Source organism: Microtus pennsylvanicus, chromosome X (assembly GCF_037038515.1).
Source record: "Microtus pennsylvanicus isolate mMicPen1 chromosome X, mMicPen1.hap1, whole genome shotgun sequence".
Taxonomy (NCBI): Eukaryota; Metazoa; Chordata; class Mammalia; order Rodentia; family Cricetidae; genus Microtus; species Microtus pennsylvanicus.
The window spans coordinates 59,490,189-59,562,277 of NC_134601.1; the positions used below are offsets into that span (position 1 = coordinate 59,490,189).

Genomic DNA, 72,089 nt, shown 5'->3' on the forward strand with positions numbered 1-72,089 from the left:
AGCTGGCCACATGACACCCGAAGTCAGGAGGCAGAGTGAGGAATGCTGGCGCTCAGCTCACTTTCTCCTTTCTCTTCAGTCCAGAGCCCCATCTCAGGGGATGGTGCCACCCACGGGTAAGGTGGCTCTTGTCACCTCAACCAATCTCAGCTAGATAATTTACGCAGACCAAGAAGCTAAATACTCCTTACAGGTATGCCCCGAGTCTTGCCTCCTAGACGATTCTAAAGTGTATCACACTGACAAAATTAACCATCACACAGGCCAACACAACCATGCTTTGTCTCTGAGGTTTTAGTATTGTCCTATGGCATTTTTGTCACCTATCTGTTCCAGTGCCATGTTTTACTTGGCATTCCTGATCTTGGCCTATCCTCTCCCTTCCCACAGACTGTCTCCTGTTGGACGGATTTCACCTGGTATTCTTGTAGTATAATATACTATCATGTGATATGTCTCAGCAATAGAGCACTCCTGGAAAAATCTGGGCTGAGAACAGCGAAAGTGACAGAGAAAAGGGGAAAAGTGACCCTTGCAGACAATCTTTTGGAGAAGAGAAGGTGGCCATTAGTCAGTCAGTGGCTTCAAACAACCTGCTTCAGTGTAGTTGTGGCAGTCATTTGGGAACTCTTGCCCTGGGCAGCCTCCTGCTAGCCCTTAAAATTCTTTTTTTCATTGAGTTCTAGTTTAGATTGACCCGGTAACATATTTTATCAAACCCGGTCTGCTTATCCCCTCCCCCTTTTTTTAGCCTGGCTTTCATGTCTTTTAGGCTTGCATGCCAGTGTGGACTTCACATGAATGTGGTGTAAATGTGATTTGTGATGAATGGTGCCTCTTTAAGCATTTTTTCTTTCTCCCTGGAACGGAATTCTGCTTTTTAATCAACTTTGGCAGATTCAGCTCTGAAATTTGTGCTGACTGAGGTATGGAAAATTACTGCTTTGACCTGGGCAGAGGAAGAAAAGTAAATGTAAACAGTGGCAGCCGGGTGGAAAGGAAACAAAATACATACCATCTGTATGTCTTTAGGAAAACAAAATACATACCATCTGTATGTCTTTAGGAAAACAAAATACATATCATCTGTTTTTCTTTAAGAAAACAAAATACATATCATCTGTATGTCTTTTGGAAGGCACAGTCACCCCTGGAAATAACTTGGCCTCTTCTTAAGAATTTAGATTCTCTATTCAGCCTTTCCATGTTATTCTTAAGCATGAGATTGCTAACTCTCTTAACTCATGCTAGTTTTCTTGCAACAATTTCTTGAAAGCTTAGCAACAGCTCGTGGTTGTCTCTGGGTAACAGTTTCACAGACAATCATTAATACTCTAAAGCAGTGGTCATTAGTTGTTTGTTTGTTTGTTTGAGCCATGGAACTCTTTTAGAATCTAAGAGGCACCACAACCCGTTTTCAAAATGTACTTGCTCGTATGTGCACACACATACAAACTCAGGATCATCATAGACTCCTTGAGGCCCATGAATGGATCCCAACTTAGTATACCTGGAAGAAGTGATAAGAGCTTCTATTGATGGAGCACATATTTATTATTCTCTTTATTTTCCCACTCAATTCACCATTCAGCCAGTTGACATGGCTACGTCATACACAGATGAAGGGACTCATGCATGAACACAAGGGCTTAGCTGAGTCATACATGGGTGATGTAATCCACGCCACGTGGGTGGGTCATGTGGGGAGGGAGGTTAACATCCACGGAGGGGGGGAGGGGTGCAATTAGGCACTTCTGCCTGAGGGCTTCTCTGCACCTGCATGACCCCTAGAACCTGGAAGTATCAGCTTATGTGGCTGAAATCATTACAAAGCCCACATTCACTCTTTTAGATTTATTGTTTGTTTCATTAAATAGCATTATTCCTAATGTCGTCGGTGCAAAATTAGGTAAAATATAGGATGGCAGAACTGTGATGTTGAATTAACTTTTTTTGATTGTAACTTTGTTTTGGGTCAATTGAAATAAGTGGGTGAAAACAAGTACCCAACAAATGTGATTGGCTGGATGAATGAAGATTGTCCTGGTGCTGTGATCAACAGCAGGACTAAAAGCCACTGGGGAGTAAAGGATTTTTTGGTTTTCACATCTGATCACAGTCTATCATTGACAGGAACTCACACAAGAGCAGAAGCAGGAACGGTGGAGGAAATCTGCTTATCAGTTTGAGTCCTGTGGCTTGCTCAGCTTGTTTTTGTCTTTTTTTTTAAACCTTAGTTAAAATATAAACACAACATTTCCCCCTTCTCTTTTGTCTTTCCAATGCATCCTTTATCCTTCTCCCCGCCCAACTCCTCCCATAATCCCTATCCTATTTATAGTCTCTCTTTTTCTATGACTGTTGAGTCCATTTAGTGTTGCTTGCGTGAACAGAATTTCAGGCTTGGCATTGTATATCTCATTAGGGGGCTCATCCTTGGTGAAGACTAGTTCTCTCTCTCTCTCTCTCTCTCTCTCTCTCTCTCTCTCTCTCTCTCTCAGAAATCATTAGTTGCTTGATTTTTTTTAGTCTAGGTGCCAGGCACTATGAGCTATTCCCCTTTTGTGTTAACATGTGTTTTGGTGTTGTCTTTCTTTGGGTCTTGATTAGGCAGTCATACTGTTGTGGTATCATAGGTATAGCTTTCCTCTTGCCTGTAATTTCTCAGAGATACAATATCCTAGCAGACTTCCCCTGGCTTTTTACAATTGTTGTTTACCTTCTCCTTGATGTTCCTTTAGCACGTTCTCTGTATTTTGACCAGTTGTGGTTTTCTGTGATGGTCTCTATCACAGCTATACTTATCAAACATAAATATCAGGAATAAATCCAGCTCATTGAGTTGTTGGTTTGTGATGTGGAGATGGTAGCAGGAGCAGATGAGAAAGCTCAGCTGCTTTCTTATATAACCCAGGACCAAGCTGCCCAAGGGTGGCACTATTCACAGTGGGCTGGGTCCTCCCACATCCACCAGTGTTCAAGAAAATGCCTCACAGATATGTCCACAGGATAGTCTGATGGAGTCGGTTCTTCAGTTGAGATTCCCTATTGCCAGATATATCTAGATTTGTGTTAAGTTGACAAAGAGGTTTAGAGAATATGTCAGAAGAGGTGATGGGAAGATTGTAAGAGTCAGAAGAACAGCAAGGTTGCTACAATATTGTGTTTACTGGACTTGACAGGGATGCTGCTGAATAGCTATGGTTGCCTTCCTAAGGCCTGCACAATACACATTGGTCAACATTCCAGCATTGAAGGGAAGGTGGGCTCACAAATCTCCTCAAATAGGGGTGAGATGTTCCTTAAGCCTTGGGTGTGTTTGAGGGTGGGCATTTGACAGTCCCTTATTATCTGCACTTCAACTGCCATCTTCTGAAAAAAAAAAAGCTGCTTTGATAAGGGATGAGAGCTGCACTAATCCTTGGGTATGAGGATAACTATTTAGAAGACAGTTATTAAGTTAGCAAATGGTAGTAGTAGGTTCTCCTCTAGAGTCTGTGACCTCTAGCCATGACGTCTTAGCTAGGTTTTCCATGCCAAGCATAGTTCCCTTCTTTTGAGCAGGTCTTCAGTCCAATCAGACATCTGTTTGTTTCTCCCAAGGCATTAGTGCCACTATTGCACCACTGAGCATATCTTGCTGAGCCAATCATCGTAGTTTGTAGGATTTATAGCTGGGTAGTACTGTTGATAACCCTTCTTCTCTGGCAACTTGCACAGGATCTTCCAACACTATGAGAGTTGGCCACCCAGAAGAGACTTCCAGGTCAGCATCAGTTTGATTTTTTTGAGTTCTGTGGCCAGAAAAAAAACTTTATTATTTAAAACAGATATAAGTTGAATAAACAAAATACAAAGTGGTTAATGTCATAAAGAAGGTGTGAGTGATTGGCGTCAGGATCGGGTGAGGAAGAAATAATTTTGATTACTCTAAGGCCCGGGGATAGAAAACAGATTGTCAGAGGAAAGTACACACAGATAACTGGCTCACAGTTGAGCTAGGCCTTGGAGACAGACACTGCAGGAGATGGATACCATGCAGAGAGCATTTCCAGTAGATGTCCAGCCCAAGGCAAAAGTGGGGGGGGGGCATAAATGCATAATAAATGAAGAAGACAGAAATTTGAGAGGAGGGTATTAAGGTGGAAGTGGGAGGGAGGAGCTGAGGGGACGATGGAGATGTAGTTAAGATCAAAATGCAAAGTAAAACAGCGGGACAGATCTGTAAGAAAATGAAGAGCAAGTCACGCTTTCATAGCTCTGGGATCAGAGTGTTCCACGAATTGGGAATGTTCAGTACAGATGTCCTGAGACAGGTCTCTGTTTAAGAAACAGCAAGTTGTGGCTAGGGAGATGGCTCAGTGCAAGTTTGAGGAACTAAAGTTTGGATCACCAACATGCACATAAATAACAACCTGCTTGTAATCTCAGTCCTTACGAGGCAGAGACACAGAATCCCTGGGACCAGCTGGCAAGATAGATTAGCTGAACCCACGAGGTTCAAGTGTGTGTGTGTGTGTGTGTGTGTGAGAGAGAGAGAGAGAGAGACCCTACTTTAACTTACACGATGGAGAATGATCAAGAAAGATGCCTGCTGTCAAACTTTTATCTCCACACACATGTTGCTGTACATGTATGTGACTGATAATACACAGACGCACACAACACATACACATGCTCAGGTGCTCATGCCTTTGCTCTTAGTTGCCTGCCAGAATTTGAGGGTACTATCCTATTGCTGAAGATGCCATGGTTTTTCAGTTTAATCAACTACCTTCCCTTTATACAGCAGCAAAACCACACCATACTTTGTCCCCTTAGCCTGCTTCACTCTTCTTTTATTGCATTTATTGATACAGGATGTATCTACACATTTATTTCCCATCTTCTCCAATAAGAATACAGGCTCCGCGGAGACAGGAACTTTGCTTGATTTGTTCATTGTTAAATCTCCAGCATCTAGGATAGCATTTGACATTTAATAGATGCTTGTTAAATATTTGCTGAGTGAATAAATAAATGGCAAAAAAAAAGAAATGCCAGGAATGCTCTTCCAAGATAGCTTAGCAATAAAAACAGAAGAATCTGGATAAGGATAAGACTATTATAATTGTATAGCTAGGTACCAAAGGGAACAAAGGCATCGTCTACCTTCTACACCCTGAGGGTGTGCAAGGGCAGAGCCTTACCTCTCAGGGTCTCATAGTCTCCTTGGGAGAGTGTAAAAGATTTCTGAAGTGCTACAGAGTTCAGAAGTAGGAGCCATCACAGGGAACTGGCAGAATGGAGTGGGTTTTTGTTGTTGTTGTTGTTTTGCTTTTGTTTTGTAGGACAGAAGACTGGATGGGGCTTTGGAGTTTGAGCAGGTTTCAATCAGAGAGAGGATGGTGGCCCAGGGCATGTGACTTTCTTGGCAGATGTGTGTAGTTTGCATAATGAGCTGGGCCTCGAGGGAAGGTTGACACAAGGGGAGGCTAGATGAAGTGAAGGCTTTATGTTGAGAGATCAGGAAGATAGCTAGATAGGAGTTAGGGCAGCTTTGATGCATGCTAAAAGAGCCAGGGGTGATAAATGTTTGTAGTAGAATTGTGATTTGAATAGATGTATCTCACAGGCACTGTAGTAGATCTTGGTGATTGGATAAGGAATGTAAGGGGAGAAATAAGAATGGAGCCTAGGAAATCTGGAAAACCATTTTCACTGATGTAAATAGGGAAACCAGTAAAGGAAACTGTTTGAGGGTGTGGTGTGGTAAGATGATGAGAATATTGATAAACAAAATTTCCAGTCTTTCCTTAATATGGGTTTTCCCTTTGACTTCTTTAGCTAGTACTACATGTTACATACAACAATTACTAAATGAATGTTATTTATGGATATCACCAACAGCTATCTTTCATGGATAGCAAATCCATTTTCTCCTCTCCAGCGTTAAATTCTGAGGGCACTTTGGACCTTTATCCCTTTTAAATTAGACTTCCATATATTTTCTAGGCATTATTACTTATCAGTTCCTACTAACTATAAACACAACCATGAAAAACATGGCTTCTTGCTTCTTCTGGCTCCTCTGGGGTGATCAGATTTCCAGGTTTATGCCTGGCTTGCCTTTTAGAACAGTGAAATCTAAGGTCTCAGGAAGTCCTTAATACTAGCACATTGGGATAGCGTTCATCTCCCTCAGTTCTAGAACAGCTCTGCTGATTGGGCATGGTAGCAGGGAAAGGCAGGAGGATTGGGAGTTCAAGCTATATAAGACTCTGTCTCAGACAACAGTAGAAGAAGATGAAGAAGAAGAAGAAGAAGAAGAAGAAGAAGAGGAGGAGGAGGAGGAGGAGGAGAAAGGAAGAAAGGAAGAAAGGAAAAGAAGGAAGGAAGGAAGGAAGGAAGGAAAGAAGAAAGGAAAGAAGGAAGAAAACCAAACTGTAATGGCGTAAACGAATGCAGACAGATTGTAAAAATATATACAGCTTTAATGGAGAAATAGACTTACAGAACCACCATTCAGCAGAGACCAGGAAAGCAGAAGCAAGCGCTGCAAGCACACTCATCAGATTTATAGGTAAACATTAGCCTGAGGCGAACACACCCCCTAAGGGGCAGGACTTATCCCTACATCTCCCCCTTTTGTCTAAATAAGACAGAAATAAACCAAATACAACTATATACAATAATAACAAATAATAAATATAACAAACAATATTGAGAACAAAAGTTTTGCTAAACATTCTATCTCAAGGAGTCTAAATAATGTAGAGAGTAACTACAATTATATAATCTTCAACTCCGTCAAAGGTCTGAGAAGGGAATAAATATTACTTAACAAACGAGATATATCCAAAATGTGCAACAATTGACAGAGACAACTGACTACCTGGGCAATCACCCAAAGTCTCATTTGCAATGTTGAGTCAACCAACTTTGGATAAGGCCTAACATAACTGACATACCATTATTAAAGGCAAGGAACTTTTCAAAACTATCTTACCCTGTCTTGGGAGGATATGACAGTCCTGTTTTATCCATTGATGCACACTCTGTATCTCTGTCAGTGGTTGAGGTATGGGCATTTCTTTGCCCAAAGGCCAGTTCTGCCAAAAAGAAAGGCTCCAGGTGGAGTGTCTTTGGTGCTCAACATTCTCTCAGGAATAGAGCAGTGTTGCCAGGAGCAATTGTGTCTCACTATCACGAAACTCTGAGTTAGATTAAAGGCCATTTTCTACAGCTCTTTGAAGAGGTTGAAGATTATCTATCTATACTGAGTATAATCTCTATATATCTAGAGAACCTGATTAGTCTAATTATAAATGACAAACTTAGATGACTATTTATCTATATAATTCTCAATATCTATCTAACTTAAAGACTAAGACAATAAACAACTGTGTAACAAATGAGGATAATGACCTCCAAATATAAACACTGTACAAATATACATTGCAATATGGTAAATATATATCAATACACAAACATTATATAAGTATCTTAATCAGAGGTAGAAATGTACACTGCAATATGGTAAATATATACAATATATATATCAATACAATATATGTCAATACATAAACAAGGTTTTAAACAGAAGTAGAAACATGCATGCATAAAATAGTCAATATAATTTAACTTTGTATCAATATACAAGAATTGATACCAATATATTTGTCTAAAAACAGTAACTCACAATTATAAATCTATTATCCCATCATTCCCTCTCTTTTTTTTCAAAATGATCCCTGAGCTTATAAAATTCCTCCCCCAACCTCCCAACCCCTAAATGATGTCCCTAAACCCAGGGGTAAATTTTACTGGGAGAGGGGACGTCGTCCTCTAGAATTACTTCCAGCTGTCATGGGGGCGACGTTCTTTCTGGGGGATCCTGTGAAAGTAAAATGATGGTTAAATTCAAGATTAATATCTTTTAAAATTGCAAATAGTCTATGAGTATTTTGTGGGGGTCTGGCCAGAATGTTGTACAAGATGTGCACCATTTCAGCTAACCAAGTTGGGATCGTCTTGTGCAGCTGGTACCCAAAACAGGTCTTGTAGTAGAGCTATCAGTATCATAACGTCATAACAACCAGGTAGAGTTGATGTTGTGGGGCTCCATCTTCTTCCTGGAAACTTCAAATGTCACTTCAGGAAAAACTCCTTGTTCATTGTGAAAAACTTAAACATTAATCATATAGACATATATAGACATATATATATATATATATATATATATATATTCAATGAAAGGCATGATAGATATATTCAATGAAAAGTATGATAGATATGAAGAAAAGCAAAGATGTTTTCTAAACTCATATTTCTTTCTGTCCCATATCATGGCTCTTGACATGAGACAGAAACTCCAGAAACTCTGGGTTTTTCTCTTACTAACAGGCGTGGAATTGGAGAGGGACTGAGCCAGAGTCCAACTTCAAAACCAGCTCTACATATTTATAAAGAAATGTTTAATACGACATATATATAAAAAATTAATACTTACAAAATGTATCCATCCATCAGTAATTAAATATTCAGGGTCCCTTAATTTCTTTGAAGATGAGTATTTTCCTGTGGAGATAAGAAAAGAACCCTGCCCCCAACCTATCTGTATTTCTTACCAGCAGTATGCTCGCCATCCTTGTGAATGAATTGTTATTTATCTTTTCCAAGTGGCTTCTCTTCTTCAAACCGAACCTTTATTAATTTTGATGGTATCCACAATTTTCCTCACCTGTGGAGATAAGAGCAAAACCCCTTCCCCAACGCAGCACATCTCCTGGCTTCCGTTGTGAGGTCAACACATCCTTGAAATAAACTGGTTGATTTAGTTCAGTAGACTTTGCCATTATCCAATGTCTTTCTGCAGCCATTGTTCCCTTCTCATTAGTGTTGAGAAAATTCAAGGTTAACAAAGCATTATGTAACCTATTTCTGGGGGTATTTTCCACCCCTTTCTGTTTGTTCAACATATCCTTTATAGTTCAATTTGATCTTTCTATGACTGCTTGACCTGTAGGATTGTATGGTATACCTGTAACATGCTTGATATTGTAATAATCAAAAACCCGTTTCATTTTCCTAGAGACATAAGCAGTATCATTATCTGTCTTTATTTGTGTAGGTATACCCATGATAGCCATGACTTCTAATAAATGAGTGATTACTGAATCAGCTTTTTCTGAACTTAAAGCAGTTGCCCACTGAAAGCCTGAATAAGTGTCAATGGTGTGATGAACATATTTTAATTTGCCAAATTCTGCAAAGTGGAACACATCCATCTGCCAGATTTCATTCCTTTGGGTGCCCTTTGGATTAGCCCCTGCAGGCAGTGGCGTTTGGTTATAGAAAGAGCAAGTAGGGCATTTCTTTACAATCTCCTTAGCTTGTTGCCATGTAATAGAAAACTCTTTCTTCAAACCTTTGCTATTAACATGATGTTTTTTATGAAATTCAGAGGCTTGTAGCACACTACCAATCAATAATTGATCAATTTCTGCATTATCTTGTGCTAGAGGACCTGGCAGACCCGTATGGAATCGGATGTGTGTTATGTACATAGGGCAAAGCCTGTTCCTGATCAAATCTTGAACCTGGAGAAACAATGAGGTTAGTTCTTATCATCAGGTATAAATTCAGCAGTTTTAATATGTAAAATAACTCTTTCTGTGTATTGTGAATCAGTAACTATATTAATAGATTCTTTAAAATCCCTTAGCACCATAAGAATGGCATATAATTCCGCCTTCTGGACAGAATCATAAGGACTTTGTTTCACCTTACCCAAGTCTTCTGATTTGTAACCTGCCTTCCCTGATTTATTGGCATCAGTATAGAATGTACGGGCTCCAGTTATTGGAGCATCACGGACGATTCGAGGAAGAATCCAAGAAGTTCTCTTTATGAAATTAAAGCCTTTCCTTTTTGTTTAAACAGAAAAAGGGGAAATGATGGAGGAAGGTCATTGGTTAAGTAATAAAGAAACTGCTTGGCCTCATAGGTTAAGTAATAAAGAAACTGCTTGGCCTCATAGGTTAAAACATAGGTGGGAGAAGTAAACAGAACAGAATGCTGGGAGGAAGAGGAAGTGAGGTAAGACGCCACAGACAGATGCCATAGCTCAGCTCTCGGGGGCACACGCGATCAAGCTCTGGCCCAGGATGGACGTAGGCTAGAATCTTCCCAGTAAGTGTACCTCGGTACTACACACTTTATTAGAAATGGGCTAGTCCAGGTGTGAGAGTTAGCTGAGAAGAGGCTAGATATAATGGGCCAAGCAGTGTTTAAAAGAATACAGTGTGTGTGTAATTATTTCGGGGCATAAGCTAGTAGGATGCTGGGGTGCTGGGGACGCAGACCCGCCGCTCCTATTACAACATCAAACTAAACCAATGAGCATTTCTGTGAGGAGAGGAGGAGAAAGAAAGGAAGGAAGGAAGGAAGGAAGGAAGGAAGGAAGGAAGGAAGGAAGGAAGGAAGGAAGGAAACCAAACTAAACCAATGAGCATTTCTGTGAGGAGAGGAGGAGAAAAGGAAGGAAAAGAAGGAAGAAAGGAAGGAAGGAAGGAAACCAAACTAAACCAATGAGCATTTCTGTGAAACCCAAAAGTTCAACAGAAATATTCCTCATTCTCAACATAAATTATCCTTCCATTTGGTTGACCCCACTTTCTCTTATGCTCCACCTTCCTTCTGAATTCAGATGACTGAGCCCCAGGTGTATCCCCAACTTGCTTATTTCACAGTTACCAGAAGACACCAGCAAAATAATACTGTCTGCAAGCCTATCACTTTGCAAGTGGCTACTATAGCCCTACCAACAAAGCAAGTGGAGATTTCTAGGAACAGATAAAATCCAATGTGCAATCTGTCACTGTTTAGTTTTCACCGGCAATATTATTCAGCAAAGTTAATGAATAGCAGGGTAGGAAGGGAGAAGAGGGTGTAGCTGGCTTGAAGTGAGGAAGTCAAAGGCAGGCCCCTAATTCACAGGTGAACATGTGAGGAGAAACTGTCCTTGGTCGGCAGCCTTTGCTTCTTGCAGGAACCTGGATGTAGGTTGAGCCAGTTGATAGTACAATTATCATCAGCAAAATACTTTTGTGAATGGCCTTATATCTGGTGCTCTGAATAAGGCCCACTAAGACTACTAACTATCCCTCTGAAGCTTCACTTTTAGAGTATTATGTTTCATGACCAGATATTGATATAGACATACAGGATAGCATACATATGACATACATATATTCTGTATGGCTAATGTCACATATTATGTGTTATTATTTCTTCTATTTGCTAGGTAGCTAGACAGACATTAGTAAACTTGGAAGCCATTGAAGATGGGCCCCTCCATCATAACCAGCTTTGCCTTTCTTTAAAGTTTAAAATACCATATGTAAAAGTGGAGGTATCAGAGCTTTGTTAAGGTCCATTAATGGAAAGCTACTTCCTCTTGGTAAAGGACTGTATTGTGAGTTCTACCTCTGGCTTTACGTGGAGACAAGACATTTTGAGCTGTCTCAAATGAGAATATTACATATTGTCCTGTAGTGTAAAACGTCCATGCTGCCTTTAGTCACAGCACTTGGAAGGCCAAGGCAGGCAGATCTCTGTGAATCTGAGACCAGCTTGACTTACATGGTGAATTCCAGGAAAGACAGAGCTATATAGTGAGACCCTGACTCAAAAAAAAAAAGAAGAAGAAAAGAAAGGAGTTCCATGCTTCTGGATTGGTAAAACAAATATTGTGAATATGACTATACTATCAAAATTAATTTGTAGATTAAATGTAACACCTTTCAAATTTCTGATACATTTCACAGGTTTAGGAGAAAAACAAGACTTCATATGGAACCCCAAAAGACTACAGAAAGCCAAAGAAATCCCAAAGAGTAAGAGCAGTGCTGGAGGTATTATGATACCAGGCCTTAAAGTTTCCTATAGAGTTATAGTCATAAAGACAACCTGGTACTGGAGTAAAAATACACATTAACACCAGTGGAATAGAATGAGAGGAACCAGAAATAAAATGACAAATCTATGACCACTTAATTTTTGACAAAGAGGTTAAAAACATACACTGGGGAAAAGAGAGCCTATTCAGCAAACAGCTGACCAACTGAATTTCTCCCTGCAGAAGACAGAAATTAGATTCTTATCTTTCACCTTGTACAAAAATCAGTTCAGAAATGGATCAAGAACCTTAATTAAAAACCTGAAATATGGACACTTCTAGAAGAAAACATGAGGGTACTCTTTAAGATATTGGGATAAGCAAGAATTTTTTGAATCGAACACCAATAGCACAGGAACTAACCCTATGTTTTCACAGATGGGACTACATGGAAATAAAAAGTCTCTTTATGGCAAAGGAAATTAGTGTGGGAGAATTGTCTGTATTCTGTCAATCATGTTTTAAATAAATGTTGATTGGCCAAGGCAGGAAGTATAGGCAGGTCAACCAGACAGGAAGTAGAGGCAGGGCGATGAGAACAGGAGAATTCTAGGAAGGAGGAAGCCCATTCTCACTAGTCCAGCCCAGACCACCGAAGCCGGCTGAGAAAGGTACAGAGCCGTGTGGCTAGCATAGATAAGAATAATGGGTTAATATAAGCTACAAGAGCTAATAAGAAGGCTGAGCTAATGGGTCAATCAGTTTTATAACTTATGGAGATCTCTGTGTGATTTTTCTTTGGGACTTGCCAGCTGTGGGGTACTGGGCGGGACAGAAACCCCAACAAGTCGGCCCTCATGTTACAGGAAATGCTCAGCAGAGCTAACAGACAGCCCACGGGATGGGAGAAACTATTTACTAGCTATACTTCAGAGGGCTACTATTGAGAACTTACAAAAAATTTGTAATTAAACACCAAGGATTTAAAGAAATTTGTCAGTCAACAAATAGGTTTACTATCCAAAGCCATCAGGAAAATAAAAATTACAAATAATAAAATAAAATTTAAATAGGAAATAAAAATCACCACTTAGAGATACCACCACAAGGTGTCACCTGTCAGAGTGGCTATAGTCAATGAATCTAACAACAAATGTTGGAGAGGATGTGGAGAGAAAAGAAACTTCATTCACTGGTGGTGGTGGTGGGTGCAAATTAATACAACCATTGTGGAAATCAACTTTCAGAGTTTTCAAAAAAATTAAAACTAGAACTACCATATGACCCTTATGTTTTACTCCTGGCATATACCCAGAGAATTCCATACATCATAGATGAATTTGCATCCCTATGTTTATTACTTCTTTATTCACTATAATCAGCCTTACTACTCAGCAACAAGAGAATAGATAATTAAAATTTGGTATATGTAAAAGGTGGAATACTATTTAACTATAAGAAAAAATATGAAACCACAAAATTTGTAGAAAATGGATGGAATTAGGATGTATAACATTAAGTGAGGTCACACAGTCTCAGAAAGTCTCTGCATCCCTCATATGCATAATTTAGCTATATATATATATATATATATATATATATATATATATATATATATATATATATATAATCTAGCTAGCTATACATGTACATGCCAGTGCAGTACATTGTGTAGAAAAGAGAACAAGAAAGGCTCAATATTAGGTGATAAGGATGGACTGAATGCAAATAATGGACATGAGTGAAAGAAGATATAAATCAAATTCTTCTACTAGTTCTTTTTTATTGATTTTTATTGAGCTCTACATTTTTCTCTGCTCTCCTCCCTGCTTCTCCCCTCCCCTTTAACCCTCTCCTAAGGTCCCCAGCTTCCAATTTACTCAGGAGATTTTTTTCTACTTCCCTTTTCTTCTAGTTCTAATGTGGTGTACAAGTGAATAAAATATATTTATTAGTGATAGCATAAAGTCCAAAGTGAAGTTGCACAGCTTCTGTTCTGAATGCTACTCAAACTGTGTAGAAGTTCATTGGGTTGTATTGTCTTTGGGTCTGGTTAATTTCAGTGTTAAACTTGCAATCTTCTCTTTTGAAACAATAAAGTTTGAAATAAAACAATTGATGTGAGTTAACCCAGTAGGATCTGTTGATCACCTACTCAGGAGATTATCCCTCAGCAAAGCTGCTTCGCCTGTAGACCCTAAATCAAAAGGCATCGCTTTCTTGTTTCCTTTTAAACATCTCCTTCCTTCCACTAGCTGCCAAGATCTGTAGTTTCCTCGCACTGTTGTCATTCAAAATTTAATAAACTGGCCTTTAAGTTTTCTTCTGAATCCATTTAAAAATTCTATTATTAAAGAGACTAAGAATTCACAAAATGGCACCCCTATTCTCTGCTGGCATATGGACTTCTGAATATTTATGACATGAACTATCCAAGTAAATATGTATTGCCCCTTCAGATTCCTTTCTACAGACCAACTGTACAGGACAAACCTAGATGCTCAATAAGGGCTGCTTAAATTGGCCTGACCTGATTGGGACAAGCAGAGCAGTTCGAACTACTCAAAATGTAAAAGATTAATTAGTTTTATTCATGTGTATGTATGTGTGTGTATGCCATGTGCGTGCAGGTACCTACAGAGGCTGGAGGAGAAGGATGGGTCTTTTGAAACTGGAGTTGTGGGTTGCCTGTTGTGGGTGCTGGGAGCTAAATACAGGTCCTCCAGAAGATTACCAAATAGTTGTAACCACTGAGCATATCTCTAGACCTTCAAGCTAGCTAATTGCTTTGGAGTGCAGTTTCTCCCTCTGTAAAATGGGGATTGTTGTTAATTAATTAAATCTCTGGGGGTCCCCCCGCCCGGCAGCAAACTCCGGCGGGTCCCGGACATATAAACACAGAAAATAGCTATATAAGAATTTATTAACAAGGAGAGAAAGAAATAAAGGGAAAGAGAGAGAGAGGGAGAGAGAGAGGGAGAGAGAGAGAGAGAGAGAGAGAGAGAGAGAGAGAGAGAGAAGAGAGAGAGAGGCAAAAGCCCCGTGTGAGAGGAAAAGCAGAAAGAGAGCGATGTCAGGGCGGGGTCAGGAGTTAAAAGGAGTGGGCGTGGCTAGGGCAGGGACCAAAGGAACAACATTCCCACATCTTGCTTTTAATAAAAAGCAAATTAGACACTCCAGTTTGAAGGAATTGGGGCGGCGAATTCTCAAGACTGCTTCCGGCTGATTGTGGGCGTCGTCTTTGGGGGGGTGCGAGAGAAGGCTGGGTGCTGGGAACATCCTGGCATAGCTGGTCTCTTTGCTTTTGACCGATGTCTGTGGCATGGAACTGGTATCTCTTATCCTGTTTAAGGTATTGGCAGAACAAAGTTAAATTAAGGGGAAAAAATTTTTAGGACCAGGGGACTGCCGCGGGGATCTTGGAGCATTTTTAAAATTAAGAACAACATTGGTGCCGTCGTTGACTCGGTAACCTCTTTGTCCCGGTGCCCGAGGCTTTTGCCTCTGGGTTTCACGGGCACAAGGTCTGAAACCGACTGCCTGCACTCATCTCCACCTGTTTGCCACGGCCATTCACCGCTGCCTCATCCTCACCCGTGAGTTAACCTAAGTTGGCTTCCTTCCCCCCCCCCCCCCCCCCCCCGAGGCGCCCAGAGACTGTCCGGCCGGCTTTCTTTGGGGCGTCCTGGACTAGGTTGCCAACCTTCCTCCCCCTTCCCCCCCAGCTTTTTGCCCTTGGCTGAAACCTGCCTCAGTCCGCGCCCCGGGAGTTCGGTGCTCCCGGCCTCTTCCTCTTTTTTCTAACCTTTCCTATCCTCTTTCCAGCCCGCTCTGGTGCGGTGTTTTTGGGGCCACACGTCGGCCCTGAATAGCTTAATTGTCTCCTCCCAGCCGGGGTTTTTCTCCCCATCCAGTAGCTGGGCTCGGGCCAATTAAGCTTTAGCACGCCCCAAAAACACTCGGACGCCTGTGTTTTTGGCCTGACGTGTTTGCGGTACCTTTTGGGTACCTTTTTGCGGGTAGGCTTCCATTTCAGTCATGGGCTCTGTAACCAACCCCCGCATCTGGAAGGCTGGTGCAATGCCATCCCTCCAGGGACCCTCTGCTCCTGCCGCCATGGATCCTGGACAAATTTCAAACTCCATACCACCCCCCCAACGCGCCTGGAGGGGCTACTCACTCTCGCTGGAGCCGTTCTCGTTGTAGGCTTGAGGTGCCATGGTTTTTGTGGGTGTTTGCATGGCCTTGACCACGGGAACCAAGCCATCCAGACCTATCACTCCGGCCTCATGCTTTAATGCCTTACACTTATCAGTTTCTGTCCAAAATGGCCCCAACTACCTTAAAAAAAAATTTTAAACGGCTGTTTTTTCGGTTCCAGCCTTTTGCCCCTCCCCTCTGCGGCTTTTTGTTATGGCATGGCTGCTCACCAACAGAGCAGACAACATGTGGCGGTCGCCATCTTGGCTGAGGGCCAGATCACGTGACCACACTCTCCTGGTTTTACCCTGCCTCTTCACTTGGTTTTCACTAAACTCCTCATGCTAACTCTGTTAAATGTGTTTTGAGCAATGGCATGTCTCTGATAGGGCCCATCAGAGTCGTCCACATTGCCTAAAATTCCTGTTTGCTCTTTCTATACATAATAATACATATATTTTAAACTGGTGAGAGGTTTTGCAAGGTGACCTCACCAAACAAATTTCAAACCAAATTTTTCTCTTATGCTACAGTCATTATATGTCTAAAACTTCTGTTTTCACAAAGCCAAGGAGTTCTCGTGAGTTCCAGGGAGCCGAATTAAAGAATCCATCTTAAACAGGATAAGAGATACCAGATATTTCCATGCCACAGACATCGGTTAGAAACAAAGAGACCAGCTAGCCGGGATGTGACCAGCACCCAGCCTTCTCTCGTGCCCCCCCCCCCAAAGACGACGCCCACAATCAGCCAGAAGCAGTCTTGAGAGTTCGCTGCCCCAGTTCCTTTGGGCTGTGGTGCCTGGTCTCCTGCTTTTTATTATAAGGAAGACCTGGGAATGTTGTGCTTTCCTGTCGCTTTAAGGGACAAGCCACGCCCACTCCCATTACCTCTGACCTGCCCGCCACCATCTTGGGCCCTTCCTTTTCTGCTTCCTTGACATGCGTGCTTTTTATTATAAGGAAGACCTGGGAATGTTATGGTTTTGGTCCCTTTAAGAGACAAGCCACACCCATTCCCCTCCCCATCCGCTGAGGCAGGCTGATCTTCAGCTTCCGGCCTGAGCTCACTCTCTCTTTTCCATCTTCCTCTCAGAGGCAGCTTCGCTTCTGCCTCTCTCCCCAGTTCTCTGCTTACCCCCCTTCTCTGTCTCTTTCTTCTCTTCTCTCTTTCTCTCTTTCTCTCTCTCTCTCTCTCTCTCTCTCTCTCTCTCTCTCTCTCTCTCTCTCTCTCTCTCTCTCTCCCTCTCTCTCTGTCCCCCCTTCACCCTTTCTCCTCCATAACCCCCTGAATAAACATTCAATCTCACCCTGCCTGTCCTGTCTATCCATGTTTCTGTCTTCTGCCCGCCCGCCATGTGTCTCCCTGCCTGGGACCAGCCATTGCTCGGGGACCAGCAGCCGTCTCTGCCTGGGGCCCACTGCCTGCTGCCACATGGCCCGCCACCACTGCTCTGAGACCAGCAGCCATCTCTGTCTGGGGCCCACTGCCTGCTGCCACATGGCCCGCCACCACTGCTCTGAGACCAGCCGCTGTCTGCCGCCACATGGCCCACTGCCGCCGCTCTGGGACCGGCAGCCATTTCTGCTGCCTACTGCCACAGGGGATCTTGCAGCATTTTTAAAATTAAGAACAACAGGGATAATCACTGTTAGGAGTTTGAGTTCTTGGGGTTGTTGGGTGGGTAGAGATTGAATGAAAAAATGAAAATGGTTCAGTTCTACGGGGATCAGGCTGGGGAAAGGGAAGCAGAAGCCCAGCCCCTGGGAGGGAGAGGTTTAGGGTAGGCGAGGAGTGAGGAGTGCTGGTGGGAGTCACAGGTACTGAGTGAGACCTAACAGAGATAGCCTGTTTAAGTTGTCTACCCCATCATTCATCGCTTGTTCACTATCTTCTCAATCGATAGGTACTAATTTGACAATATTAATTTCTGCTTGCTGATGGAAAGAGGCCACATTTCTTACATAAATCTGTGGGTATTTAATTCAGTTTGTAGAGCAACACCGGTCCATCCTTAATATTGGGGCAGGAAACAATATCTAGCATCTCATGGCTATCTTCTTTACTTTTCCGTTGTTTTCGTCCTGAAAAGGGACGCTTTGAGGGACTGTTTCTGAGCAGCTACCCGAGAGTAAAAGAACAGGGCTTTAGATTAAGAGATAGAACTGGGACTTTCAGACCCCGGAGCAGACACACCACCTTATTCAGAAAACGTTTAAAGCTAAATCAAATAATGCCTTATCCAGAAAGCCAACGATCCCGCCCCTGCTTACATCATGAAAGGAAGCAGCGAATAACTCGGAAACTATTTGCCACAGGAGCAAAGATTACTAAGCCTGAGAAAGCGCTTCCGTGCTACTGCGCAGATGCCAGTAGCAGGGAACTTACAGCGGAAGTTCCGCCTCGAGTTCTGCAGGCTCCAATCCGAGCTGTGTGATCGGGTTGCGTGCGCTCTTCGTAGCTTCACCCGGAAGCTGATGGCTTGAGCAAGGAGCGCGAAGGCGCAAATATGAAGTAAGGCTTTAGTTTCTCTGTGGAAGGGGGAGTGGGATGCGGATGGTCGCCCACAAAGACGGTGACCGGTGCCGGGGTGGTAGGGCTTTCATGGCCTCGGGGCGGGAGAAGATCGGTATCTAGAAGGTAGGCTATGAGGAAAGCTGCTTAATGTTTCATTTCTCCCGCGCAGCCCTTTAACCAAGGTGAAGCTGATCAACGAACTGAATGAGCGAGAGGTTCAGCTCGGGGTGGCAGAAAAGGTGTCTTGGCACTCGGAATACAAGGACAGCGCCTGGATTTTTCTTGGTGAGGTCCACAGTTTTCTCTAACAGTGCTGTTCAAAGTCGCTGCGCCCCCGCTCCGGGTATTTTGCACCTCTGGTCATTACTTCTGACCAATCTAGTCACCCACACTCTTGTAGCTTGTCTGCCTGCAGGTCCGTTTTTTATTTTTATTTTTTTTTACTCATCCATTTTAAGTTGTCTTAAAAACCAGTGCTTTTAAGGATTGTTATTTACTTAAAATCTTGTACTTAAAATTTTGCCACTTGGCTGCTGAAGCACAGGTAACTCCACAATGAACCCATTATGATATCAAAGAAACTGAGGTGCAGACAGGTTAATAGAGTTCTTTAAGGTCACACACTGCTGCACTGAAAACTGTAAGATTAGTGCTTATTATTTCATGTTTACTATCCTCAAAATTATTTTCTCCTCTGATTGACTTTTGCTTCTAGTCCTTTGCTGTATTGCTAGGCATCAGGACAAACATTAGGCATCGTGGAAGACACTGAAGGCAGACTCCCCACTCAAAATCAGCTCCACTCCTGTTTAAGATTTAAAATGCCACCTGAAAAAGGTGGCGGTATCGCGGTTTGTTCTTTAAGGGAAAGCTACTTCTCCTGATGAAAAGAATACCGTCTGTATTACACCCTTAGCCCTGGGTGGCTATGGGACATTTTAAGCAAACCTAAGTACTACATACTAATGTGTCCCTTCCTTAAGACTTAATCCAACTGGGTTTAAGATCCTCTGCTAGCCGGGCGGTGGTGGCACACGCCTTTAATCCCAGCACTCGGGAGGCAGAAGGAGGCGGATCTCTGTGAGTTCGAGGCCAGCCTGGTCTACAAGAGCTAGTTCCAGGACAGTAACCAAAAGCTACGGAGAAACCCTGTCTCGAAAATCAAAAAAAAAAAAAAATCATCTGGCTAGGAGTCGCCTGCCAGGAAAGTTCATTCACCTGAAGACATGGGAAGAAAAACGATCCCATTAATGAAACAGTGTCCTTATACACCTGAGGAGGTTCTCAGTGCGGGTGTTTGCCGATTGCTGTTAAGTCTACCTGCTGTTCTGACTTCTAACTTATCTATCCCCTTCCCTTATATCCCTTCTTTGGATACTGACTGAAATCCTGAGCATGCTTGCCCCAACACACTAGACTTCCTTATTTCAAATCTAAAGGCTCTGCTGTTCCCTTGCAGCCGCTTCTCAGCCTCCAATTCTGAGCATGTCTGCCTGCCTGACCCTCAAATTCAGTGGGCACGGCAACATATTTCTTATTTCCCTCCTCCCAGTAGCTGGTGTAACTGACGACTTGCTGGACCTTAAGCTTCTTCCTTAATCTTTTTTTTAAATTTATTTATTTATTTTTACTTAAAATTTTCTACCTCCTCCCATTTCCCTCCCCCTCCCTCCATCCTCCTCCCCCTCCCTCCCTTCCCCTCCCCCTCCCCCTCCCTCTCCAGTCCATCCTTAGTCCATCCTTAATCTGTTTTAAAATTACTAGCGAGACTAAGAACCTGCAAAGGGGACCTGTTACGTCTGTGGTAACAGTATTACTATTCTGTGTTCACTTTATGACTTTTGTTTTTTGTTTTTTTTTTCTTAACTTTATGACTTTTGAAAGAGTCTGTTCCACTAGATATTGTGTTAAGCACTTTCTATGCACAGTTTTGTGTCTGTGACATTCCCGTGGGGCAAGTGTACTGATGACCCCTGTCTACATACGAGGGGAAAGTCATGGAGGGGAATTGATGTCCTCTGAAATGCATAACAGCTTTTTTTATGTCTATAATTCCTAGTTTGCGTGTAGCTGAGCATAAAGGCATATTTGAACTTAGTGTTTGTGAGATATGAGTCTTTTGCAGGAAATGATCTGCTTTATAGGATTTTGGTTGTGAGGACTGAATGATAAGATTCATTTGGTAAGTGGTGACTCCTTTCCACTCAGAATTAATCACTTTTATTCCTCTTTTTTTTTTTGAGACAGTCTCATTATGTAGCTCTTGCTGTTCGGGAACACACTATGTAGACCAGGCTTGCCTCAAACTCAGAGATCCGAGAGTTACTTTTCCTATGGACTATTGTCACTTTTCCCACTCTGTCATGGTATGAGGCTGATTTTTGTGAGCTCAAGGCTTACTGACTCTGCAACTCCAGCGTCTGTTAGTGCATAGTATGCAGTAAACACTTGATTAATGCTTGCTGAACTGGACTGTGCTTTTTTTCTTTCCTAGGAGGGCTTCCTTATGAACTGACAGAAGGAGACATCATCTGTGTGTTCTCACAGTAAGTCTTCTTTCATTCCCTACCTTCTGGGTGCACAGAGCACTTTGCTTCCGTAGTTTATTTTTGTAATGCCAAAAAGGTATTACACCTCTGACACCGGTAGAAGAAGCTCAAGTAGGAGGATCACCATGAGTTTGAGGCCTGCCTAGGCTACATAATACATTCTATCTAGGTCAGCCTGCACTACAGAGTGAGACCTTGTCTCAAAAAGCCACCAATTTTCATTCTAGGCTGAATGACATCCCTGCATGAGGAAGGCTAGAGCTTTGATCAGTCCCAGGATAGATAAGGTTCCAGAACATTAGCACGTGGGAGATCCCAGAGCTTGGAACTTTTAGAGTCCACTTCTGTTAAGTTTTTACTGAACCTTGTTCAGCATGGGCTTGCATTGGAACAAAGTGGAATTCCCAGGAGGGTGCAGTGCCAGGGCCCCTTGACCTTATCTGTGTGGCATTGTAGAATTAGGGCAAAGCACTGAAAAATTGGGCAAAACAGACATAGTTTTAGCCTGGTATGTTTTATCAGCATTGCTGCATTGCTGTCTGAAATGGTTTTACTAATTTCTGCTTTCACTGAAATGCCTATTTATCCAAATCCTTTTTTCCCCTTTTGATAAAGGGTTTCTTGGTGTAGCCCTGGCTGTGCTGGAACTCCCTATCCTGTTACTTTACTGTTTATTTTTGTCATTGTTTATTAAACATCGATGCTGTTTAATTTTCTATATAAGCTATTGTATATATTCTGCAAGCAGATACTTTTACTTTTCCATTTCTTGTATCTATTTATCTAATTGTATTGGCTATAGCTCCATTATATTGTCAAATAGTTCTCAACCTTTTTTGAATCACATTTACTATTTTGCACTAAGATTCTAAATTTTGGATTGGAGTGTGTGTGTGCATAAAGTCATGTAACATATATCAATTCCCATTTTATTTTTTGATTTTTTTTATTTATAAAGCATATTTAGAATTCGTTTTAGAAGAAGTAAGGTAGGCTATTTTTGTATTCAATTAATTTTTGCTTTGATCTTTATTAAAGCCTATCTTTATTAGGTTAGTTTTATTTTATATTCATTCTTTTTAAGGAGTCAAATTCTTCAAGGTTACAGATTTTCCTGAGTGTAGCTTCTAGAAATTTTCATGTATTTTAAATTTTTTGTTAGTTTTTAAGTGATATACCCTTGACATTTTAAATTTTGTTTAATTTTTCTTTCATCTAGCTATTACCTAGGAGAATAGATTTCAAGTTCAGGTTAGTGGGAAGTTTTCTTTTTAATTATTTTTTTTTAATTTTATGTGTATGGGTATTTTACTTGCATGTATGTCTGTACTATGTAAGTGCGCAGGCACAGAAGAGGATACCAGACTCTTACTGATGGTCATGAGCCTCCAAGTGGGCGCTTAGGAAGTGAACCTGGGTCCTCTAGGAAGAGCAACCAGTGCTCTTAGCCATTGAGTCCTCTCTTTAGCTGCAGTAGCAGGTTTTGTTAACAATATTATTTCTAGTTTTATCACACTAATTGGTAAGTATATACTGTAGATTTTTAGAGTTTATTTTTAACTAGGTTTTTTTTGTTTTGTTTTTCGAGGCAGGGTTTCTCTGTATAGCTTTGGAGTCTGTCCTGGCATTTGCTCTGTAGTACAGGCTCACCTCAAACTCACAGAGGTCCACCTGCCTCTGCCTCCCGAGTGCTGGGATTAAAGGCGAGCACTGCCACTGCCTGGCTATTTTTAACTAAATTATATATATATATATATATATATATATATATATATATATATATATATATATATATATGTGGTTGTGTGCGCATGTGTTTGTGTGAGTGTGAGTACGCACTGTAGAATCAATCCAGAGGCATCTGAGTCCCCCGGAGGTACAGAGGTTGTGAGACACCGGGCTTAGATAATGGGAACTAGATTTGGGTTTTCTGCAAGAGCAGTAGGTGCTCTTAACTGCTGAGCTGTCTTTTTTTTTTTAGAAGCTTTAGTGCTTATTGATATTTATTTTGGGACCTTACAAATAGTGAATTTAATTTGTTTCATGAATTCTTGAAAATAATTTATATCATTATACACTTCAAAAATACCTATACGTTTCCTAGTCTGACATTAGTGGATTATTGGTAATTATTTTTATTTGATATTAATTCATCTACTCTTATTTTTGTCAATTTTGTTTTAAATGTAAAAATCTCTGATAAATGTCTGTTTCTTTTGTGTAGCCCTGGCTGACCTGAAAATCGAAATATAAATTAGGCTGTCTGGCCTCAAACTTATGGAGATCTGCTTATCTCTGCCTTCACCCACACCTGCCCAAAAGTTTTGATTCATGAGTTATGTTTTTTTTTCAGTGTAAAATAATTTAGTCAGTTTCATTTAATGCATTTATTTTGGCCTTGTTATATTCTTATTATTATTATTATTTTTTGCTTTTTCAAGACAGGGTTTCTCTGTGGTTTTGGAGCCTGTCCTGGAACTAGCTCTTGTAGATCAGGCTGGCCTCGAACTCACAGAGATCCGCCTGCCTCTTCCTCCCAAGTGCTGGGATTAAAGGTGTGCGCCACCACCCCCGGCTGTTATATTCTTATTTAACTTTTTCTTTTCAACCTACTGTGTCATCTTAATTGATTTCTCCTGTACTGAGTATTTGAATTTTGTTTCAGTATGAAAATTTTTGCATTTTAAATGAATAATACATTTTATAAACTCAACAGATATGGGGAGATTGTCAACATTAATCTTGTGAGAGACAAGAAGACTGGGAAATCCAAAGGATTCTGTTTCCTGTGCTATGAAGATCAGAGGAGTACAGTTCTGGCTGTTGACAATTTTAATGGAATTAAGGTAAATATGCTTACTGTGCAGGATTTGGCTGGACTTCTCCTGTGTACAAGATAGACTTCATTCTTTTTTTGCTTGCTGTTTATAGGTGCAGAAAAAGTCCTGGTCAGCTGGATGTATTGTGGGGGTTGTAGAGGTGCCTAGACACACTGGATAGGGAATGATTCCAGGAAACCATTTTCTGGCTCATGCATCTGCCGGTACTTATTCTTTTTCCCTATGTGTTAGCAAACTGTTATTCCAGAAACATGGGTACTATGCCCCCTTATCTGGAGGATGTTTTTCTTATACACATTTTCCATCTGCTCTAATGCATTAGAGACTGGAAACACTGCTCTTGGATATTGTGCTGTGCTAGAGAACCGGGGGCTTCATCAGGGCTTTAGGAGCTAAGACAAACATCTGTATTTAGTATATGATTCTAGTGACTTAACTTATTGGCTCTTGGAAACTCTTTACTTAAATCTGTTGACCAATTCTATAAAAATAGGCCATTCTGGAATTTTAAGGGAATGACCTTCAGAATAAGTTGTCATCAAAGGAAAATTGCTTTTTTTTTTTAAAAAAAAAGTATCAAAATGAGAAATAGAATGGATGACAGAAGCTTCTCAGGTTTAAAGGCACACATAAAAATGTAGTCTTGGAATGGAACAGTAAAACTGAAATTCCGCGTTCAGATGCTGTTACCTGTGTAGAAGTGTAACTACTTGAAAATAGACTGTTTATAAAGCAAAGGGTACATTTTATTGTTGTTCACCTGCACAACTATAGTCTGTAGTCCAATAATCAGTGGAAACTGAAAGGTCCTGTGTGGCAGGAGTAGAAAAAGATATGAGAGCTTAAGAAAAAAAGGAAGTAAAAAGATAATCATGGAACTAAATTTCAAGCTCCCACAGTGAAGCTCATGGGAATCTGATGGGACCATGTATCCGAGTAGCAAGTGAGAATCATATCAATCTTCTGCCTTTAGGCAAAAAAATAAATACATGGGAAAAAAACCAGAAGGGAAGGGAGTAGTAACACACATTAATGCCGTACCAAATGAGTTCTTACATTCGGAGTAGTTGAATATTTGTAGTTGACATTAATAATGTCTTGTCACTTGAACATTAATACTAGAAACTTAGGTGACAGGTTCTGTTTAATTAGAAAAGTAGTAAGGAATGACTCTTTGGTCACATCAGACTCTGGAAGTTATCCCCGGAGAGGGTAGCTGTTAGATTTATCTTGTGACTATAAATTAGGAAAGTAAGTCTAGATATTTTATTCTCAATTTTATCATTTTCCAAAGACTCAATAAAAACAGAATGAGCCCATTTTCTTTTTTTCCTGACCCCTTGCCATTCTGCAATTTCCCCTTGACTTACCCAATCTCTAACAGTGACAGTTTGCTGCCTCTAAACAGAGCATTCAAATGAATTAGCTTAGCCAATGACTTCTGTGAAGTTGCCTTTTCTAATGGCGTTATTACTGTTATTACTCAGTGATGCACAGATGTGGTATTTGCCCTACTGTCAGGCAAGCAAAGGTCTGGTAAAGAATGATAACCTGTTATTTTTTTAAGGAGCGCCAAAGACTTATGCTTTACTCTGTTTTGGTTTTAGGAGAAATAGTAGCCATTTTGATTATGAAACCTGGTAGTATTTGTAAGTTGATTGTACTGTGTAGATGTCTAAAGTTCAATGTAAGGATAGCTGGCCTTATAAAATGTAATGAAAATTCGTCAGTTTCTCTAAACCAGTAAATATCATCCTTGACAATATTTGTTTAAGCAACTCACTCTCCCTTCTGGGGATTATCTTGATGGAATAGTACCTTCTGTGTTTTTCTGGACTCTGACCTGTGCCTACAGGACAATGTATTTCACTATGGTCAAGTCATGAGGCTAGGAACTTTTCCTGAGCTTGAGACTTGTGAGAAATAGTTAACTGTAGTTAATACCTGTTCAGCTATGTTCAGGGTCAGCTTACTTTCACTAAATGGGATTCATGTGCTCCTATTTATATGTACAAATGGTGATAAAATGAAATTTTACCATATTCTCCATTTGGGCTTTTAAAACTCAGGTAAAGATTTCAATATGTAAAATCTTGTGTAAAAATCATCTGTAATGATTTATACTTTATTAAAAGATGGCCTAATTAGTTTTAAGGAAGAATTATCAACCTTGCAAATAAACTACAATTTATTTACACTAAAAAGAAAAAAGGAAGTAAAGGTAGGAATATAGTTCAGTGATACTCAGTGCTGGAGTCTTCTCCAGTATATATGAGACCCTTAGTTCAGTACCACTCCCTCAACAAAAGAACTTTGTTCCCTTGGTCTGAGTTTGCCTCCTGATTACTTTGTTGAAAAAGCAGCTGTTACAAATCACAACCCCAAAGAACTTAGACAACAATGAGGAAACTAAGAGAGACTTACATAGATCTAATTTACATGGGAAGTAGGAAATGACAAGATCTCCTGAGTAAATTGGGAGCATGGAGACCCTGGGGGAGGATTGAAGGGGGGAGGGGAGAGGCAGAGAGGGGAGCAGAGAAAAATGTAGAGCTCAATAAAAATCAATAATAAAAGAAAAAGCAGCTGTAACATCAGATTTCATGTTCTAGTCCTCATGCTTTTCTAGGACATGTTGTTTTCTTGTTAAATGTGTATAACTTTGTGTATATGTGTATTCATGCGTGAGCACATATAGGTGGACAGCATCAGCATCATTTCTCAAGATCTGTCTACCTTTTCCTCTTCCTCCTTTTTTTGAGACAAGATCTCTCACTTGTCTGGAACTTGTCAAGTAGGCAGGATTGCTTTGACTGTGAGCTCCAGCAGTCTTCCTGTCTCTGCCTCCCAATGCTGGATTACAAGTGTGTGCTACCACACCCAGATTGTGTGCGCTTTTAGGATTAACCTCAGGTTCTTTTCTTACAAGGCAAGTGCTTTAACAACTGTAGTATTTCCCTATCCTTATAGATAATCAACTGTGCTTTAAATCCTAAATTCTCATAGACTTTCTTTTTTTTTAAAGATTTATTTATTATGTATACAACATTCTGCCTCTGCCCGCATGCCAGAGGAGGGCGCCAGATGTCAGTACAGATGGTTGTGAGCCACCATGTGGTTGCTGGGAATTGAACTCAGGACCTCTGGAAGAGCAGCCAGTGCTCTTAACCTCTGAGCCATCTCTCCAGCCCTCTCATAGACTTTCTTGACGATGTGCTTTAGGGTAGTACTTCTGAGTGTTTTTGAACTTCATGATACATGCAGGACATGAAGAAATTTGCATAGTCCCCGTAGTATATCAAGGGAAACTCTGGTCACAGTTGCCCCAGAGATCTCACCTGCCCTAGGCCCCATTCAGCTGTGTATTATTAGTTTATATATATATATATATATATATATATATATATATATATATATATATATATATATATATATATATATATTATGCTATAACATACCAGTTGAGCATGTTTTCTTTTATGGTTTTCCTGTTTAAGGTGATGGATATGATTCAAACCTGATTCTCTGTAGTTTTGTTCAGAGAGTTGGATGCTGGGGCTGTCTTTGCTAAAACATTTCTGGTCTTGCTTAGATCAAGGGAAGGACTATCCGCGTGGACCATGTGTCAAACTACCGGACTCCTCAGGAATCAGAAGATGTGGATGATGTGACCAGAGAGCTGCAGGAGAAGGGCTGTGGGGCTAATACACCTCCATCAAGTTCTCCTGAGGTCTCTGAAGATGAAGATGGCAAACCCACAAAAAACCACAAAAAAGGTGGAGTGTTCAAACTCAGGAGAAGATTCTGGGTAGTCTTAGTGTCTTCTTTTCCAGCATGCATAGATAGTCAGTAATTCACTCTTAAGTGGAAAAAGGGAAAGTGTGAGAATCCTTATTTTAATTGAGAAAGCAGATGTTTCTGAGGAAGGAAGGCTACTTGTAGGGGCTGAATTATGGCTCCTTAAGTTGATATATTGCCATCCTTAACTCGTCTATATCTCAAAATGAGATTGTATTTGGAGATACAGCCCTTTTGTGTGGGGTTGTTTTGTACAACTTGACTTATCAGGACTAACAGATATCCAGTTTGATTCTAGGAGACATTTTCCCTGGAGGCACAACCTGTGACTGCTTCCTGCTGCTGCCTGGGATGTTTTTCACATGCATATTCTCCATCTGCTAGCATGGGAACATTTTGGAATGTCTCAGTTTTATGTGATCTACTGAGAGAAGAAAGGCACATTTTAAAGAGATTTCTTTGTTTTCTTTTACTTATTGATTTCCCTGCGCAGACAAAAAAGAGAAAAAGAAAAAGAAAGAGAAAGAGAAGACTGAACACAGGAAACTAGCAGAACCGCCGTCCTGCTCTTTGTCCTCCAGCAGCAAGACAGCAAAGGAAAAGGATGACCATGGCCCAAAGAAGCACAACAGCAAGAACTCAGAGAAAGCCCAGAAGTCTGAATCCAGAGAGGGAAAGAAGAACCAAGCAGACTCCCCTGATGTCAGAAGTTCCTTCCATGGTAGAGCAGAGGATCCTGAGTGGGAGCCAAAGAAAGAGAAAGCCAAGCACGAGCAGAAGTCCTCGAGCAGGAGGCAGGGAGAAGAAAAGAGCAGAGATAAGGATAGAGGGAGGAGCTCTGGTGCCGCTTATTCCAGCAGGCATGGTGGGCATTCTGAAGGGCGAAGTCATAGAAGCAGAAGTAGGAGTCTGGATAGGTCCCATAGGCATAAAAAGCATAGGCACTCCCGGGAGCGGGAGTCCTTCCATGCCAGTGACCGTAGACATTACTGAAGCCTGTGCCAACAAAATTATGAATTTTCTTGTATAAATATCAGATTCTCTTTGTTGTTGATATTTCTCTATATAAAGTTTTGGGGACTGAATTTTTTCAATCCCTTACACGGCAGACTTGTTCAGAAGGCTTTAGTTTCAATAGCTAGATACCTTAAATTTGAAAAACTACACCAACACCATCCACTGTTCATGGAAAATAGTTGGCACTGGCCAGAGTATGTGGCTAAAATTTGGTTTATAGACTTGGCCCTTAAACCCATAGACCTGATTTGTGATTGCTAGCAAAGGCAAAGAAGGCAGTGCTGAGTTCTAGTCTTCATGTTAGACATTTAGAGCCCAGCAGTGTAGGACCTTACAGATGGCAGGCACAATTGCAGAGAGCTGCAGCTTCTGAGGTTTGGACAGCTTAATGTGGATGTGATAGGATTCTTAAGACCAGCCAGTTCCCTCCCCATTACGTCTCTTCTGTTTGCAGGGATGGAACCCAGGGTTTGATACATGCTAGAGAAGTGCTCTATTAGAGTCAGCTATATCCCAGTTCTCTTTATTTTGTTTGTGGTTTTTGATGGTTACATTATCTCTTTATGCATTTTTTTCTTTGTAACTTATTTATTTGTATTGAGATAAATACATATAAAATAAAAGTAACCATTTTAAGCAATTCAGTGGCATTTAGTAATACAGTGTTGGACTAAAACCATTTTCATGTAGTTCTAAATTGTTTATATCTTTCTCTATTGTCTCTAAAAATCATAAATGGGCTTTTGTTTCTATGGATTCACCTATTGCTTACTGTTCTCATTTCTGTGACCAATTTCAGAATCCCTGATGAAAGCAGTTTAAGGAAGGGTTTGTTTTCTTGTGTTTGTATGCTTGTGGAGGCTACTGACAACTTGTGTCTGTCACTTTCCTCCTTTATTTGAGACAGCATCTCTTCCTCCCCTGAGAGATGTTTGGGGTAGACCAACTTGTCCGACTGGCATATCCTTGGGTTCGTCCCACCTCCTTTCCTCACCCAGCACTAGGGTTACAGGTATCTAGGTTTTGTTTAGCAAGCACTTTTGGTGGAGGAGGTGGCAGTGGAGAGCCAGAGTCCCCACCTTGGCAGTGGCCATGACTGCTACAGTTTCGACCCAGAAGGCCCCTGCTCCCCACTAGCCATCCTTGTCCCCCGTGCAACTGAGAGGGTGGCCACTGCCAAGGCAGAGATTCCAAATTGCAACCGCTGCCTCCCCCACCCTGAGGCCTGGGCTAGCTCAGTTGATAGAGCATGAGATTCTTTATCTCAGGGTCGCGGGTTCAAGCTCCGTGTTGGGCACCAGGTGACGCAAGAATTTACAAAAGTCTCTTGTGGGAATTCAATGGGAAATAAACCTCAAAGGACAAAGTGGAAGCCCCCATGGGTCCAGCTGTCATGTTCCACTGTTTGGCTTGCTTCTGCTCTAACCCCTCAAAGGGGCAAGAGAGACCCCCCTTCCTTATATGAGATCACATCAGACATCTGCACACAGAAGCCACAGCCTAAGGCCTGTACCCCCAAGCTATTGGCAGAATGAATTCCCACAACACACTTTACCTACTGAGCCCTTTTCCCTACCTTTATTTTATCTTACAGTTTTAGGGGATACTGCGCAGCATAGTGAGAAAGACATGTAGCAGGTGTCTGAGTGATACAAGGCCACATTGTGTACTCAGGAAGCAGAGAGAGACGAATATTGGTGCTCAGCTCACATTCTCATTCTTTTCATCCAGTTCAGGATTCCAGCCCATGGTGTGGTGCCACCCACATTCAGGAATTATCATCACAGACACACCCAGAGGTATATCTACTAGGTTGACAGTGATGATTAAATATAACTTTTGCTTTGCATGTTTCAGTGAAATTATACCAGAGTGGTCCTTTGTGTCTCCTTTTTTAGCCTAGTGTGTTTCCAAAGCTGACATTGTAGCATGTTTGTAGTGCTTTCCTTTTCGTGTCTTCATAGTAATGAAGAGATTCTAGTTTTTGTTCATGGATGGACATTTCGAATTTTTACTGTTTGGCTAATCATTGTGACTTTTTGTGTTCCAGACATGCCAGGTTTCCTTCAACTCTGCTAAGATGGGAAGTTGTCATCTCTATCGTCTATCTAGTCTAATTAGCGGTTCCTTCTTAACTTTCTTCTTTAAAAAGGTTTTAAGATGGAAAATTTAATTGCATCATTTCCCCTGTTCCACTCCTCCGTCCATGACCTCCCATGTCCACTCAAATTCCTAGCCTCTTACTCTTGAATTATTACTGTTACATACAAATGTATGAATGATTATATAAGTGCCACCCATTGAGCCTGTTTAGTGTTGGCTTGTATGTATATGTTTTCTGGCTGACCACTTGGTTTGAGATAAATGCTTAAAGGACTCATCCTTGGAGAAGACTTAATTTTCCCTCTCATCAGTCTTTAATTGCCCGTATCTCTTCATCTATGGTTGGGCCTTTGTGATTTCCCCCAGGCACATTGGCAAGTCAACTGATGTCATCATTCAGATCTTCATTTAGTAGCCCTATCTCTGAGATTTCATGAATGTATCTTGCCTGTCATGTGTAGAAGATAGTCTTGCAGCAGACTTCCTAATCCTCTGGCTCTTGGAATCTTTCCACCCCTTCCTCTGAGATGCTCCCTGAGCCTTAGGCGTGGGGGTTATGATGTAGATGTTTCAACTGGGGCTGGGTACCCTATGGTCAGTTCTCTGCATTTTGACGAGTTCCTACTTTGTGTAATTATCTCTGCTGTGAAAAGAAGCTTCTTGGATAAGGGGTGAGAGCTACACTAATATGTGTATGAAGTATTTAGAACACAGTTAGGAATTACATTGGGTTAGGAAAGTGGTAATTGTAGTTTAAGATCCACGACCTCATTAGCCGTGGATGGCTGACTAGGATTATAGTACGAGGCATGATTTCCCTTCTGTGGAGTGGACCTAAGTCCAGTTAGACAGCTGTTGATTACCCCCAATATGTAAGTGCCACTAGTGAACCTTTAGGGGTAACTCGCTACACAGATTTGTAGTGCACGTAATGCATGCTTCGTCATGCATTGTAGGTGTCACAGCCGCATGGGATTATTGATTGCTTCCTCCCTTGGCAGCTTGCTAATAGCTTTTGGTGCTACTGAAGCTAGTCTTCCGGGGAGGAGGCTTTCAAGTCAGATCAAACTCAAATCCCCTGAGTGCAGTGTCCAAAGTAGGTGGTGCCTTCGCAATAGAGACTGACTTTCAACTTCAGGGAGGCAACCAAGGGCCACAGCAATAACCTATATTGTTGGGGGAGTCTCTTGGACTCCTGACCAACAACTGGAACAGAGATTTCTCATGCCTGGTACTTGGATTTTTATTAGATAGCCTAGGGCTCTTTTTAAAATTCTCTCCTTTTATTGAAAATATCCTGATTACAGACAGTGTCTGCTCCCTCTACTCCTCCAAGTTCCTGCCCACCTCTGCCCCCCATCTGCATCCACTTCCTTTCTGTATCTCATTAGAAAACAAGCAGGCATTTAAGGGACAATAATAATAAAATGAAATATAAGATACAACAAAAATAACACATTGGAATTGTACAAAACAACCAGAAGGAAGAGTTCATGAGAAGGTGCAAAAAACAAAGACCCACTCATTTGCACACTCAGGATTCCCATAAAAATGCTAAACTGGAAGCCATAATATATACACAAATGACCTGGTGTAGACCCATGCAGGTCCCGTGCATGCTGCCTCAGTCTCTGAGTTCATATGCGCTTTGTTCATGTTGATTTAGAGGGCCTTGTTTTCTTGGTGTCCTCCATCACCTCTGGCTCTTACGCTCTTTCTGACTCCTTTTCCACAGGTTCCCTGAGCCCTAGGGTGTCATGGGGTATCCACCAGAGAAGACTGCCAAGAAGAGAAGACTGAGTTTAAGCCAATAGAAAGTCTTTATTTGCTGGCCAATGACTACACTGGCTGTTCAGGATCCCAGTGTAGCACCCACCTTTCTCAGGGTGAGCGTTTAAGTACAAAAAAACATATTCAGTTAACAAGCCTGAAGCAGAACTACAGAAGCCAAAAAGCAAGGTTAGTACATTTAGAGCCTTTCCCCAAAGGCCTTTGTTTTCATTTTCGTAGGTGGGCTATGTGCTGAATTTTACAGTCTGAATGATACTTCTATCATGGTGTCAGTATTGCTAAGGTCTATGACTCTGTTACATTCCCCAATGGTCTTAGTGAATGAGTCAAATCATGGACTTACTCTGCTCTAAATCGTGTAGTTGGTCCTAAGGAACATTAATTTTAATGAACTAATATGTAATTGGCCATATAGTTTAACATGCAGGGTCCTAGCATTAATCCAATCAGAATGAGAACTAAAGGTCCAGTCAGTGCTGATGGCAGAGTAGTTAGCCAGGGGGACCAAGAGAACCGAAACTGGTATCAATTATCTCATTTATATCTTTGCCTCTTTTGCTTTTTAAGATTTTCCCCAACCATGGCAAGATTTTCTCTAATTACTCCTGATCAATTGGCTTAGAAATACAAGCTTCTACCAAAGTCATTCATAGTGTCCTTTATCCCATGAGAGAGAAGTTTAAGCCTCTCTAATTTTGTAGGACCATTTCTACAAGGGAATCTAACTGTTGCTTTCATTCAGAAATGAAATCTTTTAATACCTCTAGGTCCAGATCAACCTGTCTACTTACTTTGGCAAGCATCAAAAAGGCATATTTAGTCAAACCATTAGGACATGCCCACCAAGTAGCCTCAGAAGCTAGGTAATATGGTTGTTGTCCAGAAGAATTAACCCTTAAGGCAGAATAGCAGGCATCAGAAGAAGGGGAAGTGCCTAGATTAAAGGTTTTGGATAGTAGACCCGTTTCAGCCTCTTGTAAATCCTCTAATGTTAATTTGGGGTGGCCCTAGTCCTAGTGAGTTTTGTCAGTGGACTGACAGGCTGATTAGTTCCTATCCCTATGTAGTCTGGTGGCGTGTATGTGTGCGTGTGTGTGTGTGTGTGTGCGTGTGTGTGTGTGTGTGTGTGCGCGCGCACGCACAGTCTAAGTAACCAGCAATCCTTGCTGATTTCAGACTGGAAATGATTAACTCTGTCCCCAGGGTCGCTTCCTGTGGCATAGAGTCTGACTCCCCAGGTTTTCCCTGTTTTTTAAAGTCCAGAATCTTTGGTATGGAATTTTCAGATTTTTAATTTTATGGCCATTGGATTACATTTTTCTATTGTGCATTTCTTGGGAGGGGGCTTTTTTCTGTATATTCATCTGTATGTTTTAAGGAAGCCTCTGTTTTACAACCCTAATTTTTGCAATGGAAGTTTCCTTGTTCCTGGTAACTAAGGGGCCCAGCCTCAGGGCATGCATAGAATTGTAAGCTCTATATTCCTATCTCAGAAGATAAACTTCCATACCTTTCCTTTTTTTCCAATGTAACCAGACGTTAAAGTTCAAGACAGAATATGGGTTGCTGGTCTGCAGACACATTAGCTATCACCACCCCTGAGGGCAGTGGGAATTAGACCTGACCCTGTATTTATACCAAACATAAGACCCAGGAGGACGTAGAGGGCAGACAGAAGAAGGACCTTATGTCCAATGAAGCCTTAATTTTCATGGGTCCATAGTCTGGAGACATTCCATTTGGCTGCATCCGTGACTTATTTTGACCTGGGTGTAGTGGATCTATGGTGTAATGTCAGCTCTCTTCACAGCTGTAGGAATGGAGAGAATCACCATGTAGAGTCCTTTTCAAGTTGGTTTCAGTGCCCCTTTGGGTACCTGCTTGACCCAGACAGTATCACCAGACTGAACAAGGGGAAACTCATGGTGAACTCAGGTCAGTTTGGTCTTTTGGATAGTCTCATGAATATCTTTTATTCAAGAACTGGAGGGGCTGTAGTGACTTGAGAAAGGAATAGTTAGAGAGTTCTGGCAACTGCTGGTCTCGGAGCCTGGGAAACAGTGGGGGAGGTCTTCTAAACATAATCACATAGTGGGCAAATTCCACCCTCTATGGGACTCAGCAGGCCCAAAACAAAGGAAGGAGGTCTATTCATCTTTTACTCAACTCTGATGATAGTTTTGTTAGGGTTAATGTGCTGTGTTTTTTTTTTTAACCTGACTAGAATTCTGAGGTCTGTATGCACAATAAAGTTCTCAATCTGTATCTAAAGCTTTAGCTATTAGTTGAGAGTTGTGGTGATCTGATTGAAAATGACTCCCCATAGACTCATAGGAAGTGGCATTTGTGGAGGTGTAGCCTTGCTAGAGAAGGTGTGGCCTTGTTTGAGGAAATGTGTCACTGGGGGTAGGCTTTGAGGTTTCAGAAGCTCAATCCAGGCCTAGTGGCCCACTCACTGTCTCTTCCTGCTGCCCGTGGATCCAGATGTAGAACTCTAAGCTACCTCTCCAGCACCATGTCTGTCTACATGCCTCCATGCTTCCTGCCATGATGATAATGGACTAAATTTCTGAATTGTAAGGCAGCCCAAGTTAAATGTTTTCCTTTATAAGAGTTGCCATGGTCATGGTATCTCTTCACAGCAATAGAAACCCTAACTAAGATGAGGTTTTAGCTATGAAAGCCAAGCCAATGTTGGACCCCATTGGTAAGAGGAGGCCAAATGAGGGAACCAGTTCCTGGAGGAGCTTTTTAGCTCATATTTGAGCAGTTTCAGTCTGTGGGCAGAACGCCTCTACCCCCTCAAAACAGGTATCTATAAAAACTAGCAAGTACTTCTATTCTCCCCGGCAGGCTGGATCTTGGTGAAATAAGTTTTCCCAGAGTTCTCTGGAGGGCTGGCCTCCCATTTAGACCCTCCCTGGGTAAGGGCTCTCTGTTTTGGATTTAAGTGAGCACAAACCTGACATCTGACTGAGACATACTGTGCTAGGCTGTTCAGTCTAGGCGTAGCCTGCCTTGGTCTGAACAACTCAGAAAGTTTTGTAGATCCCAGATGAGTAGCCTGCTAGGGGTCAGTTACCAGAGTTCTGCCAGTTGTTTCTCAGAGAATGATCTTTCCCTCTGGTATCCTCCATCAAGGTGTGTTTGAGCTCACCACTTTTCCCATTTGCATCACCATTTCCTCTTAGTTGTACCATGGAGTCTCAGGAAGCACTGGGTTGGGGTATGCTATCAGAATTTCAATAGGCCCTAGGGGTCATAGGGCAGCTAAGTCAGTTGTCCATTACCTCAGGGGAGTCATCTTTTTGATGTTCTTGGCAGTAGAGCAGTGGAAGATAGTAATTCGTAGGAGAAGCCAGATAGCCTCTAGGAGGGTCAAGATTTTTTGTTTTTAATGTCCTTTTCCCCAACAGGGAAAAGCCCTCTTTCTCTCAGACTGTATACATGCTTGGCAGTGAAAGCACAGTAACTGTCCAGTATATGGTGGTAGACTTTCCTTTTCCCCATCTGAGAGCCTGTGTCAGATCTATCAGTTCTGCTTTCTGGGCTGAGGTACCTGGCTTGGGCCCAAATTGTTTTGGTTAAAGTAACTATTGCAGCTCCCACATTCCTGGTTTCATCTATTGTCATGTGATAGTTAAGGATGAGCACCTGTGGGTTGTCATCAGGCAAGAGGGTCATAGCAGGATTGCTGGCAGTGGGTTTCTCAAGCCAGACTTGAGGGTGGTTCAGAAATGGGGCCTGGTACTGGGTCACATGGGCACAGACTGCCACTGTTCTGGTGTTCTGGAGGAGGGCCTCAGTGGCTTAAGGTTCTGTGAGTTATAAGATCCTGATCCCTGACTCAGAGTTAACTTTGATTTTTGTGTATTTTTATTCGACTAGCAGTAAACCAGGCATAGTGGTACACGCCTTTAATCCCAGCCCTTGGGAGGCAGAGGCAGGAGGTTCTCTGTGAGTTCAAGGCCAGGCTGGTCTACGTAACGAGTTCCAGGACAGCCAGGGCTACATAGTGAGACCCTGTCTTGAAACAAACAAACAAAAAAGACAAATTAGTAGCTGCACATTTCTTAGACAGGTGGACCCTCCCATGGCTACAGGGTATAATGGTTTAGACAGGTATGTCACAGAGCATTTCTATGGCCCCAAGGTTTGGGTTGAAACCCCATTTCTAATGTCTTTTGTTTCATGGACAAACAGATGAAAAGGTTTTGAGACATCTGGAAGTGCTAGGGTTGGAGCCAAAGTCAGAGCTGTTTTTAAAATTTCAAGTGCCTTTTTGTTTCAGTCTAGATTGCACCTCTCTACTGAGGCCTTGCTGTTTCTCAATACCTAGTAGCGTCTAGAAACTCTTCTCACACCTGTCTCTTAGTCTTTGGAGTTGGGATCTGAATGATGGCAGCAGTCCTACTCTGAGGCAGGCCTCTTGCCCTAAGGGCATTTTTTACATCTTTTCAGAGAATGGTTGGTTTTGAGTTTTGTAATTATACAGATATTGGTTGAAATGGAGACATAAATCATGAAAGAGTAAGAGGTGGGTCTTCCTCTTTCACCTTCCCTGGGATTGCTTAGAGCAGGCAGGTTAGTGTAGGAGGTAACGCTCACCTCAGGGAACTATTTCCCCCCTCCCTGTGTTCATTCTGCTTAGATATCAGGAAGCCCTGGATGAGAAGTTTAACCCCTCCCTGGCTTCATAGAGGGACCAGGACCCTGGATGACCCAGGACTGTAGCAGGAGTCAAGGGATGAAACAAGTAAACACTCCAAAAATGGGAAAGGTGGAGGGTTTTTTTTTTGCTTTTTGTTTGTTTGTTTTTGGTTTCTCTGGACAACCTGGCAGCACCAAAAGTATTTGGATTCCAAACTATAGAGAACAAGTCTTAAGTTGTGTGTGTGTCACTAGAGAATAAACCATTGGTCAATAAAGGGAAACAAAACTGGCAAAAACACATAGAAAGACACACAGAGACACACATGAACAGAGAGACACACAATAAAAACAACCAGGGGTGGCCACTATACATTCATACACCTGAACAGATAGGAGAAAATCTAGTGGTATTTCACATAGATCCTGGATATAGGATCAGTAGCAGCATCCAACCTCTATGTGTCCAATCAGAAAGTGCCTTAATCAGATTTACCCCCAGAAGTGAGAGACCAGGTGACTTTCTATTTTTTTTTTTGAGACAGGATTTCTCTGTAGCTTTGGAGCTTGTTCTGGAACTAGCTCTTGTAGACCAGGCTGGCCTCTGCCTCTTGAGTGCTGGGATTAAAGGCATGGGCCACCACAGCCTGGTATGACTTTGTAATTTGTTTCCTTTGGGGGCAGAGGTGTCAGGCTCCTCCAAAGCATTAGGCAACAATTGATAAAATGGAATCCTGGGGCGCTAGAACATCTCAGGTTGTGTACCCCATAGGAGTCCCCAAACCACCACACTCTTCCTTGATCTGAGGGATTCTAAGACCTCTGGTGTCTCAAGGTCTGGTTGTCTCTGGGGATCTCAGTGGAACCTCCAGAAATGTTTTGGGTCATCCACCAGAGAAGACTGCTTAGACATGCTTTTAGTCAATAGAAAGTCTTGGTAAGGGCTGGAGAGATGGCTCAGAGGTTAAGAGCACTAGCTGCTTGTAAATGAAGTTTCTGTCCTGGGTTTTTTTTTTTTTTTGTAAATGGCCTGGCCCCACAGCCGTCCAGTTCCAAAGAAATACACAGAGGCTTATATTAATTATAAATTGGTTGGCTTATTAGCTCATGCTTATTATTAACTAGCACTTACAACTTAAATTAACCCATAATTCTTGTCCATGATAGCTATGTAGCTTGGTACCTTTTATCAGTGAGGCATTCTCGTCTTGCTTCCTCTGCATCTGGCTGGTGACTGCCAACTGAGCTTTTCCTCTTCCCAGAATTCTCCTAGTCTAGTCACCCCACCTATACTTCCTGCCTGGCTACTGGCCAATCAGCATTTTATTAAACCAATATGAGTGACAAATCTTTACAAGGTACAAGAGCATTATTCCACAGCAGATCTATCTGTCTCTGCCTCCTAAGTGCTGGGATTAAAGATGTGTGCCACCACACCCAACTATTCTGTTTCTTTTTTAAAGGACTTTCTCTATACTTTTTCTTTTCTCTCCCAAGCCTATGTATAATTTTAAAAACACTGCAAACCATTTAGAGGTCTTTACTGTATATCTCTCTTTTTCTGACCACATGAGTCTTTAATTTGCTAAACAACTTGGCTAGGATTAAAGCCACGGCTTTGGCAGCTGGATCTGCCCCACTCCTTGGCTTCCTGAGAATTAGCTTCATGGTAGAGATACTGGCAGGAGCTGTGTTTTTTATCACATCTCGCTGGAGTTTCTAGGTCCATGCCACCACCAAGAAGCCTGATGCCAGCTGCTCATAAACACCATTTAAGGTTTTTGTGGCAGGGCCCCTTAAAAGAGCTGTGAGGTGTTTGCTGCTAACACTGAATCAGGAAACCTCTCTTAAAGGAGATGAGCTTGCCTCTAGCGAACAGAGCCCACCTGAGAAAATGCTGCTACCAAGAAGCTATGCTTAATTCTGTTCTTTTGTGTCTAGAACTTCTTCCCAAGCTCTCTCAGGTTTTATGTGGATGTAGTTGCCCCACATTGGCTCCATTTGTAAACAGAGGATCCTGTCCCACCTGGTCCCAGCTGCTCTTACAGAGGCCCTGAGTTCAATTCCCAGCAACTATATGGTGGTTCAAAACCATCTGTAATGAGATCTAGTGTTTCCTTTTGATGTGAAAGCAGACATGCAGGCAGAACACTGTATACATAATAAATAAATAAAATATTTAAAAAAAGAAGGGGAGGGATTTTATGGGGCTATCACATTTAGGGATGAGTGTTCCAAAGTCTCTCACTCTGTATAATGTCTGGTTGTAGGTCTCTGTATTTGTTCCCATCTGATACAGGAGGAAGCTTCCCTGATGATGGCTGAGCAATGCTCTGATTCGTGAATATAACAAAATGTCATTAGTAGTCATTTGATCACTATATACTTTCTTTTAAAGAATAGTAGTATTTGATTTCCCCTTAGGTCCCTAAGTTATCTAGTCTTAGGTTTTTGGTCACTGCAGCAGTGTCAGGTATGGGTTCCATCTCGAAGAGTGGGTCTTAAGTCAAATGAGATATGGTTGGTTACTCCTACAAACTTTGTGCCACCATTGCACTAGTATACCTTACAGACAAGCCTCTACTGTGCATCAAAGGATTTGGGATAATGTTTTTCTTTTGGTGGCATGCTGACTACCTTCTTGTATGAAAGACAAGAGAACCTAGGGGTGAAGGCGCTATGTAGGCACAAGCTCTACTTCTTCATGTTCAATGAGTTGTGTAGGCATTGTTTTCAGTAGTGGGGTTTTGGTTCCAGGTTGTGGAAAGCAACCTATAGTCTTGGCAACAGCCTGGATTGTTTGTAGATTCCCATGGGTTCCCTTAGGCCAGCAATTCAATAAAGTGTGACCCAATCTAGGTCCTGAAAGCTTCATTTGTTAATGAGATGTCAAGTTGGGATTCTGTTTTTCAAATTATTTAGCAATTTCATTTAGATCACTTTCATAATATTTATATTTTAGGAAGCTGCTACTATATTAGATTTTCATACTACTTAATGGTCCTTAATTTTAATTGTCTTTCCCCATATTCCCTTGCCAAGGGTGGTAAAGCTGGATCTTGAGGCAGATGAATTCCCATCTTCTTGAGGAACAAACAGACTAGTAGATTTCCATGATGGTTGTATGAATTTGCACTCCAACCAGCAAAGGATGAATGTTCCCTTTACATCCTCACCAGCATAAGCAGGTGTGGAGGTCCCAGCAGGTGTCAATGCAGGCAGTGATTCATGAAGAGATAAGAATGAAAACCTGGTACAGACTGACTTTGTCAACCTGGGTCAGACTTCAGAGAGTCTAATGCCAGGCAGTTCTTAGCATATTTAAGATAGTGCAATTTTAAAAAAGGTTTCCAGGAAGCAATCAGTCCAGTCAGTCCAATGCCAGGTACACATTAAGCTTAAGGTGTGACTACATAGAAATTCCTTTACAAAGTACATGTGACAGTGAGGGTGGGTTCTATAGCTAAAAGGCCTAGAATCTAGCCTCCGACTGATAGCATAAAGGTCAGCAGACCATAAAGTACATATGACACCTCCACTAAGAATGGGGAATAGTCTAAGGAGGAAAGAGTTTGGGATAATCCTTCTGGGGAATTTGAGTGAAGTCTGCCTCTATAGCAAAAGGTGGGTGGGGTCTTCCTCAAAGATAGCAACAGGTCACCCTGCCATTAACAAAATCCACTCTCAGCTTTCTGGATGGAATTCAGGTATTTGATTTTTATCTCCTCCCTTGAGGAGAAGCCCAAGCCTGATTAACATTCTGGTTCTCTTAGTGTGCCTCTGCCAGTACAAGGACCTCTGTGACCTCAACAAGTTGTTACTTGTTTTATTAGTCTTAGCTATTCTGACAAGTGTAAGAAGAAATCTTAAAGTAGTTTTGATTTGCATTTCCCTGATGACTAAAACTAATCAACCTTTCTTTAAGTGTTTCTCAGTCATTTGAGTTTCCTTTATTGAGAATTCTCTGTTTAGATCTGTACTCCATTTTTAATTGGGTTATTTGTTTTCTTGATACCTAGGATTTTTAGTTCTTTATATATTTTTAACCCTTTATTGAATGTGTAGTTGGTAAAAATCTTTTCCCATTCTCAAGGTTGCTGCTTTGTCTGAATGATGGTGTTTTTTTGCCTTACAGAAAATTTTCAGTTTCACGAGGTCCCATTTATTAATTGTTGATCTTATTGCCCGTGCTACTGGTGTTCTGTTCAAGACATCTTCTCCTGTGCCAAGGCTAGTCTCCACTTTCTCTTCTATCAGATTCAGTGTATATGGTTTTATATTGAGGTCTTTGATCCATTTGGAGTTAAGTTTTATGCAGGGTGATATGTATGGATCTGTTTAGATTCTTTTACATGCAGCCAACACCATTTGCTGAAGAGTCTGCCTTTTTTCCATTGTATATTTCTGGCTTCTTTATATAAAAACAGGTGTCCATAGGTGTATGGACATTGGTGTATTCTGGGTCTTCAATTTTATTCCATTGACCAACATGTCTGTTTTTGTGCCAACCATGTGATTTTTAGTTCTCTAACTCTGTAGCACTACTTAGAATCAGGGCAGAGGATGCCATCAGCAGTTCCTTACTTACTTAGGACCATTTTAGTTGTCCTAAGTTTTTATCTATTTCCATTTGAAGCACAAAATTGTTCTTTCTAGCTTTGTGGAGAATTGTGTTGGAGTTTTGATGGGGATTGCATTGAATCTGTACATTTCTTTTGGTAGGATGGCCATGTTACTATATTAATCCCACTGATCTATGGGCATGGGAGATCTTTCCTTCTTCTGATATCTTCTTCAATGTCTTAAAGTGTTTTTTTAATCATACAAGTCTTTCACTTGCTTGATTAGAGTTACTCCAAGATATTTTATATTATTGAGGTAAAAAATGTTGTTTACCATTTGTATATAGGAGGACTACTGATTTGAGTTTGTCTCCATTTAAGTTGATTTTCGATATAGGTTTGCTGTAAATTGCCTTTATTATGTTTAGGTATGTCCCTTGTATCCCTAATTGCTCTAGGACTTTTATCATGAAGAGGTGTTGGAATTTTGTCAAAGGCCCTTTCGGCATCTAATGAGATGATCATGTGGTTTTTGTCTTTCAGTTTGTTTATATGGTGGATTACATTTATCAATTTGCATGTGTTGAACCATTCCTGTATCTCTGGGATGAAGCCTACTTGATCATACTGAATGATATTTTCTGTTGTGTTCTTGGATTTGGCTTGCAAGTATTTTATTGAGTGTTTTTGCTTTTATGGTAATAAGGGAAATTGGTCTGTACTTTTCTTTCTTTGTTGTGTCTTTGTGTGCTTTGCATATCTGGGTAACTGTGGCCTCATAGAATAAACTGGACAATGTCCCTTCTGTTTCTATTTTGTGAAATAATTTGAGAAATTGGCATCAGAGAAAAAAGTCAGATCCTTTAATGTTGTTTGTTACAGGGCTGAGAATGAGACTGGGGAACTGGAATTGGAGGATATGAAGGAGAGTCAAGAATTTTCCATTGTGGGGGACTGGAGATGTGGCTCAGAGGTTAAGAGTATTGGTTGCTCTTCCAAAGGTCCTGAGTTCAATTCCAAGCAACCGCGTGGTGGCTCACAACCATTTGTAATGAGATCTGGTACCCTTTACTGGCTTGCAGGGATAGATACAGGCAGAACACTGTATACATAATACACAAATAAATATTAAAAAAAAGAATGGAATTTTCTATTGTGACAAGTTCAAGTGTCCAGTGTGGCTCCAGGGACAGACTGACTGGGGCAGCGAGTGAATGAAGGAAAAGACACAGACACAGACAGATTCACAGACAGAGAACTGGGATCAGATGATCTCGCCCTGGGCTAGGAGAAGCTGCAGCACAGGGGAAGCTCAGTGAGTTTATTATATAGAGCTGAACAGAGAAGTGGGGTTATTACATAAAGCTGAACGCGGAGGAGGAGTTATTACACATGGATAAACAAGGAAGTGGGGTTTATGCCCCAGATTATGGGGGAACATTTCTCCTTCCAACTACCATAACTCTTTTTCTCCTTTTCCTCTATTTCTTTAATCGGGAACACCAGCCCATGGGATGATGCTGTCCATATTTGGATGGATCAGTAACCATCTTCATGGGAATGAGGATATTCTAAAGAGATATACCCACCCCTCCCTTTATATGTCACACTACAAAACAATAGACTCAAATGCATTTGAATTCCCTCAGCAGTTAATACCGGAAGAAGGAAAAACCTGGGTCCCCGGTGTCAGGCAGAGAGGGGATAATCTGGAAAAGATATCATGCAAAATTCTCAGAATACCTTCAAGGAGAGAGGATAATGGGCAGAGCCACACCTTGAACACACTGCTTAGTTATATACCTTCTGGTATCTATTTAAACCTAAGCCTCATATCAAACCCTCAAAGACGGACTTGCAGAGTTGGTGTATCCCTGACTAGATTGTTCCTTTTCTCAAAGTGGCCATTTTAAACTTTTTTTTGTTTATTCTTTGTTCACACCATGCATCTCCATTCCATTCATTTTCCTGTCCCTTCATATCCACCCGCTGCCCTCAAAATAAAATAAAATACAATTGAAGAGAGACAAAAAGAAAAATCAGTTTTGTCATGAAAGCTGCAGTGTGAAAGCCACGCAGTAAGCCCTTTTTAATCAATATAGACTTACTTTCAAGCGTTCATGGCAAAGAGTCATTGGTCTGGTTTGAGGCCTCTGGTTTCTGCTGTACTATTAATGCTGGGTGGGCCTTACCTGGACTCCTCTTGGATATTCTGATGTTGCCCTGTGTCTGGAGATCTTGCAGTTTTGGGTCTGTAGGACCAGCTCCTTAACATGCTCCAGCAGATCATAGATGGGGTGGGCCAACTCATAACCCTGGTTGGTCAGTCCACCAACTTTCCCCCATCCTCACCACCAGAGTAAGCTCTCCTGCATTGCCCTGGCTAGTTCAACCCTTGCAGCGATGGACAAAGGGTGAGGCCAGTCCCGATTTCACTTCCTCAGGGTCTGTTCTCCCATACCTACCCCTTCAGGGACAGCTCTACTGTGCTGTCCAGATGTGGTACAGGGCCTGCTCTCCTGAGTGTTGCAGCTGCTGGGGGCAAGGACAGCTCATCCACACTTATGATCTCAAGGCCAGCTCTCCCATCTGCCTCAGGTGTTGATGGGTAAGGGGAGGATATCTCTTCTCTGCCTATGATAACACATGGCAGATGAGTAATGGGGACAGCTCTCCCATGCTTAAAAATTCAGGGCTGGCTCATCCACACCTCTGCCAATGAGGTTGGCTCTATTGTGCTGCCTTGACGAGGTTCAGGGCCTGCTTTCCTGAGTATTGCATTGTTTTTATTTATTCTTCTCTCTTACATTATATACCAACTATAGTTTTCCAACCCCTCCTCTACCTTTCTTCTTCCCCAGATATTTCCAGAACTCCTTCCGCTCCTTCAGTTAATAGCCGCTGAGATGCCAGCCCATTGGAGCGTGGTCTCTCTCTCTAAAAAAGCAGCCACTGCCCTGGCTCGCTCTCCGGCTTCCGGCTCCACTTCTGGTGACTAGGCTCCCGGCTCCACTTCTGGTGACTAGGCTCCCTTCCTGATTGCGCAGGGCTGTTGTCTGGGACGGTGATCTGTAAGTTTTTCCCCTTTAAATAAATCACCATTCTATTAATCATAATTCCAAACTGGTGTGGGATTGTTTGTGACTTATGCATTCACTCAGATTGACTGCTCCTCAGTTCCCCTTCAGAAAGGAGCAGGCCTCCCTGGGATATCAATGGAATATGGCACAACAAGTAACAATAAGGATAGGCACAAGCCCTCATATCAGGGCTGGGCAATAAATCTGCCTTTTTTTGGTTTTCAGTATTGTTTCTATAATTGATCTATTGGAGATGGGTGGCTGAGGTAGAATACAGGTTGTGAGCCTGACAACTCTGGTAACAACTTTGGTGAGCCGTGGGCAGGAGAAATGGCACAGTTTTAGTGTCAGCCATTTCCAGTAAATTGACCTTGGGTGGAGAGGAAAAATTGAACAGTACCACATAGCAGTTGGAATCATTTTATTCCACAGATTTGTGTGTGTGCATTTGGAGGCCAGAGCAGGCCTTTGGGTGGCTTCCATCTAGCTCCTCCTGTCTTGAAACATTCTCTCATTGATCAGGAAGCTTGTCAGTTTTGGCCAGACTGATCTTTTAAAATGTCCTTTTGAGATTTTATTTTACTTATATTTATTTTCCTATGTTTTTATGTATATGGATCTTTTGCCTGGTGCACACAAAGACCAGAAGAGGGCACTTTATCCTCAGGGACTGGAGTTTCAGATGATTGTTAACCACCATGTGGGTGCTGGGAATTGAATCCAGGTCCTCTGGAAGAACACCCAGGGCTCTTAGCTGCTGAGCCATCTCTCCAGTCCTCTGCCTAGACTTTTTAAATTTATGTGGTTTCTAAACCATGAGGAAAAAACTTTAGTCAGCTCCCACTAAAGGTCCTGAACATAACTAAATAACAAACCTCTGGCCACCTCATTGTTCACTTTCTTTTTGGAACTAATTGTGAAGTAAATTATTATTATTGACCTGCCTAATTTAAAGGTGTGTGTGTCTTAGGGTTTCTATTGCTATGAAGAGACACCATGACCATGGCAGCTCATAAAGAAAAACTTTTAATTAGGGATGACTTACAGTTCAGAAATTTAGTACCATTATTGGCATGGCAGGAAGCATGGTGACATGCAGGCAGACATGGTGCTGGAGGAGGTAAGACTTCTACATCTTTATTCTCAGACAGCAGGAAGAAACTGCCCCACTAGGCCTAGCTTGAGCATCTAAGATCTCAAAGCCTGACCTCACAGTGACACACTTCTTCCAACAAGGTCACACCTACTCCAACAAGGCCACACCTCCTAATAGTGCCAATACCTTTGGGGGCCATTTTCTTTCAAACCACTACAGTGTGTTTGTTTATCTGTCTGTGTTGTAGTCTGTATATGTGAATGTAAATATTTTGGGGATGATTTTTTGGACTACATTAATGTGTAAGAGTTATTGTCCCTAACATTTATTTTATTTCTTTTATAAAACTGTTAGCATTTAATCTACATGGGAAGTAGAAAAAGACAAGATCTCCTGAACAAATTAGGAGCATGGGGATCATGGGAGAGGGTAAAAGGGGAGGGGGGAGGAAGAGAAGGGAGTAGAGAAAAATATATATCTCAATAAAAACATTATAAACATTTGAAAATGTGTAACCACAAAAATGCTGTTAGCTAATATACAAGGATTTAACAGTTAATTGTAGAATTTGGGACTGAAGGAAAAAAACTGGCTATATAGGACATCTTTTTTCTAAACCTCAGTCAGGTCTACCAAAAAGATAACTAATTGAATTGTTAGTTTTGAGCTTCTTCCAGGTGGAATGTTTTGGGTCCAGGACTTCTAACTGTTAATTCTAGAAACTGGGACTGATTACAAATAATCTTGTTACAGGATTTAGAAGATATATTTGATTTTATGAAATATGTATTTTATTAAAAAACCATAGTTTGCTTATGTAAAACATCATTCATTTAATCATAAAATAAAAGCTTTATTGTTATAAAATTTTTAATTTGATAGATATATTTTGATACAAATTTTCTTTCAAAATGCATTCTAGAAAGAAATAGAATTTTATTAACTTTTTAATAGTTAACAGTATCAGAAAAAGAGAAAACACAAAATACTTTACATTGATCAAAATAACTCTAAATAATGCTGTTGGGTTATTGCCATGGTTTTGTTCTACAGTAATATTCTTAATATGCCAATGGGAGGCATGAGGTTTTAAAATGGATATATATATATATACATATATATATATATATATATATGAAATGGTGGGCTAATTTTGCTATTGGATGGATGCTAGCAGATAATACATTTTTGTTGTAAGTAATGTTATGAGATTGGATATTTTCATATCTAATTTGTATATTATAAAATTATCAAGATTTTATGTTTTATTAAGATATTTTCTGATGATTTTGTGAAGCTTTTAGCTACTTAGGAAAATAGTTTTTAAAAGTCAAGATTCGTTTAATAACTGTTTATGGGGCTGGAGAGATGTCTCAGTGGTTAAGAGCACTGGCTGCTCTGCAAGAGGACCTGGGTTCAATTCCCAGTACCCATATAGTAGTCTCTCAACTGTCCATAACTCCAGTTTCAGGGAATCCAATTCCTGCTCCTGGCCTCTGCTTGTGCCAGACATGCATGTGGTTCACAGACATAAATATAATTGAAACACCCATACACAAAACATAAAATAAAATGAGAACTTAACAAGTATATGTTTCTGTTAGTCTTACATTTTATTTCACTTTATGTGTGTGTGTGTGTGTGTGTGTGTGTGTGTGTGTGTGTGTGTGTGTGTGCGCGCGCGCTAGAGGAGGTTAGAGAAGAACTTGTGGGAATTGGTTAGCTCATTTTACCACATGGGGTTTGTTGATTGACATGAGATTGTCAGGGTTGGTGGCAGGTGCTTTTATTCACTGAGCCATCTTGAGGGCTTACATATTAGTATTTTAAGTTGCTGCTTTATTTAACAATGATTTAAAGGTGATTTCAACACATTTAATACCCTATTTATCTGCAACTGGAAATGTGTAAAGATGCATGTCTAAACTTTGTGTATTGTGCACAAATTTATTCAGTTAAAGGCATGTAAGTTCAATGCATATAAATGGACTAATAGGTGCTTACTCTTTCAAAATTTTATTTTTTTATGTGTATAAGTGTCTTGTCTTCACATATATGTATACCACTTTTGTGCCTAGTGCTCACAAAAACTGTTAAGAGGGCATTGGATCCCTTAGAACTGTTATTACAAATGATTGTGAGCCACCATGTAGGTTCTGGGAATTGAACCTGGGTATTCTGCAAGATCAACAAGTGCCCTTAAGTTTTGAGCTATCTCTCCAGCTCCAAATGCTTAGTCTTATGCAAATGTATTATGACATTGATAGTCTTTTGACATTTATGTTATTTTTATTTAGTTACATTCAGATGAAAAAATGCTATTTGGGATATCCTGCTGTTTGATCTTGTCTCTACGTCTACTTGCCATGACTAAACATTTTGTAACTGTACATATGAGGTGTTCCTATATGTCAGAAAATAAGTCTGTTGATGGTCATTAGCACTGTTCTCTCAATTTGTTAGAAGTCTAAACTTTTAAGTTTTGCTAGGACTGTAAACCTATTACTCTACCAAGCCAAAGCTATACAGTTTGCTCTCCAAATAGAAGCTGAGTTCATATATGAAGGACTTCTATGTAGCTCCTCTGCATAATGATAGCCATTGCAGCTGGCTCCTTTATATATTATATTTACATAAGCTTTCTTATATAAAGCAAAGCTTAAAAGAACACTTTACCAAGTTGATGTCTTCCAGACTAGAATTGTTTGAGTTGCTAGTCCTTTTCAGACCTGTATTCCCATGTTCCCTCATTGTACTGTGACTGTTATCTTTAGGCAAAGATAATTAGACATGCCATAACACTATATACTCCACATAGTGCCTCTTAAAAACTAATTGGTATTGGGTATTTGTCAGGAGCCAATTTCCTCCTAAAATCATTACAGGAACCATCACCCTGGGAAGTCGGCAGAGAACCCCACACCCATAATTGTGTTAAGAATGGTTCTATTGACAAAGCCTACCCCACACCCAAATTGGCTGTTAATGAGAGCTATCTGTTAGCGGAACCCACCCCACATTCCAAACTATCTAGGGAGCTAGGTGTGTCAACTTCCAGGCCTACAGTGACCTGACTGAAAATAACCTCCTGCCTACGTGACCAACTCGGACCACGTGACCAACGTGAACCACGCGACAAGAGCCCAGAACCCTGTGCCCATCTCCCAACTCCTTACCCTATAAAAAGTTGTATCTCGTCCCTAATAAACGGAGGCTCTGACAAACTTTGCATGGCCTTCTTCCTGTCTCCTAGCCCATATCTTCCAGGTAGTGCCTCTCCGTGACACTGGAATAACTGAACTGCCAGGCGGGCTACTAACCCTAGACTAAGTGGCCCGCCAAGGCAATCAACAGTGGCGCCCGAACCAGCGACGCGGAGCACGGTCAACTATCGGACGACAACGCGCAGTCCCGGGAAAACAGAAGGTTCTGCGGCTGTAGAACTAGGACAGATCTGCAGGACAAGGTAGGCGCAGGCTCACCGTCGTCCAAAAAGATATGGGACTTTCAAGGGAAGAGAAATTCATACAGGAATTTAATCAATCACTCAGGGAGAGAGGAGTAAGAGTCAAAAACAGAGATTTATATGCTTGCTTCATATGTTTGCTTTATGTGTTTGCTTGTGGACTCAAAAGGGAGTCCCTCGAGATGCGAGAAGTTAGGGTACAATCCACACAGCTACGCCTGCCAAGCAGGCTGGCTGCTAGGGCTAGAGAGCCTATGTCTTTAACCCCCTGCCATATGGAGCAAAAGCTGACAGGCAGGTTTGCTATACAGGAATCTAGATTCAAAAAGCTGCAGCTTCATTTAGGACAGTAAATATGCTTCTTTTCCATTTTAAAAATCTTGCTTCTTGGTCAAAAATCTTTAGTTTGTAGGTATAGAAGTTTATATCTAAGGTAGATTAATTTCAGTACTTTGTTTCTGTAAAAAAGTTTTAAAATCAAAGATTGTGATACATTCAGAGGATTTTTAGAATTGTTTAGGCTATCCTGAGTTTTTATTTCTTTCGTATAAGGTTGGAGATTGTTCTTTTGAGTTCTATATTGTTCTTTCGAGTTCTGTAAAAAGTTTTGCTATAATTTTAATGAACATTTACATTAAATCTGTGAATTCTGTGAGGAATGTTGCTATAATTTTTAATGGACATTTACACTGAATCTGTAAACTGCTTTCAGTGAAATTGTCATTTTTGCTGTGTTTCTTCTGCTTTCGCAAGAAAGTAGGGGATCTTTCAAGATTTAAAGTTCTTATCCTACAAGTTTTTCCATTTGTACAGCCCACTCTTGGGTGGGAGTCGTATTGTTTCAGCTTGAGGTCCTTTCCTGCTGCCAGGTGTGGCTTCAAGGTGGAATGCTGAGACTCAGGCCTCAGGCCTCTTAATTAACTTTATCAAGGGCCAGAGTTATACTCTAACAAGTGATAATGGTTAAAAATAAAAAAAAAATTCCGCCTTCACAGGTAGAGATGACAGGACCCAAAACGTCTGTCCTGCTTTCTTGGAATTACTCCAAGATATTTTGTGGTATTTATGGATATTTAAAAAGGATAATGTCTCATTTATCCTAGATGTAAAAGAGGTACATCTGGGTTATTTTCAGATTCTAGGCTAAGATAAAATGGTTCTGCTCTGGGCATGGCTGAACACGTGTCCTTGTGGTATGGTTAAACATCTTTGTATTTAGGCCCAAAAGGGGTATTGCTAAGTTTTGAGGTAGATATTTGCCTAATTTTAAAAAATAGACAGAATGAGGGTCCCTCAGTGCTGGGGAGACTCTCACTCGGGTCTAGGGATGGCGTGGCCTGGAGACCATCCTTGCCGAGGTCGCACACGTGGCCTTGGTTGGTGGGGGAGGAGTTCGACCCCCAGTGACTAGGAGAAAAAATTTTTTGAGGAAAGGGGCCACACCCTAGTGGTCCGGGAGGGTCATAAATTCCAAAAATCCAGTGGTGGTCACAGGGGGACAACTCCCTGCCTCTCGGGACCACTCCCAAGGTCCTAATCCCCTAGTTCCTAAAACTACTGTGATAATTGCAGCTGGAAAACCTTTTTCGAGGTCAAGGCTTTGTCTTCAGCTGGTTCCTGGTGCAGGGTCGCTGAAGCGGCTAGTCCTGAATTTTTGGTTCTTCTCTTCCTGCTGGGAGAGTCTGGTTTATCCAGGATTTTCAATACTATGTGTGATCCAAAAGTAGCTGTGCCAGTATGCACTTCCAGCACCAGTTTGCACTTCCAGCAATGGAGTTTTTTCTTTAACCACATTTTCTTAAACATAAATTGTTAACAATAATTTTTAATCTTGGTCATTTTTACAAGGTTAAGATAAAATCTCAGAGTTTTGGTTTGCATTTCTCTGAGGGCTAAAGGTTGTTATGTTTGAGCATTTTTGAGTGTCTCAGTCATTTTTAAGTTCGTCTGAGAGTTTTCAGTTTAGGTCTATAACAAATATTTTTTGGATTAAAATTTTTAATAACTAAGTTCCTGAGTTCTTCATATATTTTTGGAATGGATTTATGATAAGTAAAGATCTTTTCCCACTATATAGCCTTGTTATACAAAAGGTTCTCAATTCAGGAGATTTATGGTTTCTTCAAATGTTTATGCCACGGAGGCTGTGTTTGAGATGTGGCAAAGTGTGCTTCAAAAATTTTTCTCTGTGAGGTTCAACATAATTTTTATATGCTGAGGCCTTTGGCTCATTTAAACTTAAGTTTTGTACATAGAGATGGATGTAGATCTATTTTCATTCTTCTACATGTTGGTGTCTAATGAGGCCAGCATTATTAGTCAAAAAATGCTTCATTTTTCTATCTGCAAAGCAGACTTAAAACTTAAGAGGAGGATAGCTTAAAAACTTTTAATTAGATATACAATGGTTAAAGCCCTAGTTATAATATTCTTATGAAAGACCTTGAGCCGCTAGGTAAAATTCTTACAAAAAAACAGTTTCCAATAGAGAGCTTAAAGCTGCCTAACAGGTATTCAAGCAGGTAAAATATAAATCAACAGGTAAAGTATACAATAATCAACAAATACAGTATATTAATTATAATTCACCTATGACAAATGTGTATATTAAATGTAAAACTTATTCTACAACAGTTTTATAAAAAATGCTGTTTATGGATAAACCTTCTCAGCTTTGCTAGTTAAGATATTAAACTCTTATTTTAAAACAGTAGCCTGTCTGATACAAAAGGGCAGGATAAAAGCTGGAAAATGGCTTTACAAAATATTGACTATGATCAATGTTTCTTATACTAAACAATAGATTCATTGAGAATTTTAAGATTGATTCCTGGACAATTGTCTTTGCTCAATTCAAAGACAAAAACAACAATCTTTTCCCAGATCATTGCTACAATTCACACAACTGTATTTTGCTAATGTTATAGCAAAAAATCCCTTAAAGGATTTTATGCTAAATTTTACAAACGGCTTTTCCAATGGAAAAACTGCATATATGGTTAAAATAAAAAAAATTGTGGAGCTTAACAAGGCTCCTTGAAAGCAACTCATAAAAGGTTGCAAGCAGATCCTAACGCAAACGGATCTGGCGTGATAACACCAAGCTAACCTTTGCTAAGGCAAGGTGGAAAGGTCCTTGCAATGCATTATGAAAAAACCCGACCTATTTATATTTGGGGTCGAGGATATGTTTATGCTTTTTTCACAGAAAGAAAATAAAAGCTGGATCTGATGCTGTTGAGGCTGCGGGCATCCCACAGAGGAGTTCCAGAGGAGACTGGGGAGAGGTCCTTGGTCCAGCCTTTCCTGCCCCCAAGGAGGAGAGGAGTGACTGATAACAGAACCTGCTACCCCACTCTGCAGGGTGTCAATTCTGCCCCTAGAGAGTCCAGGGAGACCCGCCTGAGATAAGTGCCAGGATGTGCTTCAGGTTGCTGACTCCAGCTCACCTCACTCAGGAATCCCACCTGCCCTAAAGCACAAATGCTGAGCTCCTTCTGCAGTTTGAATTCTGGTTTGCTTTGAAACTAAGATGCAGACTAAACATCAGAGAGTTTTAATCTTTGGGACACAGAACTCATTTTAATTAAAATATTAACATCTCTTCACTTAAGAAGGGGGAAGATTAGGGTTCCTGTCACTGTTGCTCAGAGACTGGAACTGGTGGTATTTGATAACAACAATGTATGTCATTGTGCCCTTACTACAATTGACCTGATATTTGTAACTGCTTATAGATGTTGGGAAAAAGTCTGACACACGCTGTAAAATGTTTGGGTTTAATGCATATGCTAAAAAATTTAGATTTAGATCCCTTTTACACTGCCCTAATTATTGGCAGGCAGCACTCATAATCTTATTGTGGAGTAGGCATTTAGGAAGGAGGATACCTAAGGCCAGACTAAAAGGTGAATACTGGGTTTGGAAAATGCCCTTTCTTCTTGTCTGGAAGATGGAGTTATTGGTGCCCAAAATTATATCATTATATTTTGTTTGAGGAGCTACTCACAGTCTTTTCATTAATGATAGACGCAGGGGCCCAATGACGGGAGTTAGTGTGGACCCTCGCCTGAACAGCACACCATACAGAGGCTGTACTGGCCGGCTCAACAATGGCATGGTGCCAGGCACGAGGAGTGCCCTCCACATAGCCCAAGACAGGGCGCCCTGTGATCTGTTTATTTTAAATCTCGCTAGATACCTTTCATTTGAGGAGCTCCAAGGACGGGTGACTTGTGGCAGGAAATCCCCCAACCTAAGACAGGATACTGGGAATCCTAGGACGGGTAAGGGGGATAAAGACCTGGTCCCCACTCGACCTAAGAATCATAAGGCACCCCTCTGTTCCCAGGAGAGGTAAATTGCTTCACCATTCGAGAGGAGGGTCTCTCCTTGTCCCAGTCCCTTCTCTTTTAGATCTGACACCTTGGTTGGACTCTGACCTGATGCCCTTCACTTAATAGCTGCCTGTCTTTATAAAAGAAAGGGGGATCTGTCAGGAGCCAATTTCCTCCTAAAATCATTACAGGAACCATCACCCTGGGAAGTCGGCAGAGAACCCCACACCCATAATTGTGTTAAGAATGGTTCTATTGACAAAGCCTACCCCACACCCAAATTGGCTGTTAATGAGAGCTATCTGTTAGCGGAACCCACCCCACATTCCAAACTATCTAGGGAGCTAGGTGTGTCAACTTCCAGGCCTACAGTGACCTGACTGAAAATAACCTCCTGCCTACGTGACCAACTCGGACCACATGACCAACGTGAACCACGCGACAAGAGCCCAGAACCCTGTGCCCATCTCCCAACTCCTTACCCTATAAAAAGTTGTATCTCGTCCCTAATAAACGGAGGCTCTGACAAACTTTGCATGGCCTTCTTCCTGTCTCCTAGCCCATATCTTCCAGGTAGTGCCTCTCCGTGACCCTGGAATAACTGAACTGCCAGGCGGGCTACTAACCCTAGACTAAGTAGCCCGCCAAGGCAATCAACAGGTATTGACCAATATACAAAGCATACATTTATTTTATAATAGTACTTAATTTAAAAAGATTTTATTTTTTATTATGTTAAATTATGTGTAGGTGTATGTGTCTGCATGTGTGCATGAACACTTGAGTGTAGGTGCTTGCACAAGAGGGAGGCATCAGATCTTCTGGAGCTAGAGTTATAGACAGTTGTGAGTTGCCCTCTGTGGGTGCTGGGAACCAAAATTAGGTCCTCTGGAAGAGCAACAAGGGTTTTTAACTACTGATCCATCTCGCTAGCCATGTCCCCCCCCCTTTTTTTTTTGGTTTTTCAAGACAGGGTTTCTCTGTGGCTTTGGAGCCTGTCCTGGAACTAGCTCTTGTAGACCAGGCTTGTCTCGAACTCACAGAGATCTGCCTGCCTTTGCCTCCCGAGTGCTGGGATTAAAGGCGTGTACCACCACCGCCCGGCTTTTTGTTGTTTATTTTTGAGTTATTTTAATTATAACATTTCTCCTTCCCTTTCCTCCCTCCAACATCCCCATATACCTCTCTCCACTCTGCTTCAAATTCAAGCTCTCATGTTTCACAAATTCTATTGCATAGATATACGTTTTTGTATATACATATATATCTCCAACTCTAACCCATGGAATTTATGTAATGTTAGTTGTTTGTATGTTTTCAGTTTGCCATTGAACAATAAATTGGTGTCCTTGCTTACCTTTTTGAGGTGAGGACTCATTGTGCCTTTATCTTGTGTGTGCTGAGATAGTAGGTATTTGCCAACACACTTGGTTTATGCAGTGTGACACCAGTGGCTCTAGCCTAGGCTTTATAGCAAGACTTTGTCTCAGAGCCAACAGCAAAATGAATTTAAACCCAGACCTTTGTGAATTCTAGGCAAGCACTCTGTCAACTGAGCTACCGTCCCAGTTGTCCCTACTTTTAAAGGAACTTACTTTTTGATATTGTCTTCTTGAAATATTTGCTTTTGATGGTTGTGTTTTTTTATAAAGCTTTGTAACTGTTGTCCATTAACATTCTGCAGAAGCACAAGTGCCAAAAGAACCTGAGCAGCATTTTTGAGTTGTTAAAATGTTACCAGTATGACAGACCGAATTAAAGCTCGGTGATGGACTATATGTAGTCCTGGCCTAAGAGCCATCCGTTTTATACTTCTTAGTTGCTTAAAATTGGCAATAACAGATTTTATTGGAACTGATTCTTTGATATCTGTCACTCTACAATATAGGACTACAGCAGATCAGCCAGCACAGATCTCATCCATGTTGAAGGATAGTCAAGATCAAACTATCACAAAGTCTTCAGAAAATATTGTTCTCTGTGTTGTCAAGGGGGAAATTGTCAGGAGAAAAATAAAGTTTGTTGTGCCTCTTGCATGTAATAAAACTTAGGGGCGGGGGTAAACAAAGACGATCATAGATTTGAGGACAATCTAAGCTTGTCCTTACTATGGTAAGGCTTGTCTCAAGCCAACAACAAAATGGAGTCACTTGTGCCAGACCTTCGAAAAATAACTAAAGCTAAGAAGTTATTGAGAAATGGTTCTAATGCATGATCATCTGACACTAACTGAATGCCTCCATTTCAACCATTGTTGCTCTTCTGTTCATAGGCCCATTGTATCCAGGGTATGGTAATTAGTGGCAAAGACCCATTCAGTTGGCTAAGTCATTTTTGTCTTTTCAGTTTAAATTATATAACAGAATTATACTGCACAATTTTGAGGGATGTTTAAACATACCTGAAATTTATAGGGCAGGAGCCAGGATTAGTACACAGGTAGAATTTTTGTTATGTGAAGCTCATTTGGTCTTAAGGACTTCTGTTGATTGACTAAGGCCCACCCAGCTTATCAGGTAGGTGATTTTCTATGTAAAATAAACTGATGATTATTGTTTACCACATTTACAAAAGGTCTTCATGGAAATAGGTTAGTATTTATTGAGTAACTTGGAAACACAGCCTTAACTGAGTCGAGAGAAAACTATTCATCAAAGTTTATCTTCTTGTCTAAGGTATGAGAGGCATTTCCAGAGCTTTCCTCTTGGCTTTCTTCAACTCACAGTGAAAATAATTTCTCCCAATGTTTTGAAAATATAATTTTTTTCACATAGTCTTAGTTTGGATTTCTTTTGCTATGAAGAGACATCATGACCATGGCAACTCTTATAAAGAAAACATTTAATTGGGGTGACTCAATTATAATTACAGAAGTTCAGTCCACTTTCATCATGGTGGGAAGCTTTGCAGCATGCAGGCAGAAGTGGTACTGGCTCTTGGCTTACAGGGTACAGGAAGATAGCTGAGACACTGGATAGTATCCACACTCTCCCCTACTATGACACACTTCCTCCAACAAGACCATACTTCCTTCAGCAAAGCTACATCTCCGAATAGTGCCATTCCTTATGAGATTAGGTGGGTCAATTACATCCAAACAACCATATATATATATATATATATATATATATATATATATATATATATATATATATTTCATACAATATATTCTGATCATAGTTTCCTCTTCCTCAGCTCCAAGATCTTCCTCACCTACCCACCCCACCTACACACTCACCAACCCAACTCCACCCCTTTTATTTCTCTCTCTCTTTAGCAAACAGAACAGCAAAAAACCAAGCAACACAATTTTAAAAAACACAAGGGACTGGAGAGATAGCTCACAGGTTAATAGCACTGGCTGCTCTTTCAGAGGTCCTGAATTCAATTCCCAGCAACCAAATAGTGGCTCACAGCCATCTATGAGGTCTGGTGCCCTCTTCTGGCGGGCAGGCATACATGCAGGCAGAACATTGTATACATATTAAATAAATAAATTAAAAAACTGTCAGGAGCCAATTTCCTCCTAAAATCATTACAGGAACCATCACAAAACACACACACATAAACACACTAAAACAAAACACACAAATACGAAATTGGAAACCGTAATATATGAGCAAAAGGCTAATAAAAACAAAAAAGTCCCAAACAAAAACATATGAGACAAAAAGTCTACAAAGATATCATTGAGGTCTAGGGTGGTTTGAATAAGAAAGTCGTTCATAAGCTCATGTATTTGAATGTGTGGTCATCAGGGAGTGACACTGCTTGGGATGGATTAAGAGGTATGGCTTTGTTCGGGTAGGTGTGACTTTTTTGGAGGAAGTGTGTCACTAGAGGTGAGCTTTGAGGTTTTAAAAGCCCAAGCCAGGGCAATGATTCTTTCTCTTCCTGCTGCCTGTGGATCCAGATGTAGAACTCTCAGCTGCTTTTCCAGCACGATGTCTGCCTGCATGCCACCATGTTCCCTGCCGTGATGACTGGACCTCTGAAACTGAGCAATCCCCAATTAAATGCTTTTTTTTAAAAAAAAAAATAAGAGTTGCCATGGTCAACTCTCCTCTTCCCTCCTCTCTTCTCCCCTTCTGTGCTTCCCCTACCCTACCATGCTCCCAATTTACTCAGGAGATCTTGTGGACAAGTCCATTTTTGTGTTGACAAAACAGGCACGGAGGCCTTGTTATTTATGTGAGATTCAATTGAAAAAGACTAATTTTTTCCTTTGCAAGTAGATGTCAGTTGGACATACCTTCTTGATTAAAGATGGGAACTCATGTCTACTTCCCCTCTTAGTCCTGGAACTCCATCTGGTTTGGACCTCTGCAGGCATTGTGCATGCTACCACCAACACTGAGTTAATGTGTGTCAGTCCTGTTGTGTCTGGAAGACTCTTTCTTTGGTGTCATCCAGCTCCTCTGGCTCTTACAGTATTTCTACCTCCTCATCTGTATTGTTCACTGAACCCTGAGTGGAGGGACTTCATGAAGACATCACATTTAGTACTGAACACTCCAAGGTGTCTCTTTCTCTGCACATTGTCAAGTTGTGGGTTTCTATATTAGTTCTCATCTACTATATGAGGAAGCTTCTATGATGCAGACCTTGGTTGAAGGAGTCAGTGATTTATGGGTATAGCAGAATGTTGTTAGAAGTCATTTAATTTTTATGTCCCTTTAGTAGAACAATAGTATTTGGTTTTTCCCTAGTCCTATGGCCTAATAAGTTTCAGGTTCTGAACAGTGTTAGGCATGGGTTTCATCCTCTTGGGTTGGGTCTTAAATGCAATTAAAGACTGCTTGGTTGCTCCAAATTGTGGGCTACTATTGTACTAGTGTATATTGCAGGCAGATCACCATTGTAGATCACAGTATTCAGAGCCGGGATGGTGGTTACCTTTATCCTTTGGCAGCATGCAAAGTACCTTCCAGTACCATTAAAACTAGTCAATAGTGGTGAAGGTTCTAGTTAGGCACCAGCTTGACTTCTCCATGTTCAATGAGATATGTAAATGCTGTCTTCAGCAACAGGGCCATATCTACAGGAGATTATTGCCAAGTCAATTCAAGTTACATACATGGGGCTGAAATTACTCCTGGGTAGGGTAGCAGGCCTCCTATGAGCTCTATTTGGAGTCAGCCCTTAAGGTGTTACTTGGCTTCTAAATACTCCTTGAAATGACACGGCAGTGGTGGCACACTCCTTTAATCCAAGCAGGCGGGAGGCAGAGACAGGCAGATCTCTGGGAGTTCGAGGCCAGCCTGGTCTACAAGAGCTAGTTCCAGGACAGGCTCCAAAAGCTACAGAGAAACCCTGTCTCGAACAACCAAAAAAAAAAAGAAAGAAAGAAAGAAAGAAAGAAAGAAAGAAAGAAAGAAAGAAAGAAAGAAAGAAGGAAATGACAGGATAGTCTTATTCCAGAGGACAGACACCCAAGTAAGTGGCTATAGGTCCGTTTGTGGAAGTACTGTGAAAGTCATTATATACTCACCATTACCCTTCTTCACAGGAACCCATCTGAAAAAGGGCTGAATTTGGCGAACTGAACAATGAATGAAGAGTTCATTGGGAAAAACTTCTTTTGGTCTTTTATTTGATCTTTTCCAGTCTATAAATATTGAGCAGCACCTTTATTATCTATTGGCTGTTCAGCTGTTCACGGTGTCTCATTTGCCATCTCCAGACTCTTTGAAAATAAAGTCTCTCTGGTTTCCCTTCAGACCACGTGGTTATTCAGTATGTGGCTTCCTGGAGTCTTGTGCTTAAACACCTCTGCTTGATGTCTTTGCTCACGGGCCCCTTTGTCTTTGTGGATGCTAATCAACCCTCTTCTAATAATCTTCCTTACCGTAGAGGAGTCCATTTCTAACATTAGGAGAGCTCGTGTCCTTCTCACTTGTGCCCTCCTGTTCATGTCCTCTGGTTCTGGCTCTCTGCAGATACTGTCTACTCGTTGTGATTTTGGCTTTATGTAGTCTTTCCCTCAGCATTTTCATTCCTCTTTCTGTAGCTTTCCAGAGCTGTTCAGGCCTGTCCTTTTTGTTCAGTGTTGGTTATTACTGCACCCGGTCTCTGTGAGCTACAATAGTAGGAACATCTGACTCCTGGTCCTTTTCATGGGGCTAGATTCTGTGTCCTGAGAGAAGACTTCTAACTCTAAACTCTTTCTTTTATTTATTTGTATGCATGTACATGTTTGTATACCCATGTGTGTGTGTGTTCATATGTGGAGTCCAACAGTAGATGACAAGTGCCTTCTTCAGTCCCCCTCCACTGGATTTTTTTGAGACCGAGTCCACTGTTGAATTTCGAGTTTGATGATAAGACTATGGTGGTATTGTGGTTTGAATTGGAATGCCCCCCCTGTGCTCATATATCTCAAGAATCAGGATGTGGCCTTGTTGGAAGAGGTGTGTCACTAGAGGTAGGCTTTGAGAATTTAAAAGTCCATGACAGGCCTAGTCTTTCTTTCTCTGCCTGCTGCTCGAAGATGAGGATGAAAGCTCTTAGCTCCTGTTTCAGTGCTATGTCTGCCTGCTTCCATCTTCCCCAATATGAGTGTCATAGATTAGCCCTCTGAAACTATAAGCCCACAATTAAATGCTTCCTTTTAAAGTTTCCTTGGTAATGGGTCTCTTCACAGCAATAAAGCAATAACTAGGGCAAGCCATTGGCCACCAACCCTAGAGATCCTCTCCTCTCTGCCTTCTCAATGCTGAGATTACAGGTACCCACCATTTGACATTTTCACATAGGTTCTCTAACTTGTGCCGCACACATTTTATCAACTAAACTAATTTTCCAGCCCCTGAAATCTTGGTTTTCCAACCCTCTTAATAATAGCACCCACGTGCTTTTTGGACTTATGTGGATCCCGTAAGCTCTTTGGGTTTGTACTCTTCTTTGTTAAGCCCGGTGCTTCCCCAGCCAAACCTTGTGTTCCTTCTCAGCTTAATAACCAGGAGAGGCTATTGACCACTCTTTCCAGGGGGATGCTAATTGTCAAATATAGGGAACACCTTCTGTAGCTTTTGATTGCTGAGTTTCCCAACCATCTCCATTCTTTTTATAAGCCCATTTCATCCAGATTTTTTCACAAGTATAAAAGTCAATATGCTGTAAACGCCATTTATCTCCTAGGTCATCTCCATAGAAATCTTTATCAGGGCCTTGTTGGAGTCTGGGGATCCTGCTTCAGCTGGAGCCGTACAGATCTGAATGGCCTGTGCTCTGAGCTAGAGTCAGGATACCATCTGGGCCATGCTGCTGCCATGTCTGGGTCTGTGGTCCTGCTATGGGAACCATGTGGGATGGAATCAGAGGACCATGCTGAGCTGGCCCTGCCCTTCACTGGCCTTGGGAGAGCTGGCCCTGCCCCTTGCTGGATATTGTAGCAAGAGAGCTGGCCCTGAACCTCATGGGCAAGCTGCCCCTCCCTCCTCCCACTCAGGAGAGATGGCCCCACCCCTCACCACAGCAGGAGAGGAGGAAGAGCTGACTCTGATGGCATGGGTATAGGGGAGCCGACCCTGCTCATCTCCTGAGGTGGGTGCCCCCAGTGGCCTGGACTGACCAGCTAAACTACTACCCAGGTCCACAGCCAGGTTTTGGCTTGGTCCACTCTAACATCTACTCCATATAGGACTTGCTGGAACTTGCGAAGAAAATGGTACTGTGAAATGATAACCACAGGATATCCGAGAAAAGTTCTGATGAGGATTCAGTGATGGTGGTGTACCAGAAACCAGACACCTTGAACCAGACCAGTGACTCATTAAAGTTAGCATTTGCAAGTAAAGCTGATTAGACAAAAGGGTATACTGTGTGACACTCCCCTACTCCCAACACCACCAGGAAGCTGAAGAGGTGTTGGAGAGACAAGAAAGATGGAAGAGCAAAGTGGTTTGTTTTGTTGTGATTTTGGTTCTTTTACTTTTTGTTTGTTTGCCGTTTTGTTTTGCTTTTTTAAATTTTTCATTTGGAGTGCCACTGCAGAGGGGAGAGGAGGATATGAAGGGACTGTGAGGTAGGCAGAATTGGGGTGCACGTGTGTCTATTGGGAGAGATTATACAACTGGGACCCTGAGCAATCTGTCACATTCTTAGTGTCTAGGACTCCAAGGATTATCATGCCATTGCACAGCATCGCATGAGCAGCTAAGTAGGCCCACAAGTATCACAGTATAGCTATTGATTAACTGCTCACTTCCCAGGTAGAAGGTCACTGCCCAAGGAGTCTTTTCTTCCACAGCCACAGTGCAGCATCTTGTAACATCTAAGCCTTGCATTGTAGTGGTAGGATCTGAAGGCATGGTAGCAGGATAATCTATACCAGTGGTTCTCAATCTCCTAATGCCATGACCCTAATACAGTTCCTCATGCTGCGGTGACCTTCAACCATAAAATTATTTTCATTGCTACTTCATAACTGTAATTTTGCTGCTATTATGAATTGTGATGTAAATATCTGTGTTTTCTGATGATCTTGGGCCACCCCTGTAAAAGGGTTATCTGACCCCTAAAGGGGTTGAGAATCTCAGGTTGAGAACTGCTGATCTACATGAATGCTCATGCCATTTGTTGTGTTGAAACAAGCCCTGGTCTAACCAATAAATGCTCACTGACTTCTGTAGCATAAATTCCAGTTGGTATTAATAATAAGAACCCAGAGTCAGATATAGAGGTTAATGCTGAAGATCAGAGAAGCAGAGCACCAGCCACTAGAGAAACTTTTTACTTCTACCGAATCTTCTGACTGTATCTCCAGACTTCAGTGAGCTCTTGTCTTCTCCTGCCTTATATTTCTCTCTCTGCCCAGCCATATCACTCCTGTCTCAACCTCCCTAGTGCTGGGATTAAAGGCATGGGATCCCAAGTGCTGGGTTCACCTTTGTGTGAACTCTGTTTCTCTATTGGTTAAATTTAAGCTAGTGTAGCCCAGTGTGGCCTTGGACTCACAGAGATCCCTCTGCCTCTGTCTCCTGATTCCTGGGATTAAAGGTATGTGCCCTCACTCCCTGGTCTGTATGGCTGACTAGTGTGGCTAGCTCTGCACTCTGATCCTCACGTAAGCATTATTTGGTAAACTATCAAAATATCACTACAGACTTCTTCCCATACTTGGGATGTAAATGTCAAGTTCATTTCTTGCCATCATCCATGAGACTAGGGGCTCTTCTCTGATAGTGTCTTTGGATATAAGTGACCTGTCAGGGGAGTGTCATATATTGCAGGAATGGTAAGTCACACTGAGAAGTAACTGGAAAGTTAGGGCTTGGCGAAGACATGGCTGCTGAACTTTAGCAGCGTGGACTTTCAGCTTCAGCTTAGCAACATCCTTTTTACCAAGCTCAATGGCTGGGGCCAGCAGTCACTTAAGTTCCCTTCAGGCAGAGATACCGATTCATCCCATGCTTGGCACAGCCTGAAGCAATCCACCAGCTACTGGTTAGCTAACCTTTGCAAATCCCAAATACTTCCTCGTTCCTTTCATGGTTCGGCTCACAGACAGCAGCAGGAGTTCATTGGTGCACAGTTTCCTAGGGATGAGAAGAGTATTCACATTGAATCAGATGCTCACAAAGAATGGTTTTGGCACATCTATTTTTATTGATGTGGCCTCATTATCACCATAGTCTATCTGTCTCTGCTGCACTTCCTCTAAACTTTTGGGGCATGTATCTAGTATGTACCTGTCTTGGCAGTTTATACGCTCATTGGATCTTAAATTGGAAATAATGTGTATCTGCTGCAGGTTAGCCTTTCTGTAAACATGTGTGAAGCTCTTGGAAAAGAATAACCTGGCTAGCATCTAAATGGCATTCTAGTAAATTGTAACATGTTCCACACCGTGCTGTTATGACCAAGGAATAAGGCCAGACGCTTCCTGCTGTCTTCATTTTATCTGATAATGTAAACCCAGAAGACCATACATAATGTGGGATGTGCTTATTTGCAGTATGAGTGATTTAACCTAGAGCTCTTCTTTGACGAAGAAAGTGTTACTGGAAACTGCATCATAAATGGATGATAAGCGCAGGTCTTCTTTCTAATAGGAAATAATCATAATTACATCAGAGATAAACATTTGGCATTTTATGTGCAAGGTCCTGTAAAGGAACAAATGGTGTATATTATGAATGTCACTCTAATGAAAATGCTGTGTCACAAAAGCAGGGAGGTTGCATATTTAGTGCCCTCTGGTGTGAATATCAGTAAGAGCTGGTTACTTTTTATACCTTAGAATTGAGAAGGATACTTTGGAGATCTTGTGAGGTAACCTAGTTCTCTGAAGAAGCCATTTATGCAATCTAAATGAATGTTTCCTTCTGTCTCTTGCCTCAGGATCAGATTAAGCATTTTTTGTAATCTTTTTTACTTCAGATTAATATTAGAACTTGCTTAAGGTGTGATGTTGGTGATAATTATGATGATTCTTCAAGAAGAAGTTTCATTTATACATTTGTCTGTCTGTCTGTTTTGAAACAATGTTTCTCTGTGTATCCCTGGCTATCCTAGAAGTAGCTCTGTAGACCAGGCTGGCCTTGAACTCACAGAGATCCCCCTGCCTCTGCCTCAAGAGTGCTGAGATTAAAGGTGTGCGCCACCATCACCCCCTGTCTTTATTTATTTATTTATTGCTTGTTCATATGTATACAGGTGCACTGCAGTGTGTGTGTGTGTGTGTGTGTGTGTGTGTGTGTGTGTGTGTAGAACAGAGGTCAACCTCAGATGTTATTCATTGGGAGTTGTTCACCTTGAATTTTGAGACAGAGTCTCTTACTGGGACCTGAGTTCATCAATTAGACAAGGCTAGGTGTCCTGCAAGCCCCAGAAATCAGCTGCAGTAGGATGCCTAGTTTTTACATGGTTCTGATCCTCAAGTGCTTTCTTGGATGACATATCTTCCAAACTCCTATTTTTATTTATTTATCCAGACATGTTTTATTTAGTTCATATGTGTACATGTGTGTGTGTGCGTGCTTCTGAATCCAGATGTATATGTGCCACAGTGTGCATGTGTAGTTCAGAGAACAATCTTCATGATTTAGTTCTGTCTTTATAGCATGGGTTATGGGTATCAAAGCTGAGTCATCTTGCTGGCCCTTATTTATTTTTTAACAATAATAAACTTTTATTATTCATTTCTTTTTTGAGATTATAATTACAGCATGTCCCCTTCCCTTTTCTCCCTCCAAACTCTTTCATATACCATTCCCCACTCCTTCAAATTCATAGCCTCTTTTTTTTACTAATTGTTGTCACACACACAGAGACACACACACACTCCTAAATGCATAAATACAACCTGTTCAGTCTGTATAATGTTGCTTTTATGTGTACTTTAAATTCCTATTGTTTGGTATTGGATAACCAGTTGGTGTACTCTTCACTGAGGATGACTATTTCTCCTGCTGTCAGCATTCCATAGGTGCCTGTAGTTCTCTGTCTAGGATTGAAGCCCCATGGGCTTTCCCTTGTCCATGTTAGCATGCCCATTGGTGTTGTCATTGTACAGCTCGCTCATTATAAGTAGTCATGTTGGAAAGACTTCATGGGTGTAGCTTCTGACATTATTAGGAGGCACACTCTTACAAAAAGATCCCTGATCCTCCATTATAATCTTTTTGCTCGCTCTTCTACAGTGTTTTCTAAACATTAGATGCAGGAGTTGTTTTGTAGATGTATCCATTGGTTCCAAGCTGCACAATTCTGGGTTTTGATTGGATGTGGTTTTCTGTAATGGTCTCTGTTGCAAGGAGAAGTTTCCTTAATGAGAAGGGTGAGGACTACACTCATCTGTTGGTATTAGGACAAATATCTAGAATGAACTTAGGAGTCATGTTGATTTAGTAAAATGGCAGTTGTAAGTTCCCCTCTAAGAGCCGTGACTTTACTAGCCCTGGAAAATTGACTAGGTTTCTAATACTAGCCATTTCTCTCTTGTTGAATGTGTTTTAAGTCCAACTAGAGAGCTGTTGGTTATGATCAAGGCATGTGTGCCACTAGTGCACCGTTAGGGTTATCATACCATGTTGGTGGTTGTGTTGGTTCATAAGCATCATATCTGCATAGTACTATTGGATGCTTCCCTTCTTTGGAAGTTTCCATGGCTTTTTCTGGTACCATGAAAACTAGTCCTCAGAAAAGAGCCCTGTGTCTGAAATGCATTATATCTTTAGTATGGACAGCCAAAGGCAATACAAATAGCATGTAAAATTTTGGGAGTCATTTGGGAAACTCTTACAACTCAAAAGAGGGCTTCCCACACCTGGTGTTCGTGTTTGTGTTATAGGTGGTCTTTGGCTATTGGAGGGAGCATTGCCAGCCCAGATGTGAAAATTTCATTTAAACTATATATGTTTATTTATATACAGACTTATGTATATTATAGTGCTTTTTAGGTGAATGCTTAATGGTAAGATTCCTTATAATGTTTCCAGACACCCTTACTCTTATTTTACCCAGTTCCTTCTGTCTTTATCTGCTTCCCCTCCCTAGTTAGGCTCCCTTTATTCCTATTTTCCCAATCAGATCAATTGTCCTCTGAAAACCCCTCTCTAATGCTCCTACACCTTCTTGACCCAGGCAATGGTCCCTTTTTACTTTCCTGGTTTCTGTACTTAGTCTAGGCTATGTACTCAGTTTTGAAAATTCTTATCTCTGGAGCCTCCAATGAGAGATAACATGTGATAGTTGTCTTTCTGGATTTGGGTTACCTTACTCAATATCATCTTTCCTAGTTCCATCCATTTACCAGGCTAGACTCTGAAGAAGAAAGTGTCTATGAACATTAAAAAAAATTGAAATTAATATTTATTTCTTTTGTTTTTGAGATTATAATCTAATTACAACATTTATCCTTCCCCCTTTTTCATCTTAGTTAGGGTTTCTATTGTTGTAATAAAACACCATGACCAAAAAGCAAGTTGGAAAGGAAAGGGTTTATTTGACTTAAACTTCCATAGCAGTTTATCATCAAAGGAGATCAGGACAGGAACTCAAACTGGGCAGAAATCTGGAGGCAGAAGCTGATGCAGAGGCCATGGAGGGGTGTGTTTAGTGGCTTACTCCTCTTGGCCTACTCGGCCTGCTTTTTCATAGAACCCAGGATTACAAGCCCAGGGATGGCACCACCCACAATGGGGTGGCCCTCCTCCATCAAGCACTAATTAAGAAAATGCCCTACAGAATTGCATGCAGCCCTATATTGTGGAGGCATTTTCTTAATTGAGGCTCTCTCCTCTCAGATTACTTTAGCTTGTGTCAAGTTGATATAAAACTAGCCAGAACACTTTTCCTACTTCACAACTGTCTTATATGTACCTCCTCTCTCCTGCTCTCCTTCAAATTCAATTCATGACCTCTTTTCTTACTGTTATTTCCTGCATATATATATATATGGCTATATCTGTTCAGTCTGTGTAAAGTTACTTTTATGTATGTTTTCAGGGCTGACATTATCCAAAGTCTTTGCTTGGATCATACTCTGCAAAGGGGAGCTGCGAGCTGCAAAAGTGCAGATGAAACCATAGCTCATCTTATTTTCAGGTTACTTAATCAGAAAGGCCAAAGTCTGTAGAACCACCCACAAGTACTTCAAGTGTAATTCTTCCATACATCCTGAACTCCATTGGATTTTATCATTTGATTCTTTTTATCTTTTCTGGAAAGTGTATTTTGGCACCTTTATGTCCTCTAATTTGAATGTTTTTAATTGCAGATGAGGACTAATATGTATTATTTCCTATAGTGCTTTAGTATTAGTCTTTCTATGTAAATGGCGCTCCAACTCTAAAGGCTACAGATATTGGCTTAATAGTTTTTCATGTATTTTTGTGAGCAGGCTTTAAAAACCTATCTTGAGTATCTTTTTCATATTTTGGCACTAGACATTTATTGGTCAAAAACATTTTTGTATAGGAGGAGCTGCTTACTTTATTTGAAGCCACAATTATGAACATATAAACAAAATCCAAATATCACCAAGAGGGAACATTGACTCTAGAAAAAGCATACTGATATTCTCTATCTCTTTATCTCCTCTCCCCTCCCTCCCTGCTTTCTGCTTCTTTTGAAGGGAGGATGCGCAGAGTAGAAAGACAGCTGTTAATACACTTGCTATTCCACAGGCTGTTTGGGAAGGATGTTCAATTCATTAACTGTATAGATTGCTTCTGGAAAACCAATTAGTTGCCTGAGGGGACAGGAAGGGGAAAAGCTCAATTTCCATGCTATATTTTGTACTTTAGAATTTTATTGTATCTTTTTTTTTCGATATATGGTCATGTAGCACAGGCTGGCATTCTTTTCCAGGTGTATGTTACCAATAAAGATGATTTAAAACCACATATGAGATCAGTGTTTGTTATTATTGTGGACGTTTAAGAAATGACTTTAAAACTTATGGTGCTGCATGCAATAAACTCTGGTATTTGAGCACAGGCAGTAATGACTGAAGAGACAAAAGCGGCTAAATTTGGATGTAGGTGATATCTGGGCATACCTGCCTGCCATCCTACTTACTAAAATTTATGCAACACAAATACACAAAGGAAATTTCCTTGCCTTGACTCCCCAAGGAGGTGTACATAAAACTGGCCCCTTTATCTGATGCAGCTTCTTGGATAAAGTGTGGGTATGAAAACAGTGATCATTCTCTTGTGTTCTGAGTGGCTAGTGGGGGCAGGGGAATAAGAATGGTGTTTTTAGTACCAAAGCAGTGTTTCTGGGTGTGGAAGCTAGTTTCAAAGCAAGTGTTGTGCTTGAATCTCTGGGTTGGGGGAGGGAGGAGCACAGGTTGTAGATGGCCTTTAGTGATTGTGTGATGTTAGTATTCTAGATGGGCCTATATTTGATCAATCTGATTTTAAAAAATATCGGGGACTTGTGTGACTAAAAGGTATGAGCTCGCTTCTGGTCACATTGGTGGTGCGTGGGTCTTAAAGAGCTCAGCACCCAGAGGCTTCAAGATTCCTCAGAGGAATCACATTTCTGCACTGCCTTAGTTGCTTGGATAGATTTAGGACCTGAACTTCAAGAGAACACACCTTACATGAATTGGCTCATTTCCATGAGGCCATACATTGATAAGACCTGCACTTCCAAATAAATGTTACTCAATACATGTAGCTATTTTTTTTAATTTCACAAGTATGAATATTTTGCCTGTGTGTATGTCTATGTACCACATGCATGCCGGGTACTCATGGGAGTCAGAAGAGGGCCTTGGATCCTCTGGAACTGGGGTTACAGATGGATGTGGCCACCACATTGGTGTTGGGAATCACAGCAATGTCTTCTGCAATCACAATAGGTGCTCTTGACTGCGGAGATATCTCTCTAGCCCCTACATGTGAAATAAACTAAAACGTAATTTCCGGTTTCTTCCTCACAATAATGGGCCAATGGCTACATGAGGTTTATGAGTAACATACTAGATGATACAGGTAGAACAAGGTCACTGTGGTAGTCTGAATGAAAATGGCTCCTTTAGGCCAGGATTTATCCCTGATGCATGAGCTGGATTTTTGGAGCCCATTTCCATGGTGGGATACTTTGCTCAGCCTTAATGCAGTGGGGAGGAACTTGGTCCTACCTCAACTCAATATGTCAGTTTAGTTGACTCCCCATAGGAGGCCTTACCCTCTCTGAGGAGTAGATGGGGATGGGGGAGGAAGGGAGAGAGAACAGGAGGAGAGGAGGGAGGGGGAATGTGATTGGTATGTAAAGTGAATAAAGGAAATAAATAAATAAATAACAACAAAGGAATAAAGGAAAAAATAATTTCCAATTTAAAAAAGAAAATATCTCCTATAGACTCAAGGGGTGTCATTAATGGCCTTGTTAGAGTAGGTATGGCCTTGTTGGAGGAAATGTGTCACACTGTAGGGGTGGATTCTGAGGTCTCATAAGCTCAAGCTAGGCCTAGTGTGGCAATCTCCTTCTGTTGCCTGAGGATCAAGATGTAGAACTCTCATTATTTTTCCTTCTACTTCCATCCATTTGCCTAGGAATTTTAAGATTCCATTGTTTGTTACCACCGAGTAGTATTCAATTGTGTAAATGTACCACATTTTCTTTATCCAGAAGGGGAAGTAGACAAAATCTCCTTAGTAAATTGACAGTGTAGGGGGAGAGTGGAAGGGTAGTAAGGGAGTGGGGAGGGGAGAAGGGGAGTGGGGAGGAGAACATGAGGGATCAGAAAGATCAAGTTGGGTAAAGGACAGAGAGGGAGAGCAAGGAAAGAGATACCTTGAAAGAGGAAGCCATTGTGTGGTTAGCTAGAAACCAGGCACTAGGGAAACTCCCAGGAAACCACAAGAATGATGCCAGCTAAGAATCTAAGCAAATAGTGGAGAGGGTGCCTGAACTGTCCTTCCCCTGTAATCAGATTGATGACTACCTTAATTGTCATCATAGAACCTTCATCCAGCAACTGATGGAAGCAGATGCAGAGATCCACAGCTTAGCACTGGGCTGACCTCCTGGAGTCTAGTTGAAGAGAGGGAGGAACAATATTATGAGCAAAGGGGCCAAGACCATGATGGGGATACCCACAGAAACAGCTGACTCGAGCTAGTGGGAGCTCACTGGCCTTGGACTGACACTGAGGAACCAGCCTAAGACCAAATGAATGTGACTGACAATTGAGTGGTATGGGCAGTTTGTGGGGCCACTAGCAGTGGGACCAGCATTTATCCCTAGTGCATGAACTGGCTTTTTGGAGCCCATTCCCTATGAGGGGATACCTTGCTCAGCCTAGATACAGGGGGGAGGGCTTTGCTTTTGCCTCAAGTGAGTGACAGACTTTGTTGACTCCCCATGGGAGGCCTCACCTACTCTGAGTAGTGGATGGAGGGTGGGGTGCGAAGAAGGAGGGGAGTGGAAAGACAGGGGAGGGAACTGGGATTGGTATGTAAAATGAGATTGTTTAAAAAAAGTTGTGCAACTCTCTCAGTTACCCCTCCAGGGCCATGTGCCATGTTTCCTGCCATGCTGATAATGGACGAAACCTCCGAGTAAGCTAGCCCCAATTAAATGTTTTTGTTATAACAGTTGCTGTGGTCACGGTGTCTTTTCAGAGCAAGAGAAATTCTAACTAAGGCACTCACTATTACAGAACATTGTTCTGTATATCACTGAACTGAGTTTTTCAGGCACAGTAGAATTGAATGTGGTTGTGATTCATAGTACAGACCTCTTGGGTGCTTTTCCCTCCCACCTAAATCTACCCATGCTTTTAAATTTCTTCCTGAAAACTTCAATGTTGACCACTCTATTTTACAAAAATGACTTCATTTTTGGAATCCTCCTCAGAGTGCCCCTATCCTTTATGACATGCTGTCTTATTGGCATAACATTTTGATTTTCAGTCTTTTTTATGATTTATGTTTGTTATTTTTAATTGTGTGTAGGGTGCGTGTGTCTGCAGGTGAGCATGGTAGTACAGATGACCTCAAAGGCCAGAGCTGGCATCACAGGCAGCTGTGAGCTACCTGACATGGGTGCTAGGAACTAAACTTGGGTTCTGTAGCCACAGGGCCCTCAAGTATAGGAGATGTAGTACAGAAGATGTATCACTATGTGGGCCTAGTCCTCTTCTCATGTTAGAATCCTTAGTAAAACATCACTAAAACTCTCTTTATCTCAGTAATGGGACTCAGCTTGGGAACAGATGACATGCCATCTTCCAAACACATTTAGTTTTATTTTTTCTTTCTTTTATGTGTTTGAGCGTTTCGCCTGCATGTATGTCTGTCTAGTGGTTCCAGTGTTGGGGCCAGGCATGAGGGGGCTCAGGGCCAGGCTGGGCCAGACCCGGACCTAAATGCCTCTTCTCTCTGTGCTGCTGTTGGTCTTGCAGTTGGTTGCTCTTAAAGCACTCTTCTTAGGCCGGTGACTTGTGGTCCAGTTGGCCACCAGGTGGTGTCAGTGGACATTGCAGGCAGAGCTAAAGACTGGCTGATTCCAATTTTGCCGTCTATACACCACTTGCATTCTGGTGCCCACAGAGGTCAAAAAAAGGGACTCAGATCCCTTGGAACTAAAGTCACATGTGGTTGTGAACATCCATGTGGATTCTGCGAATCAGATCCCGGTCTTCTGGTACAGCAGGTGATGCTCTTAACCAATGAGCCATTTCTTTAGCTCCCTCCATAGTTAATTTTAAAGGAATGTCAGACATAGAAGCTTTTCCTTT

The 72,089-nt window shown here is 41.4% G+C and overlaps 1 protein-coding gene across 1 annotated transcript; it reads left to right on the forward strand.

Moving 5' to 3' along the window:
- Positions 1-18,528: 18,528 nt before the first annotated feature.
- Positions 18,529-29,558, forward strand: Rbmx2 (RNA binding motif protein X-linked 2). The gene is made up of 6 exons (XM_075958134.1): positions 18,529-18,595; positions 18,768-18,883; positions 21,093-21,144; positions 23,864-23,993; positions 27,580-27,763; positions 28,279-29,558. The coding sequence occupies exons 1-6, from the start codon at positions 18,591-18,593 to the stop codon at positions 28,776-28,778; spliced, it is 987 nt and encodes a 328-aa protein (XP_075814249.1). The 5' UTR covers positions 18,529-18,590; the 3' UTR covers positions 28,779-29,558.
- Positions 29,559-72,089: the final 42,531 nt, after the last annotated feature.

Bases quoted from the DNA above. Each gene is read 5' to 3' on its own strand.
- Rbmx2 (XM_075958134.1), top strand. The intron at 18,884-21,092 runs GTGAGGTCCACA...TTTCTTTCCTAG, and splicing joins CAGCGCCTGGATTTTTCTTG to GAGGGCTTCCTTATGAACTG. The intron at 23,994-27,579 runs GTAAATATGCTT...GGTCTTGCTTAG, and splicing joins ACAATTTTAATGGAATTAAG to ATCAAGGGAAGGACTATCCG.